The 71,716-nt window shown below is 44.8% G+C and overlaps 2 protein-coding genes and 1 long non-coding RNA gene across 3 annotated transcripts; 2 read left to right on the top strand and 1 right to left on the bottom strand.

The window, feature by feature from the left end:
- Nucleotides 1-48,216: 48,216 nt before the first annotated feature.
- LOC137331160 (uncharacterized) lies at nucleotides 48,217-55,048 on the bottom strand. Its single transcript, XR_010965380.1, has 3 exons — nucleotides 54,467-55,048; nucleotides 50,697-50,764; nucleotides 48,217-48,731 (listed from the first exon to the last, which is right to left on the bottom strand). It is a non-coding gene; the product is annotated as an uncharacterized lncRNA (long non-coding RNA).
- LOC137331159 (eotaxin-like) lies at nucleotides 54,675-56,679 on the top strand. The gene is made up of 4 exons (XM_067994762.1): nucleotides 54,675-54,818; nucleotides 55,345-55,465; nucleotides 55,929-56,006; nucleotides 56,410-56,679. Exons 1-4 carry the CDS (start codon nucleotides 54,737-54,739, stop codon nucleotides 56,435-56,437), a joined length of 309 nt encoding a protein of 102 aa, XP_067850863.1. The 5' UTR covers nucleotides 54,675-54,736; the 3' UTR covers nucleotides 56,438-56,679.
- Nucleotides 56,680-61,107: 4,428 nt separating this feature from the next.
- Nucleotides 61,108-63,373, top strand: LOC137331158 (C-C motif chemokine 20-like). Its single transcript, XM_067994761.1, has 3 exons — nucleotides 61,108-61,270; nucleotides 62,069-62,189; nucleotides 63,096-63,373. The coding sequence occupies exons 1-3, from the start codon at nucleotides 61,201-61,203 to the stop codon at nucleotides 63,175-63,177; spliced, it is 273 nt and encodes a 90-aa protein (XP_067850862.1). The 5' UTR covers nucleotides 61,108-61,200; the 3' UTR covers nucleotides 63,178-63,373.
- The last annotated feature ends 8,343 nt before the right edge of the window (nucleotides 63,374-71,716 follow it).

The raw sequence follows: 71,716 nt of genomic DNA, 5'->3' as shown, positions 1-71,716 counted from the left end.
TTTGAATCTATCCCATCTAGCAGAGTGGTTTTGCCACATAACACATTGGATGGTGTCCTCAATGTGAAGACGGGACGTCGTCTCTACTAGGACTGTGCGGTGGTCACTCCTACCAATACCGTCATGGACAGATACATCTGCGACAGGTAGATTGGTGAGGACAAGGTCAAGTAGGTTTTTCTTTCGTGTTGGTTCGCTCACCACCTGCCGCAGGCCCAGCCTCGCAGCTATGTCCTTCAGGACTCGGCCAACTTGGTCAGTAGTGGTGCTACCGAGCTACTCTTGGTGATGGCCATTGAAGTCCCCCACCCAGAATATATTCTGTGCCCTTGCTACCCTCAATGCTTCCTCCAAGTGGTGCTTAACATGGAGGAGGACTGATTCATCAGCTGAGGAAGGGCAGTAGGTGGTAATCAGCAGAAGGTTTCCTTGCCCATGTTTGACCTGATGCCATGGCGATGCCTGCTCACCAGCATCCAAATGCCTGTTGAATTTTTGATATTAACTAGAACCTGGCATTCTTTTTTATACCCACCTTATCTCTCAGAAAAGTCTCAAAATATTTCACATCCTGTTCTACATGCTGAGTTGTGTGCAGACTTTGTGAGTCTCAGGTCGTCTACAAGGATTCACCCTTCCTACCAGAATTAAAGTATATCGGAGAATTTTCCAGTATTTATCTGGTGCCAAGGCCTCTAAAGTCTGAGTACCTGTTCATGCCTTGACCGCATATAATTTAATTCGCACCTGGAACAAAGGATGCATATCCTGATTAATTTGTATATCGGTCAGACTGGCCATGGTCTCCTAGACACCACAGCCTGGGTTGTCTGCTCCGAGCTACTGGTTGTACAGGCAATTGTAGGGCAGCTAGCAGTTGAAGTACAATGACATTTGTACTGACAGACAGGTCAGTCATTTTGTAGACAGCAAGATCTACAAACAGCAATAAGATGGATAACCAGTTAATCTGTTTTCACTGGTAATGGTTGAGGGACAATGTAGCCAGGTTTCTGGAACCCCCCCCTGCTTTTCTTCAAATAGTCCCTTGGGATCTTTCGAAATGAAGTTTAAAATTGTACACGTTTCCTGTCAACTTTTAAAAGTTGGTTTGTACTGCCATGCGGCTATCTCTTATAATAGTGGTATGAAACTCATTCATGTCCATTCGCTTTCACATTTGTGTGAATCTCACAACCGGCTTAACATCAAAAAACAGATGGATATTGAAGGCTTCATAGTTGCACATCGGTCCTTGGCACTTTACAGTCGATTTGAACCTGCTAGAAAGCTGGACAGCCATTTAGCAGGACATGGAAATGACAACTCTTGATTCATACCCGAGTTACACTGCACAGTTCACATCAGGAAACAGCCAGAACTGCTTTGCACTGATGCAAAATGTGTGATATAGCTGGTCTGTATGATACTTTGCTGTGTCCTCCTTTAAATAAGCATTTAAGAGCCACTCTGATAGCCTACTGAGCTTATCTGGTGAAAAGCTGCATTATACAAACCAGGAAGGTGCCGGGTTTGATGCTCAAGTCTGTATTGAATGAGCAGATTTCAGCTGGGGCCTGTGGTAGACACTCTACAATTGGGTTTGGGAGATGGAAAATTTGGTAGGGTGTCCACTCATAATCATTATCCAACTCGGAGTATGTGTGTGGGGATGTTGTGGGAACAGGATCGGGCTTGGCTGTGATGTCTCCTCCCCCACAGTCAAATAGTCTGCCACAGAGGCATCCTGGCTGAGTTCCTGAGGGTGACCAACACCTGTGGAACATTACCGGGCAAGGAATCGATGCCCTCGGGAAAGGAAGGGGAGAGGAGAAGATTGATGAGAAAATGTTTTAAAATAGATGAAACAGTTGTGCTATCTCCAATCTACAGGTCTTTTGATACTTGTGAAACCACAAATGCGCATAAGATTTTATCAAGTTCTAAGTAGATAGAGTGAGTGTTTGTTCGTGCAGATCCTATGTTTGCAATGCAATGTGGATTGTTAAATTTCTTGTTGGTAATTTCTGAATATATCTCAACCACATCACTTGTGTGGGATGCACAAATCACGGTGTCAGCATTTTTTTCAAAGCTGGTACGTGTAATTTAAAGGTGATAATCTTTCAAATTACTGAAACGTGACACATGGGACAGTGCTTTCTTTTCTACAATCACTTGAAAAAGTAGCAGTTTAAAAAAATGTTAAGGGGCTGCTTCTGCTTCACGCATGTCCATCATTTTAGATAAGGCAAGTGGCAGCTTTGCTGAGTCTTTCCCTGAATGCAGTCTGATCGATCTCTCTGGCAGTACAGGGGCTGAAAGCAATCGGATTATTCGCCATGTGATACTGTACTTAACTCCAGATCATCAATGAGCCCAGTAAGACAAAGCAAATTAAGGGTCCACTGTACAAAAGAAAACACAAAAACACACACACACACACACATAGGGGCAATATGTTTCAGAAAGAGGTTAATATTTAAAAATTTTAAAATCTTGCCTTGTGACTAGAGATAAAATAAGAAGACCGAAAGTGGGGAATCAGAAAATGTTGGAAATGTTCAATAGTTCAGTCAACGTATGAGAGTAAAGTTAATTTAACATTTTTCCTACAGGTGCTGACTGAGCAGCTGTGTATGTCTCGCATTTTAGCTTTATGATCTTGTTAATAGTTGTTAACAGTATCAAAGCTGTATTGGAAAACCAATTGTGTGTCCCGTTAAATGTCTGCCTAGCTTTCTAGCAGTTTTAAATCTGCTGCAAAGTGCCAAGGACTGATGTACACTATGAAGTCTTCAATATTCATTTATGTTTTGATGATACGTCTGATGTACGATTCACACTAATGACTGGCAGAAGGAATGGAAATCAGGAAACACGCCCCTAATAGTCACATAAGAGGGTTTTATAGTCCCAGTTTCAGATCTGCTGAGATCAGATTTTTATCTTGTTCCACAAGGGAAATTAAATACAAGGAACAAAAATCAACATGTAATAGCTGTGATCTGCTCGCATTTTACAGTTCTTCTACTTACAGGCTAGAGTTAGCCAAGAAAATATGTTGTTCACCAAGAAATGAGTCTTACTGTTAAGTACAGTAACAATGGTTTCTGTTCAATCCCTGAGCATTTCTATATCACCAGCTATTTTGTGTATGAAGTCACACTCCAATTCATAGGAAGCAAAGGCTTGCTTACGGTAGTCTTTTTTGGCACTGGATATGAGGATAATTTTTGATGAAGGCCTAAAAATGTAACAGCAGTATTTGTATTTTCTGAAAAACTGAGGCTGAGTCAGATCCTAATTTTCTTAAAAAAGCATCTCTGTGCTTAAAAGTTGTGTACACTTTTCGATCTCTGCATCACAATAAGATATTGGAAATTTACACAGGATGATACGTTATGCAGCGGAAACTTCTAATATGGGTACTTTAAATTGAGGCGATGTCTGTGTGATTCTGTCTTGTTTCCCTTTCGAATAGCTTTTCAAAGAATTGCGACACAATTCTAATTCATTTGAGGCAACGTTGCTGATGTGTTTCTATCTTTCAGATTTACTTTCGATATTAGAAGTATATACTGATTCTCGACATGATGGTAGCTGCAGGATGCCTCTGACATGTTGGTTCCTTCTCAATCCTGATACCAAAAGCAAAGACCTTGAAGATCATCGATTCATCTTTCAGCAACTTGGAAACCATTCATTATTATAAGTCACTGGGCAGAACTGGTGAGCTCTCAATCAGTGTGAAGAGCACACAATTGGACTAGAGTTGCATGTTTGCTCAGATATGGGAACCAAATCATGTAGAATCATAGAAGTTACAACATGGAAACAGGCCCTTCGGCCCAACATGTCCATGTCGCCCAGTTTATACCACTAAGCTAGTCCCAATTTCCTGCACTTGGCCCATATCCCTCTTTACCCATCTTACCCATGTAACTGTCCAAATGCTTTTTAAAAGACAAAATTGTACCCGCCTCTATTACTGCCTCTGGCAGCTCGTTCCAGACACTCACCACCCTTTGAGTGAAAAAATTGCCCCTCTGGACCCTTTTGTATCTCTCCCCTCTCACCTTAAATCTATGCCCCCTCGTTATAGACTCCCCTACCTTTGGGAAAAGATTTTGACTATCGACCTTATCTATGCCCCTCATTATTTTATAGACTTCGATAAGATCACCCCTTAACCTCCTACTCTCCAGGGAAAAAAGTCCCAGTCTGTCTAACCTCTCCCTATAAGTCAAACCATCAAGTCCCGGTAGCATCCTAGTAAATCTTTTCTGCACTCTTTCTAGTTTAATAATATCCTTTCTATAATAGGGTGACCAGAACTATACACAGTATTCCAAGTGTGGCCTCACCAATGCCCTGTACAACTTCAACAAGACATCCCAACTCCTGCATTCAATGTTCTGACCAATGAAACCAAGCATGCCGAATGCCTTCTTCACCACCCTATCCACTTGTGACTCCACTTTCAAGGAGCTATGAACCTGTACTCCCAGATCTCTTTGTTCTATAACTCTCCCCAACGCCCTATCATTAACGGAGTAGGTCCTGGCCCGATTCGATCTACCAAAATGCATCACCTCACATTTATCTAAATTAAACTCCATCTGCCATTCATCGGCCCACTGGCCCAATTTATCAAGATCCCGTTGCAATCCTAGATAACCTTCTTCACTGTCCACAATGCCACCAATCTTGGTGTCATCTGCAAACTTACTAACCATGCCTCCTAAATTCTCATCCAAATCATTAATATAAATAACAAATAACAGCGGACCCAGCACCGATCCCTGAGGCACACCGCTGGACACAGGCATCCAGTTTGAAAAACAACCCTCTACAACCACCCTCTGTCTTCTGTCGTCAATCCAATTTTGTATCCAATTGGCGACCTCACCTTGGATCCCATGAGATTTAACCTTATGTAACAACCTACCATGCAGTACCTTGTCAAAGGCTTTGCTGAAGTCCATGTAGACCACGTCTACTGCACAGCCCTCATCTATCTTCTTGGTTACCCCTTCAAAAAACTCAATCAAATTCGTGAGACATGATTTTCCTCTCACAAAACCATGCTGACTGTTCCTAATTAGTCCCTGCCTCTCCAAATGCCTGTAGATCCTGTCCCTCAGAATACCCTCTAACAACTTACCCACTACAGATGTCAGGCTCACCGGTCTGTAGTTCCCAGGCTTTTCCCTGCCGCCCTTCTTAAACAAAGGCACAACATTTGCTACCCTCCAATCTTCAGGCACCTCACCTGTAGCGGTGGATGATTCAAATATCTCTGCTAGGGGACCCGCAATTTCCTCCCTAACCTCCCATAACGTCCTGGGATACATTTCATCAGGTCCCGGAGATTTATCTACCTTGATGCGCGTTAAGACTTCCAGCACCTCCCTCTCTGTAATATGTACACTCCTCAAGACATCACTATTTATTTCCCCAAGTTCCCTAACATCCATGCCTTTCTCAACCGTAAATACCGATGTGAAATATTCATTCAGGATCTCACCCATCTCTTGTGGTTCCGCACATAGATGACCTTGTTGATCCTTAAGAGGCCCTACTCTCTCCCTAGTTACTCTTTTGCCCTTTATGTATTTTGTAGAAGCTCTTTGGATTCTCCTTTACCTTATCTGCCAAAGCAATCTCATGTCCTCTTTTTGCCCTCCTGATTTCTCTCTTAACTCTACTCCGGCAATCTCTATACTCTTCAAGGGATCCACTTGATCCCAGCTGCCTATGCATGTCATATGCCTCCTTCTTCTTTTTGACTAGGGCCTCAATCTCCCGAGTCATCCAAGGTTCCCTACTTCTACCAGCCTTGCCCTTCACTTTATAAGGAATGTGCTTACCCTGAACCCTGGTTAACACACTTTTGAAAGCCTCCCACTTACCAGACGTCCCTTTGCCTGCCAACAGACTCTCCCAATCAACTTCTGAAAGTTCCTGTCTAATACCATCAAAATTGGCCTTTCCCCAATTTAGAATTTTAACTTTTGGGCCAGACCTATCCTTCTCCATAGCTATCTTAAAACTAATGGAATTATGATCACTGGTCCCAAAGTGATCCCTCACTAACACTTCTGTCACCTGCCCTTCCTTATTTTCCAAGAGGAGGTCAAGTTTTGCCCCCTCTCTAGTCGGGCCATCCACATACTGAATGAGAAATTCCTCCTGAATACACTCAACAAATTTCTCTCCATGCTATGGCTGTCCCAGTCAATGTTGGGAAAGTTAAAGTCCCCTACTATTACCACCCTATTTTTCTTGCAGTTGTCTGTAATCCCCTTACATATTTGCTCCTCAATTTCCCGTTGACTATGTGGGGGTCTGTAGTGCAATCCTATCAAAGTGATCTCTCCCTTCTTATTTTGTGAATAGCCCAGTGCAATGTAAACCCTAACATCAAGTACATTTCAAAATTAAACCCAATAAAACCAGGAAACATCAAAATCAGCATCCTACACTTCTTGTCTGAATCATGCAGCTGTTTTTCATAGAATCATAGAAAGTTACGGCACAGGAGGAGCCATTCGGCCCATCGTGCTCGTGCCGGCAGAAAAAGAGCCATCCAGCTTAATCCCACTTTCCAGCACTTGGTCCATAGCCCTGTAGATTACGGCACTTCAAGTGCACATCCAAGTATTTTTTAAATGAGTTGAGGGTTTCTGCCTCTACCACCCTTTCAGTGAGTTCCAGACCCCCACCACCCTCTGGGTGAAAAAAATTCTCCTCAGCTCCCTATAATCCTTCTACCAATTACTTTAAATCTATGCCCCCCTATCACTGACCCTTCTGTTAAGGGAAATAGGTCCTCCCTATCCATTCTATCTAGTCCCATCGTAATTTTATATACCTCAATTAAATCTCGCCTCAACCTCCTTTGTTCCAAAGAAAACAACCCCAGCCTATCCAATCTTTTCTTATAGCTAAAATTCTCCAGTCCTGGCAACATCCTCATAAATCTCCACTGTACCCTCGCAACTTTCCTGTAATGCGCTGACCAGTACTCCACCCAGTACTCAAGCTGTGGTCTAACCAATGTTTTATACAGTTCTGAAGTTTCAGGGTCGGGGAGGAGGGATTGACAATGGGGCTGATGATACATGTCAGCTAATCCTGGTAGAAAAGTAATTGTATACTTGTTCCTGCTTTGGCTGATTTTCTGATTAAGCGTGGTGTTTTCTGATTACAAATACACTATTTTATTTTTGACCCAATAAAGCAGATGTTTGTTTGCAACTGATTTTGCTCAGATTTTGACCCAAGCTCCAGAAAGAATAAATCTGATTAGGAGGCCTAAAGATTAGCTATAAAAGCAGTGGCTCATAATCCTAAATACAGACAAACAGACCTTATGATACCTTAACAAATACAAGTACTTAACTCAGTTGCAAACATCCCAGTTGGACGCACTGAATGCTTTCTTTTACTTAAGGGGAAGTCCCAATAATTTTTCAGCCAAAGCACTTGGTGTTTCCTGGAAATTACTCGAATTTTGACGCTAAGAAACTTCTGAAAACTAGCAGCTTGTAAACAAATCATTTGTGTCTTTGATCTGGCAGTGTTTAATTGGCCATCTGGACAGAGGTGCTACTGTTGCTGGTTAACTGAGGGCACGTAGGTCATTACTGATTCAAAGACTTTTCACATGACAGCAGCCTACTCTGGACTAATGGTGTAGGCCCCTGTTATGCACATCACAGAAGCTCAGTTCTTGTTTCCCAATGGATTATGCAGATCATGTTGCATCCTTGAAAATGAACAGCAAGGATTCATACCTTATTTCTTCCTCTCTCGACTCAATTTTTCTCCCCTTGTCCAGTGTCTTCCGACCTACATCCACGACTCTTCCGACACTGACCGCCACTTTAACACTTTCCAGTTTGCTGGCCCTAAACGTCTCCTTTTCGCCATGGACGTCCAGTCCCTCTACACCTCCATTGCCCACCAGGGCGGCCTGTGGGCACTCCGCTTCTTCCTTGATCGGAAGCCCAGCCAGTCCCCATCCACCACCACCCTCCTCCGCCTGGCTGAACTTGTTCTTACATTGAACAACTTCTCCTTTGACTCCACTCACTTCGTCCAAATAAAAGGTGTCACTACGGGAACCCGTATGAGTCTTAGCTATGCCTGCCTTTTCGTGGGATACATGGAACATTCTTTGTTCCAGTCCTACTCAGGTCCCCTCCCTCACCTCTTTTTCAAGTACATTGATGACTGTATTGGTGCTGCTTCCTGCTCTCGCCCCTGGAAAATGTCATCAAATTTGCTTCCAATTTCCACCCCTCCCTTACCTTCACATGGTCCATTTTCGGATCTTCCCTTCCCTTCCTCGATTTCTATCGCTCAATTTCTGGGGCTAGGCTGTCAACCAACATCTATTAAAAGTCCACCGACTCCCTTGATTACACTTCTTCTCACACCACTTCATGTAAAGACTCTATTCCATTCTCCCAGTTTCTCCATCTCCACACCAGTGCTTCCGATATGTCTTCCTTTTTCCTCAACCGACGATTCCCCTCCATTGTGATTGACAGGGCCCTCGCCTGTGTCCGTCGCATTTCCCGCACTTCTGCCCTCACCCCTTCCTTTCCATTCCAGAATCACGAAAGGGTCCCCTTTGTCCTCACTTTCCACCCCACCAGCCTCCACATTCAACGGATCACCCTCCACCATTTCCACCACCTCCAGCGCGATCCCACCACCAAACACATCTTCCCCTCCCCTCCGTTTTCAGCATTCTGAAGGGACCACTCCCTCTGCAACACCCTAGTCCACTCTTTCATCACCCCCAACACCCGCTCTGCTTCCCACAGCACCTTCCCGTGCAAGCGCAGAAAATGCAACACCTGCCCTTTCACCTCCTCCCAACCCACCGTCCAGGACTCCGAACACTCCTTGTAGGTGAAACAGGAATTTACTTGTACTTATTTCCATTTAGTATGCTGTAATCACTGTTCACAATACAGTCTCCTCTATGTTGGGGAGACCAAAAGCAGATTGAGTGATCGCTTTGCTGAACACCTCTGTTCAGTCCGAAAACGTGACCCTGAGCTTCCGGTTGCTTGCCATTTTAATTCTGCATCCCACTCCCACTCTGATAGAAACACAGAAACATAGAAAATAGGAGCAGTAGGCCATTCGGCCCTTCGAGCCTGTTCCGCCATTCAATATGATCATGGCTGATCCTCTATCTCAATACCATATTCCCGCTCTCTCTCCATACCCCTTGATGTCTTTTGTGTCTAGAAATCTATCTAGTTCCTTCTTAAATATATTCAGTGACTTGGCCTCCACAGCCTTCTGTGGTAGAGAATTCCACAGGTTCACCACCCTCTGAGTGAAGAAATTTCTCCTCATCTCAGTCCTAAATGTCCTACCCCGTATCCTGAGACTGTGACCCCTCGTTCTGGACCCCCCAGCCAAGGGAAACATTCTCCCTGCATCCAGTCTGTCTAGCCCTGTAAGAATTTTATACGTTTCAATGAAATCACTTCTCATTCTTGTAAACTCGAGTGAATACAGGCTGAGTCGACCCAATCTCTCCTCATACGACAGGTCTGCCATCTCAGGAATCAGTCCGCTGCACTCCCTCTATGGCAAATATATCCTTTCTTAGGTAAGGAGACCAAAACTGCACACAATACTCCAGGAGTGGTCTCACCAATGCCCTGTATAACTGCAGTAAGACATCCTTGCTCCTGTACTCAAATCCTTGTGAGCATCAAGTCTACTAAAACTTCTGAATCTTATTCAATTTCACTTGTAGCTTTTGACATCGTTCATGAAGTACTAATGTCACCAATTGTTCTTCTCATGTGCAGTACTTTACAAGTGTTCCTGATAAATATTATTTACTCACTTTGTAGCTGCCTCCTCAGATTCAACATCCTTTCTTATTTGCTATCCAATGAAAGTTTGATCAGTTTTGATTGAGCGTCCAAATCCAAGTTGTTAATGTAAATGAGAAACAACAGGAGTCCTAATACTGATCCCTGGGTCACCCCTCACTTCCTTCAGCACTAATGCAGTGCCCTGACCTAATTTCTCGAACACATACTCACAATTTCCTCCCCTTCAGCCAATGTCTTATCCGTTCCTAGGTTTTACCTTGAACCCCTACCACTTAAGATTAGGCCTTTTGTGTTAAACTTTGTGAATGACTTTTTGAAAGTTGAGGTACACAACATCATTGGGTTTTCCACAGTTTGCTTGGAAGTGTCACTTCCTAAAATGAAAGTTAAGATTATTGGTCAGGCAGTATCTTTCCCTTGGCTGCTGCTCATTGATCATCAAACTGGAAATCCTCAAGTTTACTGCTGATAAACGGATCCCATTTTTTTTTACAAAGACTAATGGGTGTATAGCTGCCTGGGTTTATTTTGTCATCCTTCCTGTAAATGCTAGCATGTTTTCAATCAATGGATCTTCCCAATATCCATCTTCTCCCTCACAAATCTCCTCCCTCTGTCTCTCATTTATTTGTTTATTGCCTATAATTCTACTCGGGTATTTATGGAGGGTTAACATCTCCCATCATGAACACTTGAAGGAAGAAATGGTTTCGATTCATTTCTGCCAGACCCCTTCCTTTTGCCGACTAACAAGCTTTCACGACTATTAACTCAGCTATCAATACTATGGCTCCCCTATCCAAACTTCTATCTTTATTACACTTGATTTTTAATTTATGCAACTTCAAACCTGATGCTGAAGGTGGTCAAATTTTCACTGCTACTCAATTTTATACATCAATTCTATTTAATCCAAATTATAGATGAATTCAAAGTGGTATCACACCATTATCATGTGGAAAAAAAAACTCTTATCATCTTATCAGTGTCAGTTTGTATCTGTCAACAGTGCATTTTCCACTCTTTGTTGCAGAATTATTTATATCTGTGTTTAACAGTGTCAGCCCACCAGTGATTGCTGCGGTGTGACGAGCCATCCTGTTTTCACACATAATTGGATAGAACTCATACCGTGTGATATTAGTAACAGACACATTAACCTAACTATTTTAATAATGATGTGGAGATGCCGGTGATGGACTGGGGTTGACAATTGTAAACAATTTTACAACACCAAGTTATAGTCCAGCAATTTTATTTTAAATTCACAAGCTTTCGGAGATTTTCTCCTTCCTCAGGCAAATGTTTCAAGATCTCCTTGAAGCCTACGCATTTATACATATTGAACAATACATGGTGTTTACAGACTGCCCCTGCAACTGCCCGTTGCCAAGGCAATCACCGTGTTCAGACAGAGAGGTGTTACCTGCAGAACCCCCGAATACACATTCAACAAAAAAACAAACAGGGAAAAAAAAACAGAGAAAAAAAAACACAGAGAGAGGCAGAAACATCCGGAAGGCAGAGAGAGCCAGCAAATGACCCATTATATTAAAAACAGATAACATTTGTTCGCTGGTGGGGTAACGTGTAGCGTGACATGAACCCAAGATCCCGGTTGAGGCCGTCCTCATGGGTGCGGAACTTGGCTATCAATTTCTGCTCGACGATTTTGCGTTGTCGTGTGTCTCGAAGGCCGCCTTGGAGTACGCTTACCCGAAGGTCGGTGGATGAATGTCCATGACTGCTGAAGTGTTCCCCGACTGGGAGGGAACCCTCCTGTTTGGCGATTGTTGCGCGGTGTCCGTTCATCCGTTGTCGCAGCGTCTGCATGGTCTCGCCAATGTACCATGCTCTGGGGCATCCTTTCCTGCAACGTATGAGGTAGACAACGTTGGCTGAGTCACAGGAGTATGAACCATGCACCTGGTGGGTGGTGTCATCTCGTGTGATGGTGGTATCTGTGTCGATGATCTGGCATGTCTTGCAGAGGTTACCGTGGCAGGGTTGTGTGGCGTCGTGGACGCTGTTCTCTTGAAAGCTAGGTAGTTTGCTGCGAACGATGGTCTGTTTGAGGTTGGGTGGCTGTTTAAAGGCGAGTAGTGGAGGTGTGGGGATGGCCATAGCGAGGTGTTTGTCCTCATTGATGACATGTTGAAGGCTGCGGAGAACATGGCGTAGTTTCTCCGCTCCGGGGAAGTACTGGACGACAAAGGGTACTCTGTTGGTTGCGTCCCATGTTAGTCTCCTGAGGAGGTCTATGCGATTTTTTGCTGTGGCCCGTCGGAACTGTCGATCGATGAGTCGAGCGTCATATCCCGTTCTTACTAGGGCGTCTTTCAGCGTCTGTAGGTGTCCATCGCGTTCCTCCTCGTCTGAGCAGACCCTGTGTATTCGCAGGGCCTGTCCATAGGGGATGGCCTCTTTGACGTGGTTAGGGTGGAAGCTGGAAAAGTGGAGCATCGTGAGGTTGTCCGTGGGCTTGCGGTAGAGTGAGGTGCTGAGGTGCCCGTCTTTGATGGAGATTCGTGTGTCCAAGAAAGAAACTGATTCTGAGGAGTAGTCCATGGTGAGCTTGATGGTGGGATGGAACTTGTTGATGTTATCGTGTAGTCTCTTTAGTGATTCCTTGCCGTGGGTCCATAGAAAGAAAATGTGTCTCTTTAGTGATTCCTTGCCGTGGGTCCATAGAAAGAAAAATCGTCGAGCAGAAATTGATAGCCAAGTTCCGCACCCATGAGGACGGCCTCAACCGGGATCTTGGGTTCATGTCACGCTACACGTTACCCCACCAGCGAACAAATGTTATCTGTTTTTAATATAATGGGTCATTTGCTGGCTCTCTCTGCCTTGCGGATGTTTCTGCCTCTCTCTGTGTTTTTTTTCTCTGTTTTTTTTTCCCTGTTTGTTTTTTTGTTGAATGTGTATTCGGGGGTTCTGCAGGTAACACCTCTCTGTCTGAACACGGTGATTGCCTTGGCAACGGGCAGTTGCAGGGGCAGTCTGTAAACACCATGTATTGTTCAATATGTATAAATGCGTAGGCTTCAAGGAGATCTTGAAACATTTGCCTGAGGAAGGAGAAAATCTCCGAAAGCTTGTGAATTTAAAATAAAATTGCTGGACTATAACTTGGTGTTGTAAAATTATTTTAATAATGGCATTAGTCAGCTAAAATAGCAAAGAAAAGAATTTCATACAAATATACTAATGCATTGTAAGATGTCGGGCCGGATTTTGCTGTGAGCAACGAGTGAACGGCACCCACCATTCGTTAGACTTGCACTTGCCCATAGACTTTCCATGAGTTTTTGCACAGCAAGTTCCTCTAAATTAGAGAACGACGCCCTCTACGGGGCATCAGGGACCTGTGTGAACAGGGCAAGCAGCAGTTAATCAATCAGATTGAAGCATCGTTAATAAGCTGCACAGAGACTGAACCAGGAAGTGTGATTTAGAATAGTGAATTCAATGTCAAATCAGATACAGAAAGCGAAATAAAGACTGAATTAAGAGACAGAGATAAAAGAGACAAAAAGAAGCAGTTTAAAAAAAAATGTCCCCCATGTTGGTTAAATCCCAAACTGCAGCTGTTGCTTGAATGATCAAGACAATTAGGTTCGCTCCCCTTCAACCTGGACATTACCCTCTGTGGGGATGAAATTCCTGTCAGTACTAATTTTACCGAAAAAGTACAAAGTGGTAAAGTAAAGCTTCGTACTCCAATCTATTTTTTTGCTAAATTTAAGAAGAACAAGAATTTCACCTTGTTTATTATTGGGTTGCTACCCACCTGGGGAATTTACAAATCAGGAAGATCACAGGTTTGAACCCTCGACTGATCTCAGCAGAGGTGATTGTTGGGTGGGATAATTGGTCTCAGTGTCCCCTAAATGCAAAGTATATGTGTAGATCGCATCAGGTGAAGATGGGCTTTGGATCACCTATGATGCCTCCATGAGTCAAACTGCCTGCAACGCTCACTATCTAAGTTCATGAAAAGCAGGAACCGTAGGCCGAGCACTATAGAGCTGTACCCCAGAATGAATGTCTGACTTCACAAGACAAGTAGTAAGGGGAGAAAATTGAAGAGAAAGGGTATTTTATGTGTTAGCGGTGGTGTGAGAGAGTATACAAAGTCTGCTGTTATGAGATGTTGCCATTGTTGATGTGACGTGACCAATAACACATGTCAGGATGAATTATTTGTTGAATACTTGGCAAAAGGATGTGCTGAAGCAGACTGGGCGGCTCCACATTATCAGTCTGTTTTTGGGTGATAAGGAATCACGATGGGTTCACAGTGAAGACTGCTCCTGGACTTGCTCTTATCCGTTCAACCTCCACCAACAGCAGAATTAACCAAAAAAAATATAGAATGTGCGTATGTAAACTGTGGATCATTGATTTTGGGAAATACATGTAGAAAGAAAATATTCTGCCATTTTGGACCCAAACATTTTGGTTAATTAATTAATATTAATGATTTAATTCACATTTTTAATCATGTAATTCATGCTTTTTAGGTCTCCTGTTTACACCTCTTAGCAGCTACTTCCTCTTTCAGATTAGGGGGATGGAGGAAGTGTGGACTTTGAAATTCTTAATAGTCAATGCTATGGTTGCGTCATCATGATTTGCTGACAAGACACACTTCCTGTCAACAGATCATGATGAAGTCATTCTTCAATGACCCTGAAGATCTTGGAAGCTCAGACTCCCAGCTCCCTCCAATCTGTAGGACACCGTCGTCTTTCTCCTTCCCGAATGGTGGACTGCACCCTCAGTGCTGCTCCATCTGCCAACTGAGAATTGGTGAAATTTGCACATTGATGTGATCGGGAAGACAGATTATTTTGAGAAGCTCCAAAAGAAATTTTTAATTCAAATCAGTCTAAATTAATCAAATTCATATTTATTCACAAAATCCAAAATTGGATGATTTTAGTAATTTTGGCCTTGTCCCTGCCAACTGTTTTCAGATCAGCATTTTTAATCCGCTTGTCAGCTAATTAGTGTTTCACAAGAACGATCAGCTTTTCTCACTGGAAATGGAGGTTTTCAATATCAACACAGGCAGCTTGCATTTATTTAGCACTTTTAACTTAAAGAAATATCCCAAGGCACTTCACAGAGGTGAAGGGAAAAGAATGAATGCAAAGCCAGGGGAAGGAGAGACGGGGATCGGGGGGCAGTGGATGGTGGGTGCGGAAGTAAAAGCTCGGTCAAAGATTTGAGTTTTAAGTAGGGTCTTAAGGGAGGAGGGGGAAGGTGGAGAGGCGGAGAGGTTTAGGAAGGGAATTCCAGAGAGTGGGATCTAGGAGGCCGAAGGCATGGCCGCCAATGATATGGTGAAGAGAGGGGGAATTGCGTAAAAGGTTAGAGTTTGAGGAATGGAGAGTTTGAGCAGAATTTCAGGGCTACAGAGATTGGGGTGAGGCCATGAAGGAATTTAAACGTAAGGATAAGAATTTTAAATTGGAGGCATTGGGTTAAGATAGATCATTCCTCTTATACTCACAATATATTTGGCACCTGTACTTTATTAGTACAGATTTCACTACACCCGTTTGTGTAATATGTTTTGAAATTTCTAGAGCTATTTAATGGTGTTAAAATGCTCTATCATATTATCTTGTCTGGTTGTAAATAGTTTGGGGACATAGTGCTCTGTGAGCATATGAGGCTCACATATTGTACTTGGAACATCTCAACTTGAAGGATACTCCTGGAGTCTGCAACCCAGCTACCATAGGGTCAGTGGTATCAATGGGGGTCGGTGGCCAGGGGCAAGTATTTCCACTTCCCCAGCCTTGCAGCGGGTCAGGGCAGATTCTACAGTTGCTATCTGCTTCACACTAAGAACATGTTCTATTTCAGAAAACCATAAGAATGTTTCCCTGGACTGAAAAGGGTAAATGTGTCCTGTGGATCCTTCCTATACCTTTGTTGTACAGTGTGGTTCTGTCAGACACACTTGTTTCTATACCTCAGTTAATTGTAATAAAATTCAATAGTACTTTTAGCTTCTAAGAAGTCGGTCTTGGTTTTAATGTTTTCCACCTTCTGGATTGACAGGACAAATAGTGAGAATACCCATGGATTTCAATGTACAGTGTCACTGGTAGGAGAGTAATTGTTAGCCCTGGGCTTTGCAACATAAGAAGTGCTCAAGAGGACGGGAGTCTGTTACAACAATTGACAGAAAAATGGTGGCCCAGAAAACTTGCAGGAGAACGATGCCAACAATTTCGTCAAGATCATGCCCATCAGTAACCTTCGCCACTGACGGGGTGTGGGGAGGTCACATAATTTAAACATCCCCGGTGGATGCCCGCACCACTATGGGCACACCTTGGGTATGTACTGCGGCATAGTCAGCCAGGTGCAGGGGAGGAGTGAAATGCTCCCTCAACTGCTTTTAAAAGGGGGCTGACATAAAGAAAAATCTTACTTGTATCTTCAAGGTCCAGGCCACAGTTCACAGTCTGGATCCATAAGGTGGGCCCCACGGCTACCATTCGGCTGGCCTGTACATCTCTTCTCACTGGATGTACCAGCCGCTGAACCTTCTTATAGACTGGGGAAATGGGAACTCCCAATGTAGGGAATCCCCGCCCCTGGCTGTGTCCTTTCTGATGTTGCTGGCCTTGTAAGGAGTGGGCTAACGCAATGGGGGTTATATTGGATAACACCCGAAATCGGGGGCGGGGGTTGCGGTGAGTAATTAACCCCGCACCCAGTCTTTGAGATGCAGGCAGCTCGTGAGATTCGTGCTGCCTGATGATCTCCATGATTTCTGCGTGTAGCCAGCACTACCTGCACTGCTGAGTGGCGGCACGCACCAGCAGGGGACCCAATATGGTGCATGGCCAACATTACTTTAAGGTAGCCTGTACCTCTTAAAGGGGAGGTGCACTGTGGCTGTAGGAAGTGCATTGGCAATTAAATCTGTGCTGGAAGATAAATAGTAATGGCTGGACCTGCGAGACAGCGTGCAGCAAGCTTCTCAGATGACGCACCAGAGGCTTTGGTACACGAGGTGGACGCACGGAGGGCCATCCTGTATCAGCAGGGTGGCAGGAGGCCCTCCACACACATGCTGTGGAGGCAGTGGGAGGCAGTGGCACTAGAAGCACGTACGTAGATGCAGTGCAGGAAAAAGTTCAAAGATTTGACATGAGTGGTCAAGGTGAGTGAATTCAACTGTCATGTGGCACATCCTACCAACTGCATCACTGGTCTCATCCACTGCTCCACGCACAACATTCCCCGTCACCCACCAACAAATGCTTTCCATTCGTATGCAACGCTACACATCGGATGCTGCATCTCAACTTCACTTACCACTCTTGCCACTCTTGCAAGCAACACACCCATAACTCACAGGTCACACACACTGGTAGCTATTCAAGCATGACAGCCACATCACCCAAACACCTTGGAGGACACTCACTGACACACTCCCCTCTGACTTGCAGGAAAGGTGGCGCATAACAGCAGGCAGCAGGAAAGAGTGGGAGGACAGGCACACCTACAAATCCTCGCCCTCATGGAGGAGACAGTGCTGGGGATCAGTGGGTGGACTGTTGCTGCGGTGCTGGAGGTATCAACGATTAGGATCTCTGCATACCTAATCCTACTTCTCGCTTCGCACATCTCCCTCATCCCACAAACTTTTCTGACTCATGTGCTGCATATGGTGTCAGCACGCACATCTTACTTGCTCCTCTCCCCGCTGCACAATACAACACGCCTCCCTTTGTCATTGCAGATACCCAAGAACATGCAGCAGCTCCGTCTGAGGAGGAGGATGAGGAGGAGGAGGAAGACAGTGATAATGAAGCCATACCGTCACTGGATCTGACACTCACAACCACCAGCTCAGAGACTGACCTAGTTTAGAGGCTAGGATAGAGGAGGGATCTGCACATGGTGAGGCACCGGGCACAAGTGCGCAGGAGCTGGGGCGGAGGGAACGGATACCGCAGGTGCCAGCTCATCGGAGAGCGAGGTCCCACACTAGTTCTACTGCCGAGGAGTCAGAAGAAGGACGTACACAGCCCGATGCTTAGTGCACTGGAAAGCCTGCCAGAAAGCCTGCGCACAATGTCACGAGGCATGGAGGAGTCCACCTCGAACTTGGCTCAGGGCTTTGCCCAGAGCTTTGCACGGAGCCCATCATTGCACACATGGAACGGGTGGTCACCTCCATCAGCACACCTGTGGAACCCACCATGATGTAGCATCTGATGACCAATGTCACAGCTTCCATTGCAGCACAAACATCCACCATCTAAGCTCTAACTGCTGCTATCATGGCTCTGGGTTACACTGTGGAACATGGCTTCCAGGGAGTCACAGCACTCCAGAGATCTGTTGTCCAGCAGATCACCAGGATTGCTAAGGCGCTGCCCCGTGCGAGTGGCAGTAGCACTATGGCAGACAAACCTGCTGTTGTCTCTCAGGATGCAGCATTCCTGCTCCCACTCCTGCCACTCCACCAGTGCCCTTGCTGTTGCCTGTCAGCCTGCCAGGCCAGTCTGCTGCAGCCCATGCCGAGATCGTGCAGTCTGCACCCAGGGCCTTCCAGCCCAGAGCTGCTTGAGGTCGTCCTCCACGGCCATCTGCACGCTTGTCAATTGAAGGTCAGCACCCATGCTCCAGCCACTGGGGATGCACCTCGTAGGAGCACTAGGAAAGGAAAAGGCAGACGAACAACAGGCACTAAAGGAATGCACAAGGGTGAATAGTGTAATGTTGTTTACATCATTTTATGTGTTAATTTATAAATTTGTATTTGACGTTGCAGTTGGCGGTGGTTTTTATTTATGCGATGAGCTGCAGGAGGAAGCAGTGTGTAATCATAAGGAGGACGATTTGATCGACATGTGGGAGATAAAAGGTGAGGAATGTAAGACTTTAGGTGACTTGGGAGGTGTTGTTGAGGTTACTGATATCGCTCACAAATAAGGTGAGCATGCAGAGCCCTGGCAGACAGGGTCTGTGCACCTTGTTGCCTCCTTGCCACTCCCTCTGTCTCCTCCTCCTCCTTCTCCGCCTCTTCCTCCTCTCCCTCTGCCTCTGGCTCTGGTTCTCGCCGGATAGGCGGCGGCAAGGGCTGTCCTCCCATAATGGTGAGGTTGTGCAGCATACAACGACAAATCTTGACAACCTGTCAGCTGAGAACTGCAGGGCTCCTCCAGAACGGTCCAAGCAACGGAAGCATTGCTTTAGGCCGCCTATGGTGTGCTCGATGATGTTTCGTGTGGCCGCGTGGCTTTCACTGTAGGCCTGTTGTGCACATGTGCATGCGTTCCTGACTGGAGTCATGAGCTACTTGCCGTGCCGGTTGAAAGATAGATGGTACATTGGACTACTGCATAATGAAGGCATCATGACTGCTGCCAGGGTAGCGGGCATTGACATGCATGATGCGCTGCGTGTGGTCGCACACCAGCTGTACAGTGAGTGAGTGGAACCCTTTTGTGTTCATGAATATGGCCGAGTTGAGATGTGGAGCATGCATGGCCATATGCGTACAGTCTATGGCACTCTGTACCATGGGGAAGCCTGCAATGCGAGCAAATCCTCATGCTCGCTCAGTCTGCTTCCCTCTGTCAAGAGGGAATGTGATGAATCAGTTGCGCAGCCCGTACTGAGCCGCATTGACCTCCCTTATGCAGCAGTGCACATCAAACTGCGAGATGTTGCAGCGGCCTGAAAGGATCCAGAGCCATAAAAGTTCTGCACCACGGTTACTTTCATAGCCACAGGCAATGTTGTCCTTGTCCTGCTCTGAGGCTGGAGCAGTTGACATACCTCTGTCACAACCGCTTTGGTGAGCCGCAGCCATCGGATGCACCGATCTTCGCTCAGGTTGAGGTAAGAGAATTGGTCACTAAAGGCCCTTGTTGGGTTTTAGCCATAGCTCAGTGGATAGTACTCTCACCTCTGAATCAGAAAGTTGTGGGTTCAAGTCCCACTCCAGAGACTTGAGTATAAAAATCTAGGTTGACAGTGCAGTACTGAAGGATGCTACACTATCAGAGGTATTGGAATAAGGAAATGGCAGAGATGTTAAACAAATATTTCTCAGGATAAGGGGTCAGGCTTTTAGGGCTGAGATGAGAAGGAATTTCTTCACTCAGAGGGTCGTGAATCTTTGAATTCTCTATAGAGGGCCGTGGATGCTGAGTGGTTGATTATATTCAAGACTGAAATTGATAGATTTTTGGACTCTCGGGGAATCAAGGGATATGGGAATCGGGCAGGAAAGTGAAGTAGAGGTTGAAAATCAGCCGTGAACTTTTTGAATGGTAGAGCAGGCTCGAGGGGCCGTATGGCCTACTCCTGCTCCTATTTCTTATGTTTTTATGTTCTTATGATATGGCCTCCTGCTCAGTGCCTTGCGCCTCCTCCTCCTCCTCCCTCTTCTCACCACTTGACCTGCTCTGCGTGGCCTCTCTGCACGCTCCCAGTCGTGTTCAAGGCTCCCAGCGGGAGCCCTAGCAGGCCACCCATGGTTGGCAGCAACCTCTTTCAACACACTGTTTTAAATGCACCAAAAGTAATGCTCGACCAGGTAGATCACTCCCTTTATAATATTGTAACTTCCTCCGATAACAGGTGCAAATGCATCAGCAGCCAGAAGCAATAATGCAGCAACTAACCTGTAGCTCCTACATGATCCCTTTAAATAGTGCCGGTTGGAGTCCTCCATGCTGTTTAAGACCTGTTCTGCTGTCTGAGGTTGAGACAGTGCGTTGGCTGGAGCGTTGAATTCCAAAATTGCATCTGTTCCTTTAAATCAGCATTGCACACTGATCTTCTGCATATTCTCCCTATTTTACATGGTGTCGGCTTTCGTTGGAGCGCAGACCTGAGAGGCAGCAGAGTGACAACGGCAGGAGCAGGGTGTTACAAGGAGCGAGGAGTGTGAGGCTGAGTCAGAGCACAGACCTGAGAGGTGGCAGAGCGGCGGAGGCCGAGTCAGAGCGCGGACCTGAGAGGTGGCAGAGCGGCAGAGGCTGAGACAGAGTGCGGACCTGAGAGGCGGCAGAGCGGCAGAGGCTGAGACAGAGTGCGGACCTGAGAGGCGGCAGAGCGGCGGAGGCCGAGTCAGAGCGCGGACCTGAGAAGCGGCTGAGTGGTGGAGGCCGAGTCAGAGTGACGGCACTGGACAGCAGCTAGGTGATTGTTTGGTGAGTTTTACAGTTTTTTTGGGTCTCTAAGCTAAGAGCTGGGAACTCTAGCTTGCTGGTACTTCATTAAAGTTAATAACTTAAATTAGATAAACAAATTAGTTAATAAATCTAAAAAATTAACGATTGGATAAAAAATATAACTAATTAAATATATAAAATAAGGTTAGATAGAGATGGAAGGGCAGGCGCTGAGTCGTATCTGCAGCATGGGGGAATTGGTGGAGACCAGTGAGATCCCGAGCAACCACATCTGCAGTAAGTGTCTGTAGTTGAGGAACTTCAGTTCAGAGTTGTTGAGTTGGATTCGCACTGCAGACATTGCGATGCATCAGGGAGGGGGAGAGTTATCTGGACGCTTTGATCCAGGAGGCAGGCACACCCCTTTGGTTAAGTTGCAGTTTAGAGTTGGTCAGTGGTCAGGAACAGGAGGATGTGACTGTGAGTCAGGCAGGTACGAGGCCCAGGATGCAGTGACGGAGGAGCCTCAGCCCTTAACCTTGTCCAACAGGTACGAGGTACTTGCTACCTGTGTGGATGAGAATAAGGACTGCAGGGAGGATGGGCAATTTGACCATGGCACTATGGCACAGGAGCCAATTCAAGTGGGGAAGTGAAAAGGAAAGTGGTAGTGGTAGGGGACAGTGTAGTCAGAGAGATAGATATTGTTCTCTGCAGCCAGGAGCGGGAGTCCCGAAGGCTGTGTTGCCTGCCCCGTGCCAAGATATTTCCTCGTGGCTGGAGAAGAACTTTTTTTTTTTGTTTTTTTTATTCGTTCACGGGATGTGGGCGTCGCTGGCGAGGCCAGCATTTATTGCCCATCCCTAATTGCCCTCGAGAAGGTGGTGGTGAGCCGCCTTCTTGAACCGCTGCAGTCCGTGTGGTGACGGTTCTCCCACAGTGCTGTTAGGAAGGGAGTTCCAGGATTTTGACCCAGCGACAATGAAGGAACGGCGATATATTTCCAAGTCGGGATGGTATGTGACTTGGAGGGGAACGTGCAGGTGGTGTTGTTCCCATGTGCCTGCTGCTCTTGTCCTTCTAGGTGGTAGAGGTCGCGGGTTTGGGAGGTGCTGTCGAAGAAACCTTGGCGAGTTGCTGCAGTGCATCCTGTGGATGGTGCACACTGCAGCCATGATGCACCGGTGGTGAAGGGAGTGAATGTTTAGGGTGGTGGATGGGGTGCCAATCAAGCGGGCTGCTTTATCTTGGATGGAGTCGAGCTTCTTGAGTGTTGTTGGAGCTGCACTCATCCAAGCAAGTGGAGAGTATTCCATCACACTCTTGACTTGTGCCTTGTAGATGGTGGAAAGGCTTTGGGGAGTCAGGAGGTGAGTCACTCGCCGCAGAACACCCAGCCTCTGACCTGCTCTCGTAGCCACAGTATTTATATGGCTGGTCCAGTTAAGTTTCTGGTCAATGGTGACCCCCAGGATGTTGATGGTGGGGGATTCGGCGATGGTAATGCCGTTGAATGTCAAGGGGAGGTGGTTAGACTCTCTCTTGTTGGAGATGGTCATTGCCTGGCACTTATCTGGCGCGAATGTTACTTGCCACTTATGGGCCCAAGTCTGGATGTTGTCCAGGTCTTGCTGCATGCGGGCTCGGACTGCTTCATTATTTGAGGGGTTGCGAATGGAACTGAACACTGTGCAGTCATCAGCGAACATCCCCATTTCTGACCTTCTGATGGAGGGAAGGTCATTGATGAAGCAGCTGAAGAAGGTTGAGCCTAGGACACTGCCCTGAGGAACTCCTGCAGCAATGTCCTGGGGCTGAGATGATTGGCCTCCAACGACCACTACCATCTTCCTTTGTGCTAGGTATGACTCCAGCCACTGGAGAGTTTTCCCCCTGATTCCCATTGACATCAATTTTACTAGGGCTCCTTGGTGCCACACTCGGTCAAATGCTGCCTTGATGTCAAGGGCAGTCACTCTCACCTCACCTCTTGAATTCAGCTCTTTTGTCCATGTTTGGACCAAGGCTGTAATGAGGTCTGGAGCCGAGTGGTCCTGGCGGAACCCAAACTGAGCATTGGTGAGCAGGTTAATGGTGAGTAAGTACCGCTTGATAGCACTGTCGACGACACCTTCCATCACTTTGCTGAAGATTGAGAGTAGACTGATGGGGCGGTAATTGGCCGGATTGGATTTGTCCTGCTTTTTGTGGACAGGACATACCTGGGCAATTTTCCACATTGTCGGGTAGATGCCAGTGTTGTAGCTGTACTGGAACAGCTTGGCTAGAGGCGCAGCAAGTTCTGGAGCACTTGGAGCACGAGGGGGAGGATTCAGTTGTTGTGGTCCACATTGGAACCAACGGCATAGGTAGAACTAAGAATGGGGTTCTGCTGAGACAGTTTGAGGAGCTAGGGTCCAAATTAATAAGCAAAACCTCAAAGATAATAATCTCTGGATTACTACCTGAGCCACACGCAAATTGGCATAGGTTCAAACAGATCAGAGAGTTAAACGTGTGGCTCAAAGGGTAGTGTGGGAGACAGGGGCTTTGATTAATGGGGCATTGGCACCAGTACGGAGGAAAGGGGGAGCTGTTCCGTTGGGACTAAAATCGGGCTGGGACCAGTGTTCTGGTGAATTGAATAACTAAGGCTGTAAAAGGACTTTAAACTAAAATGGGGCGGGGAGGGGTCAGGTGAGGGGAAATTTAGAAATTTAAAGAGAAAAGTCAAGGCAATACAATGTCGTGATTTGGGTAAAAACAAGCAGAATGTGACAGGAAGAGACAGAGGGCTCGATTTTAGCAGCGGGTTCCCTGTGCGTTATCGGCGGGGTGGGCTCGAAAATGTCAATTTCCATGTGCGGGACCGGATCGCGCCGCGATCCCGGCCACTTCCGGGTTTCGCGCTGACGTGCGGGGCTGCGTGCGCAGCCCCCGCTGGTGGGAATCCCGCAGGCAATTAAAGCCAGCGGGATGCCACTTGAGTGTATTTAGTTTGCTTGTTCAGGTCATTAACTGACCTGATTAATGGACTGTTCGTGATTTTGGATAAACATGGGACTGTTTCACACACTGGGGGAAACAGTCCTAGTTGAACTGGACGTGTTGCAGCCGTCAGCCTGTGGCAGCTGCAAAGGTCCATTTGACAGGTCGGGGGGGAGACCCTCACCCATTGCAGGAGGCCGCTCCGTCCCTTGGGACAAAGTGTGGCCTCCACCACCCCCCTCCTGACAGTCAAAGTCACCAACCTGCACACTCACCCCGGGGTCCGGAGACATGTGCCTACCTTGCAGACCCCCTCAGATGTACATATTGCGGATGGGGGCCGCCGTAGCTGCAGTCAGGACTTCCTCGGAGGGTGCACAACATCGCCAGCCTCACCAGCCTCGCCATCCACGCCGTCCACCTCTGACACGTGGAGCTCCACAACAGAGTGCTGTGACACATCCACCTGTACAGCAGGAGGGAGGGCTACCGCAGAGAGAGACGCGTCGCAGAGGGCACTACCCTCGCCACAGGGTCCACAGACCGAGGCGCAGCTCCCCGGACCTCTCTGAGCAGCATTGCACACGGAGGCTCAGATTCACTCGACATGTGGTCGTGGACATCTGCAGCCTCTTTCATGCCGAGCTGCTCCTGGCTGGCCCCAGCACCATCTGCTTACCTGTCGCTGCCAAAGTCACCACTGCCCTCCACAACTTCTCCTCCGCATCCTTCCAGGGTGCAGCCGGGTACACCGCCGATGTTTCTCAGTCGTCTGCGCGGAAGAGCCCTGCAAATACACCTGCACCTACTCTGCAGTAACACAATGGGTGGCATCGGTGGTGGGTCCTCATAGTGATACCCAGGAGCGGGCATTATTGCACACAACAGACAGGATTTGCGGAGACATGGCAGTGGTGGTGCCAATATAATGTGTGCTGTTTGTTGCTCTGAAATTCAATATAGGTAACACCCATGGCAAACCCTCAAACACCCTTGTGCATCCCTTTCATTCTCACGACACATTTGCCTTACGCTGCCTACTGCACATATGTGTTGTATGCCCTGTGGCTGCAGCACAGGTAATGGCAGGTTGACTGAGGCTGGCCGTGAGGGAGATGCATGAGAGGGTGAGTATGGGATAGAGCCATGAGATTGTATGAGGATTGGGTTGCGTGTTAGTGGCGGGGTGAGTACTCGCGAGGTGAGTAGGTGCAGGTAAGATGAGGATGAGGTTTGAGTGGGTATGAGGGGTGATGTGACAGAGTAGTGTTGGCGGTGCCGAAGGAGATGTGGGGTGGGGGCAGTGTTGTGGCAGACGGAGTGTAGGGGAAAGACTACGTGTTCTCACTGTGGCTGACCTACTGCGGTCATTGGAGCGCCTCCTGCACTGTATGCAGGTGGGCGATATGTTGGTGGTGCAGGTGACCCCCTCTGCCACCTCGAGCCAGGCCTTCTTGGTGGCAGAGGCAGGCCGCTTCCTCCCGCCCGCCGGGTGGAAGATCTGTGTCCTCCCCCTCCTCCTCACCCCATCTGATGATACCTGGGGTGAGGCATCATTAAACTGGGAGCAGCCTTCCCCCTGGGCTGCTCCATGCTGTAATTTGTTCCATTGGTTGCAGCATCTGTCAGTGGAGGACTGCCCCTTTAACTAAAGCGCCTCCAGCTGACAGGTCGTACTGCGCATGCGCAGCCCGCCCGACGCGCAGACCAGCAGCGCGGAGCCCGGAGGAGCAGGAAAGTGATTCCAATTAGTGGATTGCCTGCTACGATCGTGCGGGCAACCCACTAATTTCACCGGGCGCGGAGACCACGCACCCGAAACCCAACCCGCCGGAAACCCGCAGGCCTGCTAAAATCAGGCCCTCTGGTAATAGTGCATCAGGGAATAAAGTCAAAGCAGGGGAAAATGATAAACAGTTAAAATTAAAGCCTTTTTATCTGAATGCATGAAGCATTCGTAACAAGATAGACAAATTAGTGGCACAAATAGAGATAAATGGGTTTGATCTTACAGAGATGTGGTTGCAAGGTGACCAAGATTGGGAACTAAATATTTCAGGGTACTTGATGTTTCGAAAAGACAGGCAGAATGGAAAAGGAGGGTGGGGGGCAGGGGGAGGGGGGTAGCCTTAATAATAAAGGATGATATAAGGACTGTAGTGAGGAGGGATCTTGGCTCGAAAGATCAGGAAGTAGAATCAGTATGGGTGGAGATAAGAAATAACAAGGGGCAGAAAACATTGGTGGGAATAGTTTATAAGCCCCCTAATAGTAGCTATATCATTGGACAAAGTATTAATCAAGAAATAATAGGAGTTTGTAACAAAGGTAATGCAATAATCGTGGGGGACTTTAATCTTCATATAGACTGAACAAATTAAATTGGCAGAGGTAGTCTGGAGGATGAGTTCATGGAATGCATTTGAGGCAGTTTCCTTGAACAATAGGTCATGGAACCAACCAGGGAACAGGCTATTTTAGATCTTGTATTGTATAATGAGACAGGGTTAATTAGTAATCTCATAATAATGGTCCCTTTGGGGAAGAGTGATCATAATATGAAGGAATTTCACATTGAGTTTCAGAGTGACATACTTAAGTCTAAAACCAGAGTCTTAAACTTAAATTAAGCCAATTACATAGGTATGAGGGGTGAGTTGGTTAAGGTAGATTGGGAAATTAGATTAAAGGGTATGATGGTAGAGAAGCAATGGCAAACATTTAAAGAAATATTTCAATATTCTCAATGAATATACATTCCATTGAGAAAAAAAAATTCCACAGGAAAAGTGATCCATTTGTGGCTAACTAAAGAAGTTAAGGATAGTATTAGATTAAAAGAAGCAGCTTACAATGTTGCCAAGAAGAGTAGTAAGCCTGAAGATTGGGAGAGTTTTAGAAACTAGCAATGAATGTCCAAAATATTGATAAAAAGGGAGAAAATAGAATATGAGAGTAAACGAACAAGAAATATAAAAACAGATTGTAAGAGCTTCTACAAGTATGTAAAAAGAAAGAGAGTAGTAAAAGTAAACATTCGTCCCTTAGAGGCTGAGACAGGAGAAATCATATTAAGGGAATAGGAACTGGCAGAGATGTGAAATAAATACTTTGGCCCTGATATTATTATGGAGGCGGAATGGCAGCGGTGGGGGGGGGGGGGAGGGCAGTGATTGGGCACGTGGATAATCCGCCCAATAAAAAATGTCCGTTTCCCACGCGATCGCGAATCAATTGGAGCCACTTAATGTGGTTTCCAGGTTTGCCGTCTGAAAGCTGCCCAGCGGGCGGACTGTGCACCCGCATCACAGGCTGTCAGCTGGAGGAGCTCTATTTAGAGGGACACTCCTCCAATGGCTGCTCCTGGAGCAAACACCCACACACCATAATGGAGCAGCACAGGGGAAAGGCTGCTCCAAGATTCAGCGATGCCTCACTCCAGGTGCTACTGGATGGGGTGAGGAGGAGGAGGGATGTGTTCTACCCGGCAGACGAGAGGAAGTGTCCTGCCCCTGCCACCAAGAAGGCCTGGCTCAAGGTGGCAGAGGAGGTCATCGGCAGCAGCAACATCTCCCGCACCTGGATCCAGTGCAGGAAGTGCTTCAATAACCAGCTAGGTCAGTCAAAGTGAGTACACTTACTCATTCTCCTACATTCTGTCTTCCACATCACTGCCCCCACCCCCCAACTCATTCTGCACTGCCAACACTACTCCATCACATCACGCCCCACACCCACTTAAGGCTCATCTTCAACTTACCTGCAAAAGGGGACATGGAAGTGGGGACGCCGCTCAAAGCGCTCCCACGTCTCACCTGTTGCCCCCCTCTCAACCAGTACCCACAATGCTGCCTCCTCTCTAGGTGGCCGAGTCTGCCCCTGCACAGGTGCAGGTGGAGCAGTCTAAGGAGGGGCCCTCACGGGCACCGAAACCCAGAGGGCGTAGGCCCAAAACATCTAATCGGTCAGGGCAAGAACAAAAGTAACCTGCCACTACCTCTGCTGCAGCCACAGGGGATGCACCATGTAGAAGTAGTCGGAAGAGAAAAGCGAAGGTTTTGTAAGCATGAAGGGTACGCATAAGTGTGTTTGACGGTAGTCCATGTTTTTTATCTATATTAGCTTTATGTTAAACTCACATTAAATATTATTATTGACACCACTACTGCCACGTCTTGGCCATTCTTGACTGGCTTCTGTAAGAGGGCCCTTTCCTAAGGTTCACCATGAACGGCAACACTTGATGCCACCCATTGGGTCACTCTACAGTGGGTGTTTGTTTATTTGCAGGCCTGTTTTGTGCAGGGAGGGGGGTGGTGTGGGCCCTACTCTATCCAGGTGATGTCCATGTACAAGAAACACAGAAAGTTAGCATGCAGGTACAGCAAGCATAGAGTCATAGAGTCATAGAGTTATACAGCACGGATAGAGGCCCTTCGGCCCATCGTGTCTGCGCCGGCCATCAGCCCTGTCTACTCTAATCCCATATTCCAGCATTTGGTCCGTAGCCTTGTATGCTATGGCATTTCAAGTGCTCATCCAAATGCTTCTTGAATGTTGTGAGGGTTCCTGCCTCCACAACCCTTTCAGGCAGTGAGTTCCAGACTCCAACCACCCTCTGGGTGAAAAAGTTCTTTCTCAAATCCCCTCTAAACCTCCCGCCTTTTACCTTGAATCTATGTCCCCTTGTTATAGAACCCTCAACGAAGGGAAAAAGCTCCTTAGTATCCATCCTATCTGTGCCCCTCATAATTTTGTACACCTCAATCATGTCCCCCCTCAGCCTCCTCTGCTCCAAGGAAAACAAACCCAATCTTCCCAGTCTCTCTTCATAGCTGAAGCGCTCCAGCCCTGGTAACATCCTGGTGAATCTCCTCTGCACCCTCTCCAAAGCGATCACATCCTTCCTGTAGTGTGGCGACCAGAACTGCACACAGTACTCCAGCTGTGGCCTAACCAGTGTTTTATACAGCTCCATCATAACCTCCTTGCTCTTATATTCTATGCCTCGGCTAATAAAGGCAAGTATCCCATATGCCTTCTTTACCACCTTATCTACCTGTTCCGCCGCCTTCAGGGATCTGTGAACTTGCACACCAAGATCCCTCTGACCCTCTGTCTTGCCTAGGGTCCTCCCATTCATTGTGTATTCCAAAATGTGGAGAAAATTAAGTGCTTCAAGTACTTAAACTACCTCAACAACTATGTAAATAATCATCCTGTCGGCTTTAATTGCCGGTGGGACTTCCTCATTTGGGAGGAGCGTGCGCACCCGGACACGTCAATGGGGAATCCGGAAGTCTGCAAGTTGGAGCCAGGCTCCGAACCCGAACAGGATTTCCCTGATTTTCGGAGCCCCCCCTGCCCCCAATGCACCCGCTACTTCACTGGAAAATCGAGCCCTGTGTCTCTGACTTCACAATAGAAGGCACAAAAAACATACCAGAAATAGTGGGGAACCAAGGGTCTAATGAGAGTGAGGAACTTAAAGTAATTAATATAAGTAGAGAAAAAGCACTAGAGAAACTAATGGGACTAAAAGCCAATAAATCCCCGGGAACTGATGGCCCACATCCTAGGGTTCTAAAATTGGTGGCTGCAAAGATAGTGAATGCTTTGGTTGTGATCTTCCAAAATTGCCTAGATTCCAGAATGGTCCCAGCGGATTGGAAGGGAGCAAATGTAACACCGCTGTTCAAGAAAAGAGGGAGAGAGAAAACAGTGAACTACAGGCCAGTTAGCCTGACATCAGTAGTTGGGAAAATGCTGAAATCCATTATTAGGAAAGTGATAACAGGGCACTTAGAAATCATAATATGATTAGGCAGAGTCAACATGGTTTTATGAAAGGGAAATCATGTTTGACAAATTTATTAGAGTTTTTTGATGATGTACCTAGCAGGGTAGATAAAGGGGAACCAGTGGATGTAGTATATTTGGATTTTCAAAAGGCATTCGATAAGGTGCCACACAAAAGGTTGTTACGCAAGATAAGGGTTCATGGCCAAATGGTCTGTTTCTGTGCTGTAAATTCTATGTAACAGCAAGATGGTACACTAAAATCAACAAGAAATTTGCTGTTGACCACAAAAACAACTGCCCTTAACCCAATACATCATCACTGATGTGTCATTTAGTTAGGCTGCAAAATGCCTGTCTGAGTAAACACTCTGCCTTTTATAGCGATTATTTCCATCTTCTTTCACACCAAGCATCTTTTTGCGGTGTTCTCATACTGCATTTACTGTAAACAAAGTTTTGTTGCATCTGGTGATATTACACAGCAAATATTACTCCTTCTTCTGCATTCCAGTTTACCAGAAGATATCAAAATACGTTTCATTACAGGGATGCGCAAAGGAAAATGTTGAATCATAGATCTGCTGCAGAGAAGAGCTTTGAAGCTGTTACCAAGCGGGTAATTTTAACTTATCTCTCCCAGCAGGAAGCTGACAGGGTCAGGTCCAATGACGGTTTTAAACCCCACTCAATTTTACTCTCCATTGACTTCAATGGCTAGCATGGTTAGGATGGCCTGTGTAGTGATATAACAAACACCATAGACCTGGCCCCAGAGTCAAATGCACAAATCACTGGATATGGTCTATTCATTATATTAGCAAATACTTTAATGGGCCTTCCAAAACTGTAACCAATTGATGGGTTCATAATTCAATCCAGTTTTGCTTTGAGAGAAGATATGATATGATAAATGATCAGAACGCTTTACTTACATTACATATGTGAAGCTTCTTCCTGAGTATATTTTTCTTGTTTTTATGACTGGGGTATACTCAGAATGTTTATTTTCTGTCAAATGGCTCATGAATGGTTTTTGATTCAGAAAGATAGTCAAGTTTGTGAAACCAGTAATATAAGCATAGTCCCCCTTAATCACTCGAGAGTGTGACATTAAAGATCAAAAGTTCTATTTGACTAACTTTACTAGACCAACATTTTAGTAAATCAATGAATAATATTCATGTAACATGAGAACACAGTCTAGAATTGTTGTTGTTACACTATTCATTGGTGAACAGTTTCTGGGAGAATTTACTCCTGTTGCTTTCCACAAGATAGTCTAGAAATTCCCATTATTGGTTAAGGGCAGGAACAAACCACATTGCTGAGCTTGTCCATTGTACATGCAATGCATTGTTTCCAGCCATGTAATTTGAGCATTGAAGCTGAGGCACCATCTGTAGCAGCGGGGAATCATGAGTAAGCAATGGATATCTGCAGCGGTGCTGAGTTCCTATGAAGCAGGTCATTTTGACGAAAGGTTATTCTGTATACATAGCACAATAGCATTAACAGCTGAGCATAAGTCATTAGATGTATTCAAGAAGGAGATAGATATATTTATTAATGCTAAAGGGATCAAGGGACATGGGGAAAAAGCGGGAACAGGGTATTGAGTTAGACGATCAGCCATGATCATTTTGAATGGCGGAGCAGGCCCGAAGGGCCGAATGGCCTACTCTTGCTCCTATTTTCTATGTTTCTATGTTTCTATGAACAAAAATGGGCTGCCAGCGATGTCAAATGATACCAAAGATTGTCTGAACCTGTCACGACACTACCCACCGGATGCACATCCCGGGCACAACAACCTGGGATTGACTGAAAGCAGTGCCTTTGAAGACTACAGTATGGCAGGGACCAAGCAGTGCCATCTCCTACACTGCTACCCAACATTTGAAATCTGTAAGGCACTCTAACTGGCTGCCAAGGTCACCATAGTCTTCAATTGTGTTTTGTTTCTGGCTCCTGTACTGTCATTCAGTTCACGGAGGTCACTGATGTGTTATTTAGGAGGGCCAACGGCTGTCAATTTCATCACTGACCCACAACAGCAATTTAAGAGGGGATAGCAATTATATTGCACTGCTGCCTTTCTACAAGCACAAGGTGATTGATTGTACCCATCCAAGTTAACCATCCAAGCCCCAGCCCATAACACAAACCTATACACACAGAAAGTGGTTCTATTCTGTGAATGTCCAACTGGGCTGCAACCGCCAAAACAGAATGAATTTCTGTTACAGTCTTTAAGATCCAGTTGTTTAATGTTATTGTTCTGCAGCTCTCCATGGGCCACTGGAGTTGGCTGCCTCTGCAATATCTGAGAGAAGAAGCAAATTAAGTAAGTTATTGGAGACAGGCCATAGCCTGTAACGATTTGGAAGCCTCTGGAAGGGGAGGCAGCACAGAGTGTAAGGACGATCTAGAACTAGATATCCTAGCGCTTCTACAGATGACATGAAAGAACGGTTGCTGTGAATGGAATTGTCAGGGTCTTATCCGCACCTTTCCTGAACTTTAGCCTCTCACTTTCATTCAGGTTTTATCCTCAACTCTTTATTTGCCATGGGGCATTTTATTCTTGGCCAATTTGTTCTTATTTTTAGTGGAATATGTTTCTCCTGAACTCTATTGATCTCTCCTTTAAATATTGCCCACTGTTCTACTTCTTTAGCTGTCAATATTTTTCTCCAGTTTACTTTCTTTAGCCCTATCCTCATCCCCTTATAGTTGGCTTTTTTCCCAATATATTACTTTGGTCTTTGTACAATCTACATCTCTCAATCATTATCCTTATGAAATCCCTCTGTTAACCTATTTGAAATAAATGGTTTAACACCTTTGTGAAAAGATGAACTTGCCTCTGCATAGTTCCTCATTACATCTCTTAGAAACATCCCAAAGCACTTCACATACAACAAATTGCTTTGAATTGCTTGAATTGCTTTACAATTCTCTGTAGAAGCAACTCTTCTACAGAGAATTGTAAACAATTTTACAACACCAAGTTATGGTCCAACAATTTTATTTTAAAATTCACAAGCCTCCGAAAGCTAAGAGTCAAAAATCATCCAATCGGGAAGTGAAGAGTCTGTTTGCTTCCCAATTGGCATGGGAAGGTGGTGCGCCATCAGGATGGATCTGTTGGTAGACCAATGGGGTCGGGGTAGTTAGAGACAGGAGGTCATGTGATGAAACCTCCAGGAATATGTCCAACCAGAGTTGGCAACCCTAATGATTGAGTAGGCCTCAGACCCAAATTTCTGTGCTGGTTCTGAACACACTGCCAGAGAGAAGTAGTTTTAGGCTGTGCTCAGAGCAGAGCAATGCTGCTGGGTGTAATAGATGCCCATCTGCTGCTGCTCCTCCTGCTTGCTACTCGCTGCCATTGAACAGACCTGAGCACTGGACTGTAAGTACTGCTGAGTGTAAGCCCAAGCTTGCAATGCTCTTTCTTCCCAGTTGCATTTATTCTTCTCTAATAACTTACAAAGAAAGCGTGCAGATTCTTCTTGGTTGAGCAATTCCAAAGCGGCGGGGATGGGGGGGGGGAGGGGGAGGGGGCGGTGGCGGGGGGAAGAGGAAGTTGTGTTTCAGCGGTCACACTTACATGTAAGGAGAGCTGCCGGCCTGCGACTCTCTTGGGGTTTTGTGCTGGCGTTGCTTATGATCAGAAGATCAAACAATCATCTTTGATGTCAGCATAAAATTAACCAGACCTTCAAACAACAGAAATAAAGGGAAGGATGTATCACTCAACTTCTGGTGTTATGCAAGTGAAGAAAGGTCTCTTCAAAGCGCTAATATTATCTCTCTAGTAAAAAGGGAAAAACAAACTTGCATTTATATAGCACCTTTCACATCCTCAAGATATCCCTGTGCTTTACAGCCATTGAATTGCCGTTGAAATGCAGTTAGTGTTGTTGTGCTGGCAAACACAACAGCCAATTTGCAGACAGCAAGATCCCATAAACATCAAATGAGATTGATGACTAGTTAATCTGTTTTTGAGGGATAAATATTGGATAGGACACCTGGAGAACTTCCTGCTTTGTTTCACATAGTGCCTTGGGATCTTTTATGTCCATCTGAGCAGACAGCTGGGGCCTCAGTTTAATATCTCATCTTAAACCTGGCACCTCCAATAATGTAGCACTCCCTCAGTACTGCACTGAAGGGTCAGCCTAGATTACGTACTCAAATCCTGGAGTGGGGCTTAACCCCACAACCTTCTGCCTTCATCCACAATTTAATCACTTCAGTGTACCAATTTTTTTATCAGTAATGTTGCTATTTTAATTTGGATGGGGCTTAATTTAAGTGAGCTGTCTGTTATTCATCTATTTCTGTAGTTGCAAATTGCTTGTTTAGTTTTGGGCTGATTTAAATTAAAATATCATCCATTTTAAAAGTAAATTTTGACCTAACACAGATTTTATGCTTTCACAAAAGTATTAATGGCACTGAATTATATAAGGGACAGTTTTGTTACAAATGTCTCCTGTCGCTTTACATGTATTCTACAGTTGCTGCTAAAGAAAAGTTATTTCTTTTTTAGCGGTCCAGCTATAAAGACATCCAAACTATTTGATACATGACACACGGGGAGAGGGAGATACAGAATGCGACAACCACAGGTACAGAGAGAGACCGTGAGAGACAACTATTGGTACAGAGAGAGAGGCCCACACAACCGCAGATACATACAGGGAGAGAGACACTGACAATCACAGATTCAGATAGAGAGACAACCACAGATATACAGAGAGAGGGAGAGAGAGAGAGAGAGAGTGACACTGACAGGTACAGTGAGAGCGTGAGAGACAACTATAGGTACAGAGAGAGAGGCACACACAACCGCAGATACATACAGGGAGAGAGACACTGACAATCACAGATTCAGATAGAGAGACAACCACAGATATACAGAGAGAGGGAGAGAGAGAGAGAGTGACACTGACAGGTACAGAGAGAGCGTGAGAGACAACTATAGGTACAGAGAGAGAGGCACACACAACCACAGATACATACAGGGAGAGAGACACTGACAATCACAGATTCAGATAGAGAGACAACCACAGATAAACAGAGAGGGAGAAACGACCACTAATGCACATGGGGGAAAGAGAGAGACACACACACAGATACACACATGGAGAGAAAAAGTGAGAGCCAGATATACACAGGGACACAAAGGGAGAGACAATTACAGATACACACAAGGAGAGAGTGGGTTGACAACCACAGTTAGATACAGAGAGAGAGAAAAAAACATAGATAAACAGGGACAGAGAGAAAAGCAACTGTAGATGCATACAGGGATGGGAGGAAGAGAGACAGTGAAAGAAAACCATAGATACACATTGGGATAGAATAGGAGAGAAATAATCACAGATAATGAAAGAAAGAGAGTGAGGAATAGACAGAAATAAGGGGGTAGGGTAGTGTAGTGGTTATGTAACTGGTGTAGTAATCTAGAGGAATGCCAGTTTCAATCCTACCATGGCAGTTTGAGAATTCGAATTCATTTTTTAAAAAATCTGGAAATAAAAAGTAAAAGTGACCATGAAGCTGTTGATTTGTCATTAAAACTCCAACCGGTTCACTAATGTCTTTTAGGGACAGAAACCTGACATCCTTACCCAGTCTGGCCTATCGATATGTGACTCCAGTCCCTTACCAACATGGTTGACTCTTAACTGCACTCTAGCAGCCTACCAAGCCACTTAGTTGTATCAAACTGCTGCAAAGAATAACAAGAATCATTGTCAGAGCACCTTCATCACACGGACTGCAGCGGTTCAAGAAGAAAGCCCACCACCACCTTTTCAGGTCAACCAGGGATGGGCAATAAATGCCGGCCTTGCCAGCAACACCCACATCCTGAGAATGATTTTTTTCAAAAGATAGAATTAGAACTAAGAACCAAGGGGATAAAGGCCCACAGATACACACAGGGAGGGAGAAAGAGAAAAAGCCACAGATTCATATAAGGAATAAGAGAAAACCACAGAAACATTCAGGGAGAGAACGCATCAAATACAGAGAGAAAATGACAAGCTCTCCTCTCCCCCAATAGTACTTGCTAAAGGCCAACAGACTTGGTGTTGTTTCCAGTTACATGAAGTGCTGTACCTGTGGTGATATGAATGTTGATATTGTGGTAGACACTTTCTATATTCCATTTAAGGATCTTCCTGGTTTGTTGAACTCTTCGAAAGAGTTTATCTGTCATATTGCTAATGATGATTCTGCTGCTTATCTCATTACATAAACATTTCCTCCATGATCTGATCCAAGAAAAATACAATAGTTTGTAGCTGAAAATTAAAAATAAACTGTAAATATTAACTGAAAATAATAAAGAAAAATCCAAAAGACTTAAAACATTATTTTACCCCTGTCCCTTTAAATTGGGACCTTAAGCTGCCTCCCCTTGGCGCTTGACTGTAATGGGCCAAAGAGCCACTGGGCAGGGCTTCTGTCCAAACATAAGCCTGCTCATAGCCTTCATTAATTTGTTATAAGCATGCTTAATAAGGCACCCACTCAAAAGGAGCAAGTTATCGCAACGGACACAGAGTTTCAACAGAAACCTACACATTGTGCATTTTCAGCGGGGATTGGGTGGAACCACCACCTGCACAATTTCCTGGTCCCCACTCACCTGAATCCCGCCAATAGTAGCAAAATCACCTGATGGAAAATTCATTCTTAAATCAGGAAGAGCCTGACAGATAGTTTTTACAAGCCTTTGAAGCCAATTTGTGATTGACAACTTTATTTAATTGTGAAAAATACCCTTTTGATCTTCCTTTGTCTCAATTTGGACTTCAAAGCATGGAGGGGGTATAACAGTTGATTTGTGTTAAAGTTTCTTCAGTGAATCCCTGCTTAGTGAGCTGATGGGCTAAGACAAGTGGAGCACTCCATGAATGTTTGATTTTAAGTACAGCATGAACATTAGTCCAGATTAAAAGTGTAATACTACAGAGAATTTGCAGAATTTCAAGACATTTTATTATTTTGAAACAGGGCCTGCAAGTTAAGTAAAGTTTTGTAATCTAGTGAAATATGCTGTGCTTGCTGTCCTGTTTAATTTTACTTCTTAATAAGTAGGATTTGTAGTTTGCAACCTACAAGGTATCGATAGAGTGTTATTTCTCTGCCAGTTGGAGAGATCAGGATCTTATGGTGGTACCTCAGTGAGCACCTCATCGGTAAAGCAGTTCATTGTTCACTCGGCAACCCACTATCCCAGATTATGGTCATAAAAAGTTTGACTTAACTATGGGCATGAGTGTTCTCCGAAATTGTAACACCAACAACTCTGTTAGTGCAGCTGTAGGGTTTTTATCTCTTTAGGGTACAAATCAACTGATACTGAAACACTTCCGAAATAATTTTCTTGACAATAAGATACAACAGTTTTCCACATAAAGATTCCGTACAACCTTATTCCGAGGAATGCAACTTGAAGCTCAGAATGACCAATTCGTCTATACCGGGAGACTGACGGGTTAAATTGTCGTCAAAGACTTCTCCTTTGACTGCTTCTTCTGGATCTCCTGGAAATCACTGTAAAATGGTTGTTTTTATACTTGTTTGTTGCTGCAGGAAAGCCTGCCAGTAGTCTTCCTTTCTCTCTCTTCCCATGGCTTGAGAAGACAGCTGTCTTTGTCATGGTCTGCTTATCTCTCCTGCCCTTTGAAAGTACACCAGGTTTCCCATGTCCTGACCTTGTAGTCTACTCAGGCTCCACATACATAGCGGGGAGTTTTAAACCCCCCCTCCCCCCACCCCACAAGACAGGCGCGAGCGGGTCGGGGGAGGGGTTAAGTTGGTAAAAATGTGAAACCTGATCCCAACCCGCTGAGATTGCGCTAACTTCCAGTTTAACCGCGGCGGGTTTGGGGGCATCCGAGTAACCCGCTCTAGAGAGGCGGGTCAGTGATTATAATATTTAAATGAGGCTCCATTCCTCAGATTTTAGGAGCCATTTAAATTTAACAGCTGTGGGCTGGGTTTCCCAGGGCTCGGGAAACCCGATTGCTGAAGGGAGGCAGGAAATGCGGGATCCAGCAAGTAAGTGCTATTCCAGCAGTGCTTGTGGGCCAGGAGGAGCAGGAGTGCTTCCCCTGGCCCCTCAATCAATCTCTCCCTCCTGCGATCTCTCCCCTCCCTCTCTCCTCGCTGCCGCACTACGAGCCCCCCTCCGACCCCTGATCTTCTCCGACTGCCGGGGACCGACACCAGCAGTCCCCGGCTGCGGTCTTCTACCACAGGCTTTCTCACTCGGCAGCAGCCAGCCTCTCAATCTGGCCGGCTGCCGGGTGGGAGATTGAATAAAAAAATTATAATGAGGTCCTGCCGATAAATTCGACAGGACCTCCGCCTTCCTGGTTTTTCCGGGTTGCCCGGCCACAGATACGTGCCCCTCGTCTCTCCCCACCTCCCCGTAAATATCAGAGCCATATTTTTCTCTCAAAACATCATGGACAGTAAGCAAAGACCATCATGCACTCTGATTTTGGTCAAGCTGACAGTTGTGTGTTCTTTCCTTTGTTGTTCATACTTTAATCCATCATGCTCTTTTATCAAGTCCATTCCTTTATCCATCTCATGGATGGGATGACTGTTCCCATTCCATAGGCCCTACTTAGCTTTGCTTAAGAGCAGACAGCAAAAAGGTCCATATCCAGGGTTTCATGTCTATTCTTTTAGTCTTCCTTAAAAATAGGTATTAAAAATCCATATTGAAAAGTCCAAAATCCTTCACAATATTTCACTGGAGTGTCAGCCGAGATTATGTGCTCAATTCTGGAGTGGGGCTTCAACCTACAACCTTCTGACTCTGAGACGAAAGCATTACCAACAGCGCCAAATTGAAGTTTATGGAAGGCAAAGGAATTTTAAACAAACTCTGTAACACATTCTTTGCTAATACTACACAGTGCAATTTCAATCTATATATCTTGGATTGGTTATGCCAGTCAGAGATCCAAGTAAAATAAAGATATTCAAATTTGCAGCCTGAAATGTGCTCCATAAATGCCTTAGATTAATTTATTATTACAACATATAGTTTTTTATTTGGTTTTTATTTTCCTGATATCGGTGTTGGAAGACGGAGTGATAAAACCTTGTACCTTGGTATATGTGTTTCATCAGTTATTCTGCGTCATCTCTTGTATGGGTTGCAATGGAACAAGATACAAGATGGGTTAAAATATGAGTATTTTTAATTGGTCTTTGTGGTTTAATGGGCCTTTTCAAAGATCAGTCTTGGGAGGAGTGGGTTAAGTGACTGATGACTTTGTGGAGGTGTGGGTAAAATATATGATTGATGTTCTCATGCTGTACAACATGAAGGTCTGACTCTGGGACCAGTTCTTGCATACGCAATTATTCAGGAACTTAAAAACTAAATTTGGCCACCTTCATTCTCATCTTTTCTTAAATAAAATATTGGGTTGACATACCATCTTTTCACTTCTGGGACTTGGATTAAAATCCAAAACAGACTAATGGGATAAATGTGTCCTCTCTGCTGTCTTGAGTCCTGAGTGAAATTTTAACGACCAAACACCCACTGTATCTTGTTCCATTGCGACCCATGCAAGAGATGATTTGGGTAATCTCATAAAGGCTCCAAGTGGAAACCAATTTATAATTGCCCATTATTTACTATTTGGGATTCAGTTGCTAATCTAACTCAGATATACTGTAAGGATTGCTAGGATGGAGAAGAGGAACATTTACACTTGTATTCTCCACTGGTTGAGAATAAAGCTCATAGTTGGAGCAGAGTTCTATTTTGCATCCATACTGCAGGTGACCTGGAAGTGCTTGATGGTGAAAGTTGAGAGTAAAAAGTACGATTTGCACTATTCTCATAAAAATGCTTAACACACTTATAGCAAATTCCGCCCTGTACTATTTTACTCATATTGGTTAACTCCTGCATTAAGATAGCACAGAGAGGACTTTGGTACAAGTGTTAGAATGGAAACAATGCTAATCAAAATTTCTACCATTTGGTGTCCAAAGCACAAATGGTTCTCCATTCCCTAGCTGTAGTGTTAATTGCCCCTCTGAGTACAATATACAAAAGTGACTGTCTCATTATTTTCACAGTACTGGTGTAAACTAATTCACATTTCATTTGTGTGGTGAATGTGTTAGAGAGCAAGCAGCAGGACAAGCGCACTGGGTGAGAACGTTCAAAAAAGGGTACATGGTAAGTTCAAGAATATTATTTCCTGTGAGATTGCCACTAATAACTTTTAAATCATCATTATATGAGATCAAAGGCAGAGTCTGACATTCCGTTTTTAAATAGAAAGAAATACCTGCTTTAAAAAGTTGATGGGTCACTGATGAAATTGTAAGACAATGCAGCAATTAACTTTCTGAGCTTGTGATTTTGCCACAGCAGCTAAAAACAGCAGCCATTTGCAGCATATCTGCAATAACGATCCTGAGGTGGAGTGTTGTCAAGAGTACTGAGGCAGAATTTTTTTTTTATTCATTCATGGGATGTGGGCGTCGCTGGCGAGGCCGGCATTTATTGCCCATCCCTAATTGCCCTTGAGAAGGTGGTGGTGAGCCGCCTTCTTGAACCGCTGCAGTCCATGTGGTGAAGGTTCTCCCACAGTGTTGTTAGGAAGGGAGTTTCAGGATTTTGATCCAGCGACGATGAAGGAACGGCGATATATTTCCAAGTCGGGATGGTGTGTGACTTGGAGGGAAACGTGCAGGTGGTGTTGTTCCCATGTGCCTGCTGCTCTTGTCCTTCTAGGTGGTAGAGGTTGCGGGTTTGGGAGGTGCTGTCGAAGAAGCCTTGGCGAGTTGCTGCAGTGCATCCTGTGGATGGTACACACTGCAGCCACAGTGCGCCGATGGTGAAGGGAGTGAATGTTTAGGGTGGTGGAATGGGTGCCAATCAAGCGGGCTGCTTTGTCCTGGATGGAGTCGAGCTTCTTGAGTGTTGTTGGAGCTGCACTCATCCAGGCAAGTGGAGAGTATTCCATCACACTCCTGACTTGTGCCTTGTAGATGGTGGAAACGCTTTGGGGAGTCAGGAGGTGAATCACTCGCCGCAGAATACCCAGCCTCTGACCTGCTCTTGCAGCCACAATATTTATATGGCTAGTCCAGTTAAGTTTCTGGTCAATGGTGACCCCCAGGATGTTAATGGTGGGGGATTCGGCGATGGTAATGCCGTTGAATGTCAAGGGGAGATGGTTAGACTCTCTCTTGTTGGAGATGGTCATTGCCTGGCACTTGTCTGGCACGAAAGTTACTTGCCACTTATCAGCCCAAGCCTGGATGTTGTCCAGGTCTTGCTGCATGCGGGCACGGACTGCTTCATTATTTGAGGGGTTGCGAATGAAACTGAACACTGTGCAACCATCAACGAACATCCGCATTTCTGACCTTATGATGGAGGGAAGGTCATTGATGAAGCAGCTGAAGATGGTTGGGCCTAGGACACTGCCCTGAGGAACTCATGCAGCAATGCCCTGGGGCTGAGATGATTGGCCTCCAACAACCACTACCATCTTCCTTTGTGCTTGGTATGACTCCAGCTACTGGAGAGTTTTCCCCCTGATTCACATTGACTTCAATTTTACGAGGGCTCCTTGGTGCCATACTCGGTCGAATGCTGCCTTGATGTCAAGGGCAGTCACTCTCACCTCACCTCTGGAATTCAGCTCTTTTGTCCATGTTTGGACCAAGGCTGTAATGAGGTCTGGAGCCGAGTGGTCCTGACGGAACCCAAACTGAGCATCGGTGAGCAGGTTATTGGTGAGTAAGTGCCGCTTGATAACACTGTCGACGACACCTTCCATCACTTTGCTGTTTAGTGACAGAGTACAACGGCGGAGTGGTGTCACAGCGCCGGGGCGGAGTAGTGTTAGAATGCTGGGTGGAGTGGTGTCAGAGTACTGGTGCAGAGTAGTGTTAGAGTACCAGGGCAGAGTGTGTTAGAGTGCTGGGGCAGAGTAGTGTTAGAGTACAGGGGCAGAGTGTGTTAGAGTGCTGGGGCAGAGTAGTGTTAGAGTACAGGGGCAGAGTGTGTTAGAGTGCTGGGGCAGAGTGGTGTTAGAGTACAGGGGCAGAGTGATGTTAGAGTACAGGGGCAGAGTGTGTTAGAGTGCTGGGGCAGAGTGGTGTTAGAGTACAGGGGCAGAGTGATGTTAGAGTACAGGGGCAGAGTGTGTTAGAGTGCTGGGGCAGAGTGGTGTTAGAGTACAGGGGCAGAGTGGTGTTAGAGTACCAGGGCAGAGTGGTGTTAGAGTACAGGGGCAGAGTGATGTTAGAGTACAGGGGCAGAGTGTGTTAGAGTGCTGGGGCAGAGTGGTGTTAGAGTACCAGGGCAGAGTGTGTTAGAGTACAGGGGCAGAGTGGTGTTAGAGTGCTGGGGCAGAGTAGTGTTAGAGTGCTTGGGCAGAGTGGTGTTAGAGTGCTGGGGCAGAGTGGTGTTAGAGTGCTGGGGCAGAGTGGTGTTAGAGTGCTGGGGCAGAGTGGTGTTAGAGTACAGGGGCAGAGTGTGTTAGAGTACCAGGGCAGAGTGTGTTAGAGTGCTGGGGCAGAGTAGTGTTAGAGTACCAGGGCAGAGTGTGTTAGAGTGCTGGGGCAGAGTGGTGTTAGAGTACAGGGGCAGAGTGGTGTTAGAGTACAGGGGCAGAGTGGTGTTAGAGTGCTGGGGCAGAGTAGTGTTAGAGTGCTTGGGCAGAGTGGTGTTAGAGTGCTGGGGCAGAGTGGTGTTAGAGTGCTGGGGCAGAGTGGTGTTAGAGTGCTGGGGCAGAGTGGTGTTAGAGTACAGGGGCAGAGTGTGTTAGAGTACCAGGGCAGAGTGTGTTAGAGTGCTGGGGCAGAGTAGTGTTAGAGTGCTGGGGCAGAGTGGTGTTAGAGTGCTGGGGCAGAGTGGTGTTAGAGTACCAGGGCAGAGTGGTGTTAGAGTGCTGGGGCAGAGTGGTGTTAGAGTGCTGGGGCAGAGTGGTGTTAGAGTGCTGGGGCAGAGTGGTGTTAGAGTACCAGGGCAGAGTGTGTTAGAGTGCTGGGGCAGAGTAGTGTTAGAGTGCTGGGGCAGAGTAGTGTTAGAGTACAGGGGCAGAGTGGTGTTAGAGTGCTGGGGCAGAGTGGTGTTAGAGTACAGGGGCAGAGTGGTGTTAGAGTACAGGGGCAGAGTGGTGTTAGAGTGCTGGGGCAGAGTAGTGTTAGAGTGCTGGGGCAGAGTAGTGTTAGAGTGCTGGGGCAGAGTGGTGTTAGAGTGCTGGGGCAGAGTAGTGTTAGAGTGCTGGGGCAGAGTGGTGTTAGAGTGCTGGGGCAGAGTGGTGTTAGAGTGCTGGGGCAGAGTGGTGTTAGAGTACAGGGGCAGAGTGTGTTAGAGTACCAGGGCAGAGTGTGTTAGAGTGCTGGGGCAGAGTAGTGTTAGAGTACAGGGGCAGAGTGGTGTTAGAGTACAGGGGCAGAGTGGTGTTAGAGTGCTGGGGCAGAGTAGTGTTAGAGTACAGGGGCAGAGTGGTGTTAGAGTGCTTGGGCAGAGTGGTGTTAGAGTACAGGGGCAGAGTGGTGTTAGAGTACAGGGGCAGAGTGGTGTTAGAGTGCTTGGGCAGAGTGGTGTTAGAGTGCTGGGGCAGAGTGGTGTTAGAGTACAGGGGCAGAGTGGTGTTAGAGTACAGGGGCAGAGATGTGTCAGTATACTGGTGCAGAGTAGTGTTAGAGTACTGGTGCGGAGTGGTGTTAGAGAACTGGTGCGGAGTGGTGTTAGAGTAAAGGGTCAGAGATATTTCAGTGTACTGGTGCGGAGTAGTGTCAGATTACTGGTGCAGAGTGGTTTCAGAGTGTTGGTGCGGAGTAGTGTGAGAGTATTGGGGCAGAGTGGTGTCAGAGTACACGGTGGGGGGGTAGGTGTCAGATTACTGGGATGGAGTCAAAGTATGGGGGGAGTGGTGTCAGAGTACTGGGGTGGAGTAGTGTCAAAGTATGGGGGGGAGTGGTGTCTGAGTACTGGGAAGAGTGGTGTTACAGTACTGGAGTGGAGAAGGTCTCAGAGGGGCTGAGTGTTTTTTGTTCACTGGGGCGGAGTGGTGTCAGAGTATTGAAGTGGAGTGGTGTCAGAGTACTGGAGCAGAGTGGTGTCAGAGTGCTGGGGCAGAATGGTGTCAGAGTACTGGAGCAGAGTGGTGTCAGAGTACTGGGGCAGAGTGGTGTCAGAGTATTGGAGCAGAGTGGTGTCAGAGTACTGGGGCAGTGTAGTGTCAGAGTACTGGGGCAGAGTGGTGTCAGAGTACTGGGGCAGAATGGTGTCAGAGTACTGGAGCAGAGTGGTGTCAGAGTACTGGAGCAGAGTGGTGTCAGAGTACTGGGGCAGTGTAGTGTTAGAGTACTGGGGCGGAGTAGTGTCAGAGTACTGGGGCGGAGTGGTGTCAGAGTACTGGGGCGGAGTAGTGTCAGAGTACTGGGGCGGAGTGGTGTCAGAGTACTGGGGCGGAGTAGTGTCAGAGTACTGGGGCGGAGTAGTGTCAGAGTACTGGGGCGGAGTGGTGTCAGAGTACTGGGGCGGAGTGGTGTCGGAGTACTGGGGCGGAGTAGTGTCAGAGTACTGGGGCGGAGTGGTGTCGGAGTACTGGGGCGGAGTGGTGTCGGAGTACTGGGGCGGAGTGGTGTCAGAGTACTGGGGTGGAGTGGTGTCGGAGTACTGGGGCGGAGTGGTGTCGGAGTACTGGGGCGGAGTGGTGTCAGAGCACTAGGAAGAGTGGTGTTACAGTACTGGAGTGGAGAAGGTCTCAGAGGGGCTGAGTGGTTTTTGTGTACTGAGGTGGAGTGGTGTCAGAGTACTGGAGTGGAGTGGTGACAGAGTACTGGGGCAGAGTGGTGTCACAGTATAGGGGCTGAGTGGTGTCAGAGTACTGGAGCGGAGTGGTGTCAGAGTACTGGGACAGAGTGGTGTCAGAGTACTGGGACAGAGTGGTGTCAGAGTACTGGGGCGGAGTGGTGTCAGAGTACTGGGGCGGAGTGGTGTCGGAGTACTGGGACGGAGTGGTGTCGGAGTGCTGGGGCGGAGTGGTGTCGGAGTGCTGGGGCGGAGTGGTGTCGGAGTACTGGGGCGGAGTGGTGTCAGAGTACTGGGGCGGAGTGGTGTCGGAGTACTGGGGCGGAGTGGTGTCAGAGTACTGGGACGGAGTGGTGTCGGAGTACTGGGGCGGAGTAGTGTCGGAGTACTGGGGCGGAGTGGTGTCAGAGTACTGGGGCGGAGTGGTGTCGGAGTACTGGGGCGGAGTAGTGTCAGAGTACTGGGGCAGTGTGGTGTCAGAGTACTGGGGCGGAGTGGTGTCGGAGTACTGGGGCGGAGTAGTGTCAGAGTACTGGGGCAGTGTGGTGTCAGAGTACTGGGGCGGAGTGGTGTCGGAGTGCTGGGGCGGAGTGGTGTCAGAGTACTGAGGCGGAGTAGTGTCAGAGTACTGGGGCGGAGTAGTGTCAGAGTACTGGGGCAGTGTGGTGTCGGAGTACTGGGGCGGAGTGGTGTCAGAGTACTGGGGCGGAGTGGTGTCGGAGTACTGGGGCAGAGTGGTGTCAGAGTACTGAGGCGGAGTAGTGTCAGAGTACTGGGGCGGAGTAGTGTTGGAGTACTGGGGCAGAGTGGTGTCAGAGTACTGGGGCGGAGTAGTGTCGGAGTACTGGGGCAGAGTGGTGTCAGAGTACTGGGGCGGAGTGGTGTCGGAGTGCTGGGGCGGAGTGGTGTCAGAGTACTGGGGCGGAGTGGTGTCGGAGTACTGGGACGGAGTGGTGTCGGAGTGCTGGGGCGGAGTGGTGTCGGAGTGCTGGGGCGGAGTGGTGTCGGAGTACTGGGGCGGAGTGGTGTCAGAGTACTGGGGCGGAGTGGTGTCGGAGTACTGGGGCGGAGTGGTGTCAGAGTACTGGGACGGAGTGGTGTCGGAGTACTGGGGCGGAGTAGTGTCGGAGTACTGGGGCGGAGTGGTGTCAGAGTACTGGGGCGGAGTGGTGTCGGAGTACTGGGGCGGAGTAGTGTCAGAGTACTGGGGCAGTGTGGTGTCAGAGTACTGGGGCGGAGTGGTGTCGGAGTACTGGGGCGGAGTAGTGTCAGAGTACTGGGGCAGTGTGGTGTCAGAGTACTGGGGCGGAGTGGTGTCGGAGTGCTGGGGCGGAGTGGTGTCAGAGTACTGAGGCGGAGTAGTGTCAGAGTACTGGGGCGGAGTAGTGTCAGAGTACTGGGGCAGTGTGGTGTCGGAGTACTGGGGCGGAGTGGTGTCAGAGTACTGGGGCGGAGTGGTGTCGGAGTACTGGGGCAGAGTGGTGTCAGAGTACTGAGGCGGAGTAGTGTCAGAGTACTGGGGCGGAGTAGTGTTGGAGTACTGGGGCAGAGTGGTGTCAGAGTACTGGGGCGGAGTAGTGTCGGAGTACTGGGGCAGAGTGGTGTCAGAGTACTGGGGCGGAGTGGTGTCGGAGTGCTGGGGCGGAGTGGTGTCAGAGTACTGGGGCGGAGTGGTGTCAGAGTACTGGGGCGGAGTGGTGTCAGAGTACTGGGGCGGAGTAGTGTCGGAGTACTGGGGCGGAGTAGTGTTGGAGTACTGGGGCAGAGTGGTGTCAGAGTACTGGGGCGGAGTAGTGTCGGAGTACTGGGGCAGAGTGGTGTCAGAGTACTGGGGCGGAGTGGTGTCGGAGTACTGGGGCGGAGTGGTGTTGGAGTACTGGGGCGGAGTGGTGTCAGAGTACTGGGGCGGAGTAGTGTCAGAGTACTGGGGCAGTGTGGTGTCAGAGTGTCATATTGGTTAACTCCAGTATTACGATACCACAGAGAGAATTTTAGTACACATGCTAGAATGGGGACAATGCCAATCAAAATTTCTACCCTTTTGTAACCAAAGCACAAATGGTGCTCCATTCCCCAGCTGTAGTGTTAATCGCCCTCCTGAGCACAATATATAAAAAAGGTAAATGTTTTATTTATAAAAGTGCCTGTTTCGTTATTTTGACAGTACTGGTGTAAACGAGTTAACATTTTGTTTGTGTGGTGAATGTGTGAGAAAGCAATCAGCAAGACTAGTGTACATGGTAAGCTCAAGAAATTTATTTCCTGTGAAATCGTCACTAATAATTTTTAAATCATCATTATGTGAGATCAAATACAGAGTCTGACGTTCCCCTTTTAAATGGCAAGAAATGCCTCCATTAAAGAGTTGATGAGTCACTGATGAAATTGTAAAACCATGCAACAATTAACTTTCTAGTTTGATTTTGCCACAGCAACTAAAAAGCAGAAACCATTTGCAACACACCTGCAATAATGATCCTGGGACAGAGTAGTGTCAGAGTCCTGGAGCGGAGTGGTGTCGGAGTACTATGGTGGAGTGGTGTCAGAATACTGGAGTGGAGTGGTGTCAGAGTACTATGGTGGAGTGGTGTCAGAGTACTGGAGTGGAGTGGTGTCAGAATACTATGGTGGAGTGGTGTCAGAGTACTATGGTGGAGTGGTGTCAGAATACTGGAGTGGAGTGGTGTCAGAGTACTATGGCGGAGTGGTGTCAGAGTACTGGAGTGGAGTGGTGTCAGAATACTATGGTGGAGTGGTGTCAGAGTACTATGGTGGAGTGGTGTCAGAATACTGGAGTGGAGTGGTGTCAGAGTACTATGGCGGAGTGGTGTCAGAGTACTGGAGTGGAGTGGTGTCAGAGTACTATGGTGGAGTGGTGTCAGAGTCCTGGAGTGGAGTGGTGTCAGAGTACTATGGTGGAGTGGTGTCAGAGTACTATGGTGGAGTGGTGTCAGATTACTGGAGCGGAGTGGTGTCAAAGTTACCTGGAAATTCACCGAGTAATTCGAAACGCAGCCAGTTAACCTAACCAGTCTGTATCACAATTACCCTCCACACAAGCAAATAGTTCGAATCACATTTACCCATCCTTTTCCCATATCCTTTCAACCTCTTTTTCCTTCATTCACCTATCCAATCTAATCCTAAATGTTGATATGGGTTCTGACTCAACCATTAATGCTAGATGTGAATTCCACCTCATTTTAACTCTCTGTATAAAGACATTTGTCCTGCCCTCTGTTCTAAATCCCTTAATCTTGTGTCTATGCCCTTCCTCATTCTTGACCTCTCAACTGCAGGAAACAGTCTGCTGATGGGAAATAGTAGCTAAAAATGCTGGAGGAGAGATTTAGCCAGAATGCTGCTGAAAAGCTGGGGCACAAGTGTTTAACTATCCCTGGAATCAATACCAGAGGAAATGAATTGGAGTTGCCGGTGATGGACTGGGGTGGACAAATGTAAGGAATCTTACAACACCAGGTTATAGTCCAACAGTTTTATTTGAAAATCACAAGCTTTCAAAGCTTTCCTCCTTCGTCAGGTGAGTGAAGGTTTCCATAAAAGCACCGCATATATAGTCACAGAACAATGCCTGGTGATTGCAGATAATCTTTCCAACTGCCCGTTTTCACACCTCTGCATGGATGGTGTTCAGACAGGGGAACATAACACCCAAGACCACTGAATACGCAAGCGGTCAGATTACAAAGACAGAGACAGAGACAAAGCCAGTTGTATTAAAAACAGATTACTTTTTTTTTCTTTTTCCCCCTGGTGGGGTTATATGTAACGTGACATGAACCCAAGATCCCGGTTGAGGCCGTCCTCATGGGTGTGGAACTTGGCTATCAATTTCTGCTCGACGATTTTGCGTTGTCGTGTGTCTCGAATGCCGCCTTGGAGAACGCTTACCCGAAGATCGGAGGCTGAATGTCCTTGACTGCTGAAGTGTTCCCCTCCTGTCTGGCGATTGTTGTGCGGTGTCCATTCATCCATTGTCGCAGTGTCTGCATGGTCTCGCCAATGTACCATGCTCCAGGGCATCCTTTCCTGCAATGAATGAGGTAGGCAACGTTGGCCGAGTCACAGGAGTATGAACCATGTACCTGGTGGATGGTGTCCTCTCGTGTGATGGTGGTATCTGTGTCGATGATCTGGCATGTCTTGCAGAGGTTGCCGTGGCAGGGTTGTGTGGTGTCGTGGACACTGTTCTCCTGAGAGCTGGGTAATTTGCTGCGAACGATGGTCTGTTTGAGGTTGGGTGGCTGTTTGAAGGCCAGTAGTAGAGGTGTGGGGATGGCCTTAGCGAGGTGTTCGTCATCATCGATGACATATTGAAGGATCCAAAGAACATGGCGTAGTTTCTCCACTCTGTGGAAGTACTGGACGACGAAGGGTGCTCTGTTGGTTGCGTCCCGTGTTTCAACCTCGTAAGAACGGGATATGACGCTCGACTCGTCGATCGACAGTTCCAACGGGCCACAGCGAAAAATCGCATAGACCTCCTCAGAAGACAAACACGGGACGCAACCAACAGAGTACCCTTCGTCGTCCAGTACTTCCCCGGAGCGGAGAAACTACGCCAGGTTCTCCGCAGCCTTCAACATGTCATCGATGACAACAAACACCTCGCTAAGGCCATCTCTCTCTCTCTGTCTTTGTAATCTGACCGCTTGTGTATTCAGTGGCCTTGGGTGTTATCTTCCCCTGTCTGAACACCATCCATGCAGAGGTGTGAAAACGGGCAGTTGGAAAGATTATCTGTAATCACCAGGCATTGTTCTGTGACTATATATGTGGTGCTTTTATGGAAACCTTCACACACCTGACGAAGGAGGAAAGCTCCGAAAGCTTGTGATTTTCAAATAAAACTGTTGGACTATAACCTGGTGTTGTAAGATTCCTTTCAGAGGAGATGAAGTAATTGCTACTTGAAGAAAACAATCTTTGGTCTTTTTAGGGACTTTCCAAGCCAGTAGTTTCCCTCCATAACTAACTATGTGCAATGACCACCCCCCCCCAACCGACCCCGTACGCTAAGAAATTAGTTTTAATAAAGTAGCTCGTCAAGCTATGTGTTGCTGACCATCCTTCAGTGGCTCTGAGATGCTATGATTGGGGGAGGCAGTGTTAGTGGTAGACCAAAGGTTCTGTCGCAATGTTAGATGAAACACCCCGAGCTCAGTGACAGTGCTGAAGTTTTGCCTTTAATCAGGAGGTCAGCCAACCTTAGGGTCAAATTTTGACAAGATATTTTGCAGAGTTAGAATAATAAATAATTAAACTGTAGTTTAATATGGAATACTAATACTTAATATGGGTAAAGCTATTTGTAAAACAATTACATTGTAGATGACCACATCAGGGTTTTTTTTGAAAAGAATAAAAGTAATAGTTCAATAAGTTGTTGGATAAAGAAATTTAAAGATATTTAGAGTCACGTCATGAGTGCTCCCACGCTTATTCTGATTTCCTTTAATAGGATTGGTGTAGTCAGATTAGATTCTGTTTTCTTACACACATTAGTCACCACACAGCTGCAGTCAGATCTTCTCAAATTATGACCAAGCATTATTATTTCTTGAGTTTCATACAAATTAGTGGTACGATGACTTTACAGCACACTTAGATAGTTCTGCATTTATACTTTTTTTAGATTAAGACAAAAAATGATACTCATATTCAGTTACACTAGTGCGTAGAGCACATGCAAAGTTTGGTCAGTCTGTAGTTATAAAATGGGTATAATTATATTGTGATATGATTCAGTTTACATACCGAGAGGAAAACATTTTGTTAAAAGTGAAGTACAGTCCCCACCACTTACACCATCCACACTTATCCCGGACAGCCGTCTATATCAGGCAAACAGCGCTAACCATTTGCCATTAACATAGGAGTCAATTACAAAGGTGCCGCTTATAACGTATTAAGCGCACCGGCTATATCAGGCAAAGTCAGGTCTTTAAGCAGCTTCAATCAGCTGATTGCACCTTGTCAATCCACTGTACTCACTGGTATTGAATCGGACACAACCGCAGAGGCAGTTGCTATGTGGCGACTTCAGGCGTTCTGCATCAAGCCTGTTTTTAAAAAAAAATATGTTGGTTACATTCGAATTGTGGTTTTATCATCCACCACGTATAGTGAGCAAAGCGTATTACTGCAACGAGCCCGCTATAAGCAGTGGGGACTATATTTAAAAACAAATGTATTCAACGGCATTACCATCGCCGAATCCCCCACCATGTGGGTCACCATTGACCAGAAACTTAACTGGACCAGCCACATAAATACTGTGGCTACAAGAGCAGGTCAGAGGCTGGGTATTCTGTGGCGAGTGACTCACCTCCTGACTCCCCAAAGCCTTTCCACAATCTACAAGGAACAAGTCAGGAGTGTGATGGAATACTCTCCACTTGCCTGGATGAGTGCAGCTCCAACAACACTCAAGAAGCTCGACACCATCCAGGACAAAGCAGCCCACTTGATTGGCACCCCATCCACCACCCTAAACATTCACTCCCTCCACCACCGGTGCACAGTGGCTGCAGTGTGTACCATCCACAGGATGCACTGCAGCAACTCACCAAGGCTTCTTCGACAGCACCTCCCAAACCCGCGACCTCTACCACCTAGAAGGACAAGGGCAGCAGGCGCATGGGAACAACACCACCTGCATGTTCCCCTCCAAGTCACACACCATTCCGACTTGGAAATATGTCGCTGTTCCTTCATCGTCACTGAGTCAAATCCTGGAACTCCCTTCCTAACAGCACTGTGGGAGAACCTTCACCACACGGACTGCAGCGGTTCAAGAAGGCGGCTCACCACCACCTTCTCGAGGGCAATTAGGGATGGGCAATAAATGCCGGCCTCGCCAGCGACGCCCACATCCCATGAATGAATAAAAAAAAAATGACATTACACATAGCCTGACTTTAAGGAGGTCAGTTATTGAATAAATAATTTAAGAATAACAAATAGCTGGAAGTTAGTCAGAGCTGTAATTCAATCTAAGATGTTCTGTCACAAATTCTAGTGGAGAGAAGGAGTTTGATTCTCTCGGTCAGTGGTAGTGGAGGTAACCACCAACCTTACCCTTTTTGTCTCCTCCTTTTGGACTAGCATAAGGGTCATGTGTCAATATGCTGCTCACACACATATCAAACAGGTAGCTGATGCATTGTTCAGCTTGTGCACTTTCATCCCATCTCGGGTGTCTGTTAACCCTCCTACCATGATTTCATTCATCTTATATAATTTCAACCATAAAATACTAAATTGGGACATATAAAAAATATCTACAGTTGAACTTGCATCTTGAGCTGGTAATATCCTGATATATCAAAGTATAACATCGACACTCTCAAACCTCATCTTGAGACTTCTGACAGCAACACGGTCATTTTTCCACAGTTTATCTCGTTTTTCCGCTGTTTTTCCCTTTCGTCATTAATGACCCCTTACATTTTGGGAAATGCAATAATAGATGAAACATGTATAAGCAGCTCATTGGCTGATAGCGCAGATGATCCGTATAATAGAGGGTTGATGAAGGTAGTGCAGTAGATGTTGCTATATGGACTTTGAAAAGGCACTTGATAAAGTACCACATAACAGACTTATTCGGAAACTAGAAGGACATAGGATTAAAGGGACAATGGTAACTTGGGTATGTAGTTGGCTGAGGGATAGGAGCCAGAGAGTAGTGGTGAATGGATGTTTTTCTGACTGGAGAGAAGTATACAGTGGGGTCCCCAGGGGTTGGTATTAGGACCATTGCTTTTCTTTTTGTATATAAATGACCTGGACTTGGGTATAGGGAGTACAATTTCAAAGTTTGTGGATGATACAAAACTTGGCAACGTAGTAAGTAGTGAGGAGGACAGTAGCAGACTTCAGAAGGACATAGATAGACTGGTGAAATGGGCAGACACATGGCAGATGAAATTTAATGCAGATAAGTGTGAAGTGATGCACTTTGGGAGGAACAACATGGAGAGGAAGTATACTCTAAATGGTACTATTTTGAGTGGGGTGCAAGATCAGAGAGACCTGGGGTGCATATTCACAAATCTTTGAAGGTGTCAGGGCAAGTTGATAAGGAGGTTAAGAAAGTGTATGAGATACTTAGCTTTGTAAATAGGGGCATTGAATACAAAAACAAGGAAGTCATGCTAAACCTTTACACATCACTGATCACTGATTAGGCCTCAGTTGGAGTATTGTGTACACTTTAGGAAGGATGTCAAGGTCTTGGAGAGGGTAAGGAGGAGCTTTACCAGGATGATACCAGGGATGAGGGACTTCAGTTATGTGGAGAGATTGGAGAAACTGCAATTGTTCACCTTAGAGCAGTGAAGGTTAAGGGGAGAGCTAATAGAGGTATTCAAAATAATGAGGGGTTTTGATGGAGCAAGTAGGGAGAAACTGTTCCCTCTGGCAAGTGGGTCGATAATTAGAGATCATAGATTTAAAATAATTGCCAAAAGAACTAGAGGGGAAATGAGGAGACATTTTTTCCACACAGAGGATTGTTGAGATCTAGATTGCACTACCTGTAAGGGTAGTGGAAGTAGATTCCGTAGGAACTTTCAAAAGGCAATTGGACATGTACTTGAAGACGACTAATTTGCAGGGTTATGGGGAAAAAGCTGGGATGTGGGATTAAATTGGACAGCTCTTTCAAAGAACTGACACAGACATGACGGGCTGAATGGCCTCCTTCTGTGCTCTAAGATTCTATGATTCCACGCTAGCACAGAAGGAGGTGGAGGCAGAAGGATTGAGGGTACGACTGGCATTTCTGACTCTACAGTCCAGGTTGGCTACAAGTGTCCATGAAGTGGCTGGCGCAGCTCTGCAACCAGCTCTCTGCTGGACTGAAGCCTGCAGAGGCAGTTGTCCTCAGCCATTGCCAGGTAGCTTTGCCAAGGTTGCACAATAACGAATGCAGGCAGTTCTTCACCGGTGCCGACTGACCTCCTTGACATGCCTTCCTCCTTCTTGTATCACTTCAAACATAAAATGCTGTATTTAGCATACTTCAAAAAAAAACCTTTCATTCATTTTAACATGGTGCCTCGCATGGGTTATTGTAGCTTGCACTTGGATGTCTTGTTGTAGCATGAACTGGAATGAAAGTTTGTATAATAAGAGCATTTTTCAGATTCCTCATTTTTTTTGCTGTTTCTGTTCTGTTGAATTCTTGTTAATGCTTCAATTACAGTCAGCTCTCTGATGATGATTTTGAAGACAATATTTCAGCTACTTTTGATTCTACCTAAACATTCGCTACTTCTTTTGAATGCCAGTGTTGACGCCTCGGTGCCAAGTTAAAAATCCGCCCCAATGTCTCTTTGGATTCCGAGAAAGACGACCAGCTAATTTTGACTGGGTATCTTATCGTTGAGTTTTTTTTCCCCACTTAATAGCAAGCTACAATTATTTTGAAAAAGGTTGCACTGTTTTTTACTACCATTACAGCAGGTCATATGATCTTCGGATTCCCCTCTTCTGGGGAATTTTTGTAACAGGCTGATTTCCTGTGTAGCCAGGAAATCTGGCAGTAATGCTCGTGCTAAAGGATTTGTGGTGTCTACAGCAGCAGGGACTTTTGCAATAGGTATTTCTGTTTTTACAGTGCGGATGATGGATATTTTAAAAATAATTTATTAAGATGCTATCCCCTGACATGACTGACATATTTGATGCTGCAAAAGATTCATTGGCAATGGACGCATAGAAGCACCATTGGAAAGAATTGTCATTTTAATACCCACCTTGCCCCTTTAAAAATAGCTGAGGAATTGTGGCCACTTCCAACGTTCACATGTTTGCTGGCCTAATATCACATGGTGCCTGTGTGTGATATAACACTTCTTACAAAAATATGTACTTTTGATCAGACCTTTTCTCCACACCCTTCGATGTGTCATGCTGTTTTCCGTTCTTGATCAGGAAATCCCCTCAACTTAATCATGTATAAAACGAACTGACCTGCTCAGCTGACTGAACATACTGAGTGAATAGACAAAGTCACAGCCTGCTGAATGCTTCACTTCTTCAACAACATGCATCTGAAGATCGCTCTGGTCCTGGTCTTCTGTGCTGTCTCAGTGTTAAGTAGATCTTGTAAGTTCATGCATTTATTTCTAAATATAGCCTTGACATGATATCTTTGTAGATTAACGATATTTTCTGATCATGCCCGGTGGTCTGTGGTGCTGTTGTACAGGGCTGGCCAGGCACAGTAATAGACCACAAGCACTGTGACAATATCGGTATAACTAGCAGACAGATAAGTACCCGAAGATCGTTATGTAATGTTAAGTAACTTCTCGAGTTAAAGTGGATGACAGCATATAATTAAGTACCTAAAATGGTTCGGGTCAATCCTGAGTCATAGATAGATGAAGCTTTGAGTAGAGATAATGAGATCTTGAATGTTAAAGAACCTGTGAATAAGAGATATGAGCATCATGTGACTAATATTGTAGCTCTTCCATGAAAAGACCTGAAAAAAAATGGTCTTTCGGAGAAGGACTACAATATAATGTTTGGAACTGACCGAATTGGCATTCACAGCATGTAATAATATTCAAAATGCAAGGGTTTTCTTTTGTGCAAAATTAAACCAAAACAATGTATGTTTTTTCAGACCGAGGCCCCGGAATGGTTACCACAAACTGCTGCACGAAGGTCTCCCGAAAGCCGATTCGATTTCAAGTTACGCACTACAGGTTTCAGCCCGAGTTGTCTCCCTGCGTAGAAGCCGTCATGTATGTGACCATTCTGTTTCCTTTATCCAGAAATCTATCCGTCCTGATTGAGCCTTCTTAACATTCCTAGTTATTTGCATGTGTTTTTTTTTAATAAAAGCTATTGCTCATTTTCATTTTCTGAAGCACCAATCTTTAGAGAAGATTTTTAAATTTTCTGGAATGTGTAAGACTTAAATTCTCGCCTTGAGACAATTTTGAAATAACGTTAGGTGAAGGAACAATGAGAGTTGACTTACTCGTAAAATGAGCATTAATAAAAAAGATCAGATTGGCCAATATTGAACTCAAAAATATTTACTTATTGTGGGTTACAGACACACAAGGATCAGTTTAGATGAAAAGCACTGATTGCCTAAGAATTTCTTCAAATATCATTGACATGTTTAAATTGTTTCTCATAACCATTTTAAATCCATTTTCTGGTGGCTCGTATAATATGTTTGCTTTTGCTCTCTTTCAGCTTTTACACAGTAGAGAAAGGGGCTCTGTGTTCTGACCCCAAAGCACGCTGGGTTTCAAGAAAGATAAAAGAAATTAAGTAAGTAGTGCTGATTGCGTAGAAAGTTAGTACAGTTAGCAGTGACTGACAAGGGGGTCTGGGTAATATAAGCAGTGAAGTGCACCCTAAACTTTGGCCTAAAAACTATATTACAATATTTTTACTCATCATATTTATCTTATACTATATATATTTTTATACTGGGAGTTTGTAATGGGCAGTCCATTACAACAGATCAATACATTTGCAATTATGTTAGGTTAGTGAATTGTATTGAGTAGAGATTCTAACTGGGCATTATAATACACTAACAGTGGAATATTTTTGAATATTTCACAGGAAGGTACATTATTTTGCTCTTCTAAAGTGGAATTGTAAGAAAATGACTGAAATTTGTATTTATACACTCACCAATACTCAAAATGTTGTCTTTCCATTACAGTGCCAGGATTCAGAGTAACGAGACATAATGATGGCAATTGAATTGTCTTTCCATTGGAAGATTGAGAGAATGCAGAATCTGACACGTTTTCCTTTTGTTAAGTTAGTTTGTGTATATATAGGTCTATCATTTTGTAGTCTTAATTTATTCTCAATACCATTAAAACTGTGAAATATGTGCTCCAATGCTTCTTTTACTTTGTCTCAGTGAATATTAAGCAATTGTAACTATTTTATATTTTTTGCAGAGAAATTATTTTCAATAAAAATTTTAAAAACTTTCTCAAAAAGAATTTGAGTCTTCCTGTAACCTCATATGAAGCAATAGGAATTTTCTTCTATTATGAGCTCTTCAAATGTACAGTAAATACTTGGCACCAAAGACAGGAATTAGAGATTGTGTGGTGCAGTGAGTTAGCACACTGATCTCTCGCCTCTGGGGTACTTGGCTTCAAATCCATCCCAGAATGTTGCGATGAAAGCCTACTCTCTCAGCCAGGTATAAGAGCCCAATGTAAATTAATCCAGGGCACTCTCCACTCATTTCCCTGTAGATGGGTTCTAAAGCACAATATTAACCTTCAAACTGACAGTCAATTGGCAATTAAGTAGGACGCATTAGGAGAAGATTTTATCTGGTTAGCAACATCATAAACATAGCAGGAAGATTCCCTTAGATCGCTATTTTTAGCAAAATCGTAAACATGCTCTCTTCGCTAAGATTAAGGGTTGTGGAATTAGAGAGAGGGTAACAAATTGGATTAAAAACTGGTTAGAAAGGGGGAAACCGAGAATAGGAGTTAAGACCAGTTTCTTAGTGGTTGGAAGTGGGTAGCCGGTGTCTGTTCTGGAACGGCTTCTGTTGACTGTGTACATTGATGATTTGGATATGAGCTAGAGGGAGTGGGGTCCAAATTTGCAGACAACACTAAAATAGGAGGCATAGGAAATAGTTCTGAGGATCAAAGGAGGCCACAAAAGTGGCAGATGGAATTCAATATCTGTAAATGTGAAGTGGTAAATTTTGTTAAAAAAATAAAAGTAATAATTATGCTTTGAATGGGGGAAGGCTGGGTGATGTGGAAGAGCAGAGGGATTTGGGGATTCAAGCTCAGAAGGCCTTAAAAGCAGCACCCCAAGTAGATAAGGCCATATAAAAAGCTAATGCAATACTGCGTTTTATGACAACAGAAATAGAATATAAAAGTTGAGATGTAATGGTGCATTTATATATAATCTTAGTTTTGAACTCCACTTAATAAGAAAGATGGTGATGCAATTGGGAGGTTATAGCACAGTTTCACTTGGAAGCTGTCTGGCATGAGGAAATACAAATATGAAGAAATAATTGAAAAATTGGGGTTGGTTTGATAGGACAGAGGAGATTACAGGGTGACTTGATAGAGGTATTTAAAATCTGGGACAAAGTAGGTAGAAACAGATTGTCGCTAATGATTAAGGGTCTATAATGAGGGGACATAGATATAAGATTAAATATAAGAAATTTAGGACAGAGAGTGGGGGAAACTATTTTACTCAGAGGTTTACAATGCTGTGACAATGCACTTAGTGTTAGTGTTTGAAGCAGAGGCCATAGGGGTAAATTACCTCAACGGTACTCCCTCTCCGACATTGTAACTTCACCAGAACCGTGGCAGAAACCGCATATAAGCTATGTTTCTGCAGCAAAGTTACAACAGTGGAGCAGGAACAGCTCTGATGAAATTCTGGACCCATGTCAACATTTAAGAATAGGTTAGAGAGGTGATTGAAGGAAAGGATATGGAAACAGGGAAGACACATGGGATTGGGATTACAATTCATGTGGAGGATAAACACCAACAAGGACTGGTTGAGCTGAATAGCCTGTTTCTGTGTTGTAATTTCTAGGTAATTCTGTGTCATTTTCTGATTTGTTTACAATCTCATTAATACATAGCATCCGGAGGAAGTATTCACCCAATGTTGCAATGAAGAGGAAGCTTTGTTCTGCATCTTGGTGTCCTATGCCTGTCCTGGGAGAACTTGAAGCTGGGTATTAATTGGATGTTACATTCCCCTGCACCACCCTTAATAAGCAGAAAACATGTCCACGAAAACATTGCCTTTTGCTATCACTATAATGATTTTAGTGGCGCTCTGTGTTACATGGAGGTGAATAGATAGCATTAGAGCATGTAGCCCACTGAAAGTCGATGTCCAACTATTAACTCAGACTGGTTTCATTATGGGGTTTTCCTGATGTTTCATACCATTCTCTGCCAAACCAGAGTTCTGTCCACAGAAAAATAAAGGCTTTAGCCATGGTGGATTTGAAAATCCCAGTTTTTATTTTCTGTCAGAGGTGATGACATTTGGGTAATTCCAAACATATTTATTTCCAGTAATGCCAGTTGACTCACTAACTTTTCGCAAAGGCTCACAATCCTAAGCAATTTCTGTCTCGAGGGCACATTCAGGGTATCAGCACTCTGTCCGATGGAGTGACTGGCTCTGGATCTGTGTCTACAAGTGCTCACGTGGTGAGCTCTTGATATCAGCCATGCAACCATGGGTAGAGTGAAGGCCAAGTATTTTCCCACGGAAGGGAGAAAAAAATCTAAAGTACCAATAATTCTGCAACAACAATTCTACAAAATAATTTTTAAAAAATTAAATATAAAAATTAATTCTACAAATCGTATGGGTCCAATAGGAGACAGATTTCCTCTTCGTAGGACGCATAATGAAATAATAAATACGACCTTTATGAACGTATTAGCAATTCTCTACACATAGTGCACTGAGGAAACTTTCCCGTCTAATTGAATTCAGCCTTTTCACTTATTCTATAGATATTGGGGTACCCCCACCATTACCTCTAAATAGTATTCCCTCGCCACTTCATGCTGGAGAGCAAGTAAAAAAAACTACTCTATCAACATTGAGGGCCATAAATAGAGGCCTAGAAATACATGGAGCAGAAACTCTGCTGAGGGTCACAGGGGCAAGTGAGGCAGGAGTCAAGTTGCCCCTGGGTAATACTAGGAAAATTGTTTAACAAAATATGCATGTTGCCGACAACTAACTGATTAGTATAAATATATGAGACCCAGTGAATAAGATCATTTAGACTCTGTCAACATCGTTGTGTCCATTTTATGAGCCTAAAACGGGCCCAATCTGCGCGAGAGTTGGTGTAAATTACTAACATTATCTTTATCTTGGACCTGCCAGCAATCTAAGGGTGATTAGTAGTTGTGAAAAATTGTTCCCGAGATCGTAACAAGCCTCCCACCACACCGCACCCCCCCTACCCCATCGCATCTGTCCATCTGCAGGCTGATACACCTCACTTCACTGGATGTACCGGCCTCCACAGTTCTGCTGGGTCCTGACTGAACTACTGGACTGGTGTAAGGAATCTTACAACACCAGGTTATAGTCCAACAGTTTTATTTAAAAATCACAAGCTTTCGGAGGCTTGTGATTTTCAAATAAAACTGTTGGACTATAACCTGGTGTTGTAAGATTCCTTACATTTGTCCACCCCAGTCCATCACCGGCATCTCCACATCATGGCTACTACTGGACTGGGAACTCTGATGTAAGGAGGCTCTGCCCCCAGCAACATTTGCATTGGAAGGGGCGGGCATGTTAGGGGCTTGCAAAAACAATAGACGCCTGGCTGGAGTGGATTTTCACCATATTCCAGAGGATGTCACTCGTCTTCCTCCAGAGTTACAGAGAGAGACTGGAGGAGCCCCTGAGGAATTTTGGTCCCTGTATATTTTATTTGTGAATGATGATTGATGTGTACAGGATTGACCTGATCAGCTATAATGGTTGATGGAATACAAATATTTGGAGATATTTTAATTGTGGAAAGTGAGAGTGAACGGGAATGGATTTTGTACAGTAATTCTATCCAGCTGGTGTAAGTGGGAAGTTATTGGCCTACCGGGATAGCTACAACAGGGGAATCATTGAGGCATGAATTGACAGATTCTGTGATGTCTGAAGGGTATGAAAGCACGTTGACACAGTGGAATGCATACATGGATCTGTTAGGTATTTTTCGAAGATCCTACTTTTGATCATTGTCCAGTCACCTCGCCTAAAAAGGGCATATGTGTGGATACCAGGTAAGGACACCCCACCCCACCCCACCCCCCACCAATAGAATAGCTTGTTGACATTTATTGTCTAGGCTCATATGATTGAGAAAGCAGATGAAATTCTAAAAAACTATGGGCGTAACTTCAACCTAACCCGACTGGCAGGAAACTAATGGGATAGAATCGGGTGCACTCTTTACACTCTGCCCGATTTTAAAGTAAAATCAGGCAGCCGATCTGATCACGTCTATTTCTTGCTGGGCAGGTTGAGTTAAAATTACCTCTTGCATATCATTAGATGCGAAAAGCATTTCTGACCATTATACTTTGTTAGGGGGACTGGAAAATATTACAACTCAGTAGATAAGATGTCTGGTTAAAAAGCAGCACATTTACCGAAATGAACCAAAGCTGAAATTATGCATAGTGAAAAGTGACTTGGTTATTTCACATTTACAGCAGCTAAAAATGAACTATCACTATTAAGTGTGCAGTCAACCTCAAAAGCCCATTCGTTTGTTTTCATGCACCTTGACCACCAAACATTTTTTTCACAATTTCTTCTTACTATAAATGGAAATGTCTCAAACCAAATGTTTAATAGTAGAGCAAATTGTACAAGCAGCAGATACTCAGAAACGGACTCTTCTCTCCGGAGGACTGAAAACTAGATAATCTCCAGAAACAACAGCAACATGTCCTTCAAGGTCGGCGCCACTCTGATGCTGTTCGTTACCATTGCCGCCAGTGTGTTAAGTAACTCAGGTAGGTTCAGTCATTAAAAGTTTTAGTTAAAATCAGTAAATACAAGTTAGTGCGTGTCTGACATCAAGTCACAGCTGAGCCAGAATGTTTTTCAGCTTAACAATGGCAAGATTGAAGCCTTCCTATTCAGTTCCCGCCAGAAGCTCGTCATCCGAGCCCTCAGCTGCACCTTCTTCCACAGCTACTCATTCAGGTTTAGGCCAGCAGTGCGTAACCTTGAGCCTATTTCACCTCAAGCAAAGCTCAAGATTTTGTATCCTATTTATTGCCAAATTACCTGTTTCTACATCTGTTTATTTGCCTGCTTTAGACCCAACACTCCCGCTCCTACCAAACCACTCATTCACACCTTTGTCACCTCCAGGCTCAATTCTCCAGCAATCTCCTCATGGGCTCTCAAAGCTGCACCCAACACTCCAACTCAACCAAAACGCCACTGCGTGCATCCTGTGCTTTACTAAGTCCTGGTCACCTATTATCTCTGTCACTATATAAATGCAAGTCATTGTCATTGTTGTGATGCGTTAAAATATCTGAAATCTCCCTACTTTTTAACAGGAAATAGCGGAGCGTATCTATTTATTGGGCGGAGGTTATAAAGATTATATTTGCTTTATTTTTCTGCTATAGTTTTCTCAAATTCTAAGTTTAAAAGAAAAAGTTGGAATTTGATCCTTAGGCTACAAGTCTGGTTACACCATGTTATTAAGTGAAATGAAAGTTGAATTCTATCATGTTGGAAATAGAGCATTGAAGTGATGAATTTTCTCAGGTGACTGAGTGATTTTTGTTTTTCAGATCTAAAACCTAGCAAGGTTACCACAGAGTGCTGCATCGACATGTCTAGAACTCCAATCCCTTACAACATTACACATTATAAGTTGCAGCACGCACTGCCTCCATGCATAGAAGCTATTGTGTAAGTAATCATCATATCAGATATTCTATTAGAATTTATCATATTGATTCACACAACCGTTTTTAGAGAGGTTCCAAGACCAAACAATTCGAGTAAAGGTACACAACTATTCCAGCTATAAGATAAGACTTAGCATTTATTCATTGATGGTTATTGTTAGCTTTGGCTCAGTGGTAATATCTTGCCTCTGAATCAGAAGGTTGTGAGTTCAAGTCCCACTCTAGAAACTTGAAACATAGTCTAGGGCTGACACTTCAGTGCAGTAATGAGGGGAGTGCTGCACTGTCAGAGATGCTGTCTTTCAGATGAGATGTTAAACAAAAGCTCTGTCTGCCCTCTCAGGGGGTTGTAAAAGATCCCATGGCACTATTTGAGGAAGAGCAGGTGAGTTCTTCCCAGTGTCATGGCCAATATTTATTTCATAGCTATTGAAATAAAACAGATGCTGTGATATTAAAGTATTTTGATGTCTGTGTAACTGTTTGCAACTTGGATGTCGTGAGAGATGCAGCATTAATGAGGCACTGCAAATTAATGGGATGTTTGGTATATGAAGACGGAAGAAGGGTTACATATATTTTAATAGGTGATAATGCAAGTCTAAGGACTAGCTTAGATAAGGTCTGAGCTGTATACAAATGGTTTATTTTTCATTGACGTTAATAGGGATTTCCATACATCTGCGTTGCATATAATGGAGCTGACTGTAGAGCAACACTTATGCATGTACCTTAAACATGTTCATCCAGACCACTTCCTTTTCATCACAGTAAATACTAAACAGTACGTCACATTTCATAGCACATCCACAGAAATGAGATGGTGTTAGATTTCTGACCAAAATTTGCAACTTTAAAAAAATTAGAATTGTGCACAACTTTGTCTTTAACTTCTTTAATTTTATAGATTTTACACAGAAGAGGAAGGCCCAATCTGCTCTGATCCCAATGCACCCTGGGTACCAAAGAAGATCAATGAACTGAAGTGACAAGAATTCAACAAGGTGGAAGTTGAAAATGTTTGTTCATTTGGCTTTTTGTATTTCATGTGCTGTACCTTGCTTCATGCCCCCCTCCCCACGCCCCCCCATTTTGTTGAAAGATCCTAGAACCCAAATCTAATGGCTTGAGGTTTCTTCAATGTGGACATCTGTTTCTTCAAAATATATTACTCGATTTTTTAACTTATCTGTAAAACTGTTTATCTCCTTGTTGATTTAAAAGGTTTATTAAAATTTGTTTTCTTGTAAAGATAGACTTGCATTTATAATGCCTTACCATATTTCTGAGAAACATCTCAAAGCACTTCACAGATTATTTTTTATACAGGCAAACTCAGCAGGCAACCAATTTGGTTGACAGACTGGAAACAAAGGATAAGGGTTAATGGGTATTGCTGAGGCCTCTTTTATTCTCTTTCGGGGTGGGGGGGATTGGAAATGCACTGATGACACAAAAGTAGGAGATTTGGCAAACAGTGAGGTAGACTGTTTACCTAGGCGTAGAGTTTCTGCTTTGGGCACAATTGGGAATTGGGCACAAATTGCATCCAAGAATTGCGTCAGCTATGTTACAATTTGAGTTTCCGCTAAAATGCAATTGCATAATCACGAACATAAAATCTTCCATGAACCAGTACAATCTGGCAGCTTAACATAGCATAATCGTTTGTTTTTTACCTAGCGTAGTTTTATTAATACAACTGAAAATGCATTTATCACAAAAAATAAGCATTTTTAATAAGAGTGTCTAGTTCTCCGCCTGAAGGTAACCTGATTTCAAATTACTGAAAATGACTTAAAAAAAACTATATTGAATCATTTATTACTTTCATTGGTGAACACTAGTTAGCTTCTTCGTAAATTAAATATTTTTTAATATGTAAAAACGTTTAAAATGGGCCTATTATTGCCTGTGTGCCTAAGAAAATTAGCTTCATTTGAAGAGCCTCCTCGAATGGCCGGAAACAGGCGCAATCATGGAAGCTCGCCATCCTCATTATTTTGTTCGGGGGGTGTGGCCAGTTTTGTGGGCAGGGCCAACTTCAGCGCAATCGTTTTTGAACCAGTGCAAAAGATCTCAGAAACTCGAATTACACCCAGTGTAAATAGAAATTCCTCCATTTTTTGCGCTGATCTGGCTGGATTGCGCTGATAAAACCAACGCAAACTAGCGGAAACTCTACCCCTAGAAGTCTTCAGAAGGACATAGACAGGTTAATGGAATGGGCAGGTAGGTGGCAGGTGGAATTTAATGCGGAGAAGTGTGAGTAATGAATTTTGGGAGGAATAACAAGGAATGTGAGTCGGCAGTCAATGTAAAGGCACTTAAGGGTGTGGAGGAACAGAAACCTAGGGGTTTGAATACATAATTCCTTGATATTGCGAGTGGAGCTAGATAAAGCTATGAAATAGGCCAATAACATTTTGGGTTTTATAAATAGGGACATAGAGTGCACCAGCCAAGGTTTAATGACAAATGTATACAAAACACTGGTTAGTTGGAGTACCATGTGCAGTTTGGGATGCCCTATGATAGAAAGGACATTAAAGCCATAGAGAGCGTGCAGCGTAAATTCAACAGGGTGATATGCCACGGATGGGAAACTATAGTTATGAAGAGAAACTGAGACCGTTTCGACTGAAGCAGAGAGCTGGAAGATTTGATAGAGGTTTGTAAAATTGTGAAGAGTGAATGGGGAAGACTATTTCCTCTTGTTGGGGAGTCAGTGATGAGGGATTATCAATTTAAAATTGTCATTAAGAGACGAGGAGAGAGGTTAGGAGAAATATCTTTACGAAGAGTTACTGGAGCCTGGAATTCTTTGCCACAGGGAATAGTTGAAGCAGAGCCCATTTCAACTTTTGAGGAAAAATGGATAAATATTTGAAGCAGACGAAGATACAGGGCGATGGCAAGATAGCAGCTCATTGAGATTAGCTTTGGATTGCACTAGCAAAGAGTTAGCACAGACACGATGGGCAGAAAGGCCTCCTTCTGTACTATAAATGTCCATGATTCTAATTATGCCTTAGGGATTGGGGTTTGTTTTCTGTATGTGTTTGGTGGATCAATCCTCCACAACTCAAGGTTCACCAAATTCAATCAGGCAAAACTAATGGAGCAAGAATTAAGCGGCAAACAGAATTGTGGAACAGTACCTTGGAGTAGCATCAAGTTTCAGCCATCAGTGAAGAGGAGAGAAGCAGCACAATCAGCCAAGGAGAGATTGGTCAGTGGGACATCAGGAAGTAATGGTCAGTGAGACATCATCCAGAGATGGTCAGTGGGAAAACAGCAAGAGCACCCCATCCACCACCCTAAACATTCACTCCCTTCACCACCGGTGCACCATGGCTACAGTGTGTACTATCTGCAGGATGCACTGCAGCAACTTGCTAAGGCTTCTTCAACAGCACCTCCCAAACCCGCAACCTCTACCACCTAGAAGGACAAGGGCAGCAGGCACATGGGAACAACACCACCTGCACGTTCCCCTCCAAGTCACACACCACCCGACTTGGAAATATATCGCCGTTCCTTCAACGTCGCTGGGTCAAAATCCTGGAACTCCCTTCCTAACAGCACTGTGGGAGAACCTTCACCACATGGACTGCAGCAGTTCAAGAAGGCGGCTCACCACCACCTTCTCAAGGGCAATTAGGGATGGGCAATAAATGCTGGCAGCGATGTCCACATCCCATGAATGAATAAAAAAGGTGGTCAGTGAGACATCAGCCAGAGGTGGTCAGTGAGACATCAGCAAGAGGTGGTCAGAGGCACATCAATAAGGGAGTGGGATTAGGGTTATTTGAGGATTGGGTTTAGGATTAGGGTGATTTATTTTGGGCAGAAATCTGATTCTATTGAAGTTTGTTGTGAAATTTTGTACTGGAAGGCAGCTGTCAGAGCGGGAGAGAGGAGTTCTGGGAGAGTTAGAAGCTCAGACAGCAAGAATTTCAGAGAGAGATATATTCATAGAAAGAAGCTGAGAGAGAGAAAGATTCAGAGAGAGAACAATGAGATCTGAGCGAAAAGTTTAGGCACAGAATGTGTTCAGGCAGAGAGGGAGAAATTCAGAGAGAAAAAGGGAGAGTGGGAGAGAAGAGAACTATCAACACACATGGACAGAGATCATTTCTAGTCATTTACAGCCACAGATGGGCCTGTTGTGTGAGTGAACCATCCATGAGCTCACGAAAGATGAAAATAACATAATTTTCCTCCACAACTTCAGCATTTTGCTCCAATAAAATCAGGTGTTCCTGCTCCGGGACTGATCTGGTGCAATCTATCAAATAACCACAGCAGTCACGAGCTCTCTGCTTTTTGATTGGCTGAATAAGTTAACATTCAAACTGTTTGTTCAGCCAATCAAAGGAAGAAGCCGAGGAGATGTCAGAAAAAAGTTTTGAAGTTAGATTTTTAGAAAAATAATGTATAGAGGAGAGAGTTTAGGTAGAAAAAAAATAAAGCTGAAGTTAACAAAATGGAAGTAGGACAAATAGAAAATAAAGAGGAAAGGGGACAAGGAAAGAAGATGTTTTTTTAAATAAAACTGTATTTTAGATGCTTATTTTAGGATTTGAGGTTAATATATCAGTAATAAAGCTACACCTGCAATTTCAGCAGCATTGGTACTGCAATAATAGTGGCTAGTTCAGTGTCACCGTATGCAAACTGAAAACATACAAAATGGGTTGGCCCAGGCGGTCAAAGGGTTAATAATAGTTTGTATCAACATTCAAAGCAGATTTTGTCTTCTTGTACAATATACATGGTCTTGGGCCATTGTGTCTTATAATTGTCTTTGCTCAAGACACTTGGAGCAGGAACATTTCAATTTTGATCCCTGGTCGAAGCTGATTTTAATGATCTCAGCTGGGGCAGCAGTCGAGTGCTGTGATTGGCCTCAATGTGCCAGGGAGGGGAAAATCAGCAAGGGTTTCCATTCCTGATCTCTGTCCAGTGCCTCCTGCTACAAAGTGTGCATGCATGGACATTGGATGAGGGTAACAACCAGCATTGCTGTGATGACCTCCATGGTTGAATAGCATGCTGCCCCTCACTTTCCAGACTCACATGAGAAAATGACCCCTTGATTGAGGTACTGGTGGGTGATTATGGGATCATATCCTGCCATTGGTGAGAAAAGGTGAAATAACTAACCAGCTTAGGGGAATACTTGCAGTAAAAAATGTTACTCATTCCTTCTGGCCTCAGCAGGCCAGTCAGCATCTGGAGAGAGACCTCTCTTCTGAACTGGAGCATAAGAGACAGACAGGCATATTGGTACAGCTTTGGGTGTGTTATACCAGGCTTTGGAGTGCTTAATGCTGACACTGGGTGCCACAACTTCCATTCTCCAGCACTAACGTTCTTCATCTTGATGAGCGCAATATCTAATCCGCTACGATAAACCCATTTGTCAAATTCAAACAAGAAGATAAATCTGCATTAATCCTGACTGCTTTCATCCCCTGAACAACAAACCTTAATTAGGAAATAATAAGACCATACAGTTCACTAGAATCAACCTGACATCCAGCCAACATAAGAAAAAGGAACCAAGAAGAACTGACCATGTGCTTCTTTTTGTATCACTATCATAAGGACAGCCTACATGTGACCTGATGATGAGAGAGGAATTTCTGAAACACATAAACAAATACAGCAAGGCTTTTCTTTTGATTTTGGTGTACTTTCATGCTCATCATTATGACATTGTTTATGCTGAAAATGATGGGCGGCTTTGCACTGGGATCTGTATTTTTTAAGCACCTTTATCATCGGGAGAATGGAAAAACTTTCACCCTTTGGCCCTTGACTGGTTTCAGGTCCAGGGGAGAAAGGAAACCTGATCTACCCAATCATAGATTTTCAATTTAAAGTATAAATACTGTGAATTAAGAGCGGTGTTTGCATTTCAGAAATTCTACTTTATATTTATTGCAAAAAATTAATTTTGGAAACATTACAGTAAACTAAGTAAGGAAATAAGTTGTGTAGCAGGGTGACTGAGGGCCGGTTGGTGAGCGGGCACTGATCCCCGAATAAGGGTATGGGCCTTTAAGAAACCTCTCCTTTAAGAGGAAGGGTATGGGCCTTTAAGAAACCTCACCTTTAAAAGGTAATTGAGGCTCTAGTGGTTGGGGACCTGTTCCAGCCAGCTGAGAATAAAAGGGCGAGGCACAAAAGTAACTAAGCCCCTGAAAAGACAGCTGGAAATTAGTTATAAAGCAGTTGTGGCCATAAACTGTGCTCTGAGAGTTGAGGGCAGCTGTGAAGGGAACCCTGTGGTTGTTGAATAGGGCCTGGGAGTGGGAAAGTGTCCTTGGTGTTGCCAAAAGTACTGTGTAGTATAATTTTGTGTGGTGTGAATTAAAAGAGAAGTATTTAAAATACAAATGGTTCACAGACTAGTATTTGCCGTATGAAAAAGGTTAAAGATGGTAGGACTGTGTAACAGTAAGTTTTAAGATATTACACCATGAACACAAGGGCAATTAAATAAAACTGAGCATTGCAAAAGTTCTGAACTGACCCCCTGCCAAACCCCCATCCCCAAACCAATCACCCAGTCCTCTTTGCCAAAAAAAATAGTGTGACTTGACTTCTTATTAATAAAACAGTTTAAAAAAAGTAATCTTTCTAAAATTTGTATAAAATAATTTGTAGAAGTTCATTTTTGATTGTGTATTTACTTGTTCATCCTGTGTTGCAATCCTTAATTTTTTTTTTAATGATTGTTTGACTTCAGGATATGTGATGTGGTTTTAGAAACTAGCTTAGGCACAAGACAGTTTCAAGCAGCGTTATCTTCAAGCTGTGTTAACACCTCAGCAGGCAATACAAATTGTCTAGCTTTGAGGTTAGTGCTTTCTTAGAAACAGATGTACTGACAAGGAAGTGAAAGAAACCATTTTCTAGAATATCACCCAATCCCCTCACAAAACAGGGACAATGACATTTTGGTATATTAGGTGGCCTGACAGGGTTAACTGTAACAAGCAGAGATATTCAACAACTGATCCCAGTGGCAGCCAGGAGCAAAGAAAGAGAAATTGTACAGGAATGGTCAAGTGGCATGAACACATGCTTAGGTTTCTGATGTGTGAGCAATTAATATTTTTGCCTCTTGTGTATTTGTGCTCAGTCAATTGAGTCACATAGAATGAGGCTGTGGTTGCAGAATTCATGCGCACAAAATAAAGGACTTTGGGCTAGATCTTGACTTTGTGCGATAGTGTAAAATGGGTGATAGCCAGTCGGTAGCTCGTTTTACATTTCTCCTGATTTTTATTTCCATTAACTTTAGAAACACCACCATTCCTATAGTTCAGTATTGCAGCTTACCTGCAAGAAGGGAAACCTGGTCTCAGGCCACAGCTGACTAATACTGTCACTTGATGTGCCAGCCCGATGCTGCTACCATAGCTGCAGTTATCCTTGCAGCAAATCACACTGCTGTGCATCTGGTTGTCTGCTGCCCTGGACCCTGTGTAGATAGCTTGTTCTGGTTATTGCCAGGTAGGTGTCCCAGAGCTTCCAGATATGCTTCGTGGCATTTTTCTGGGTGTGGGCAATCAGGTTTTACTGGCCAGTGAACCCCTTGACATGCCTTCTTTCATATAGTGCTGCTGAAAGCATATGTTATAATTGTAAACAATTTTACAACACCAAGTTATAGTCCAACAATTTTATTTGAAATTCACAAGCTTTCGGAGGCTTCCTCCTTCCTCGGGTGAATGTGGAAATGAAATCCTCGAACCCTTCGCATTTATAAATCACATGTTATAATTGGCATGCCACTGAACTCAATATCAACCCTATCAATTACTGGCAGGCGCACTGTGGCTGCAGTATGTACTATCAACAAGATGTCCTGGAGGACTTCATCAATCTTATTTTACAGCACCTTCCTTCCCTGTGACCATAGCCACCGAGAAGGACAAGAGCAGCAATGTCCTGGGAACACCACCACCCCCTCCAAGTCGCACACCATCCTGAATTAGATATATATTGATGTTCCTTTATTGTTGCTGGGTCAATATCCTGGAATTCCCTACCTGACACTATTTTGGGAGCACCATCAGCAGAAGGGCTGCAGTGGTTCAAAGAGAAGGTCCACCACCAGGCAACTCAAGATGGGCAATAAATATGGCCTTGTCAGCATTGTTCATATTCCAAGAACAAATATAAAAAACAAATCAACATCACAGTTAGTCAGGCATTTAGTTATTTTGTCCGTGCCATTGGACGTACTGCATCAGCGTTCTTTAGGAAATAGGAGCCTCTGAATACACTAATTGTCTACCAAAGCGAGGTTTGCTCACCTCTGTCTACAGATGCAAGTACTAACAAGTGGGCACAGAAGACCTCTCCTGCAGCATGATTTGCCCTCCTCTTTTTCCAATCACCTCAGGCAGGGCTATTCCTATGGGGAAATCCAATGGTGCCAGTAATGATGCTGGGGTCAAAAATATTTTTTAAAAATTAGAACAATTGGCATAAAGTTAATGAGTCTAAATGCAGCAGAGAAAAAAAGTCAAAAACGGTCCTAACACGGCACAAGACTACTTCCTTTTACATTTCTGTGTCCTTTAAATGAACTGCCATGTGACCTCTCGGTCTCTAGCAACCCTGGGCTCCTGGTTTCCTGAATGTTCACTGAACGCTGCAGCACTCCATTTGTCATGTCGTCTCATCTAGAGTGCTTCCTATTCACACACACCCTTTGTCTCCTATCACCCAGCCATTATTCAATTCATCTGAGCACACTGCCACCAATAGCAGTTCAGCTCATTTTCTGAACTAGTTATCTCTGAAGCACCTTATCAAAAGTTTAATGAAATCCAAAGATATCGCAGTTACTTTCTTGCCCTTACCTACACCTTTTAGTACTTACAAATATCCTAAAATGACAGAGAGAAAAAGACCAGCTGGTCCATCTAGTCTGTCCCATTCAGTTGTGATGCCTTATGCATCGCAATACAGACACTCTCTACCTGCCATGTAATCTCCTGGGAGAAGTGAAAAATCTATATTGAATTGCTATGGCATGATTTCCCTTTTGTAAATCCATGTAATAATTAGTTTACATCTCCCTAAGTGCTCTACTACCTTGTCATTGATAATCTATTCTAAAATTTTCCCTGGTACTGACGTAAGACTATTAGGTCTATTGCTATCTGGATAAGTCACTCGGATTCCCCCAGACCCCTTTTTAAATAAAGATACATTTGCCCTTCTCCAGTCCGCTGGTACCACCCCTTTTTCTAATGAGTCCATAAATATTTCTGTTTGCGGTTCTAACAGCACATCTTTGAGCTCCCTAAGAACCCCAGCATAAATACCATCCAGTCCCAGTGCCTTATTTACTTGAATCTTATTTAACTAACTCAGTGGTAATGTTAATTTTATTACACCCCCCAATCTCAGTATCTTATAATATAAACTTTGTCATTTTCTCATGTAAATATTGAACCAAAGTAATTTAATTTCTTTAGGTATTCCACATCTTCAGTG

This window comes from Heptranchias perlo, chromosome 13 (genome assembly GCF_035084215.1).
Source record: "Heptranchias perlo isolate sHepPer1 chromosome 13, sHepPer1.hap1, whole genome shotgun sequence".
In the NCBI taxonomy this organism is placed as follows: Eukaryota; Metazoa; Chordata; class Chondrichthyes; order Hexanchiformes; family Hexanchidae; genus Heptranchias; species Heptranchias perlo.
This window is presented reverse-complemented; position numbering and strand designations above follow the sequence as displayed.

Coding starts and splice junctions, on each gene's coding strand:
- LOC137331159 (XM_067994762.1), top strand. CDS start 54,737: ATGCTTCACTTCTTCAACAACATGCATCTGAAGATCGCTCTGGTCCTG. Junction 55,466..55,928: donor CCCTGCGTAGAAGCCGTCAT/GTATGTGACCAT, acceptor GCTCTCTTTCAG/CTTTTACACAGTAGAGAAAG. Junction 56,007..56,409: donor AGAAAGATAAAAGAAATTAA/GTAAGTAGTGCT, acceptor TTTCCATTACAG/TGCCAGGATTCAGAGTAACG.
- LOC137331158 (XM_067994761.1), top strand. CDS start 61,201: ATGTCCTTCAAGGTCGGCGCCACTCTGATGCTGTTCGTTACCATTGCC. Junction 61,271..62,068: donor CAGTGTGTTAAGTAACTCAG/GTAGGTTCAGTC, acceptor TTTGTTTTTCAG/ATCTAAAACCTAGCAAGGTT. Junction 62,190..63,095: donor CCATGCATAGAAGCTATTGT/GTAAGTAATCAT, acceptor TTAATTTTATAG/ATTTTACACAGAAGAGGAAG.